This window comes from Pezoporus occidentalis, unplaced genomic scaffold, assembly GCF_034315485.1.
Source record: "Pezoporus occidentalis ecotype Australia unplaced genomic scaffold, CSIRO_AGI_Poc_V1 ctg172, whole genome shotgun sequence".
In the NCBI taxonomy this organism is placed as follows: domain Eukaryota; kingdom Metazoa; phylum Chordata; class Aves; order Psittaciformes; family Psittacidae; genus Pezoporus; species Pezoporus occidentalis.
Window position 1 is genome coordinate 521,477 of NW_026913554.1, and position 71,666 is coordinate 593,142.

The 71,666-nt window shown below is 42.0% G+C and overlaps 1 protein-coding gene and 2 long non-coding RNA genes across 4 annotated transcripts in view; 2 read left to right on the forward strand and 1 right to left on the reverse strand.

The window, feature by feature from the left end:
• Nucleotides 1-1,511: 1,511 nt before the first annotated feature.
• Nucleotides 1,512-14,420, reverse strand: LOC134161337 (uncharacterized). Of its 2 annotated transcripts, none has more exons than XR_009963940.1 (4): nt 14,254-14,414; nt 6,239-6,313; nt 3,174-3,317; nt 1,512-2,376 (listed from the first exon to the last, which is right to left on the reverse strand). It is a non-coding gene; the product is annotated as an uncharacterized LOC134161337 (long non-coding RNA). The 2 variants fall into 2 exon arrangements; XR_009963941.1 differs by lacking the exon at nt 1,512-2,376 and adding an exon at nt 2,383-2,939 and having other exon boundaries at nt 14,254-14,420.
• A 14,216-nt stretch (nt 14,421-28,636) lies between these two features.
• On the forward strand, nt 28,637-30,750 carry LOC134161290 (uncharacterized). Its single transcript, XR_009963928.1, has 2 exons — nt 28,637-29,357; nt 30,162-30,750. It is a non-coding gene; the product is annotated as an uncharacterized LOC134161290 (long non-coding RNA).
• Nucleotides 30,751-44,853: 14,103 nt separating this feature from the next.
• LOC134161338 (ovostatin-like) overlaps nt 44,854-71,666 on the forward strand; it is a 28,469-nt gene continuing 1,656 nt past the window's right edge. Inside the window, 35 exon segments of the mRNA XM_062614036.1 lie at nt 44,854-44,919; nt 44,921-45,003; nt 46,648-46,831; nt 47,506-47,662; nt 48,257-48,309; nt 48,791-48,811; nt 49,543-49,711; nt 50,762-50,846; nt 51,556-51,673; nt 52,337-52,457; nt 52,676-52,785; nt 53,830-53,988; nt 54,752-54,979; nt 55,187-55,244; nt 56,261-56,406; nt 56,802-56,951; nt 57,577-57,747; nt 58,311-58,431; nt 59,185-59,278; nt 59,993-60,221; nt 60,804-60,930; nt 62,168-62,289; nt 62,946-62,997; nt 63,314-63,397; nt 64,174-64,350; nt 64,663-64,744; nt 65,533-65,689; nt 66,174-66,248; nt 66,803-66,968; nt 67,569-67,789; nt 67,962-68,177; nt 68,317-68,441; nt 68,631-68,721; nt 70,200-70,271; nt 71,545-71,647. Of these exon segments, the coding sequence (XP_062470020.1) occupies nt 44,890-44,919; nt 44,921-45,003; nt 46,648-46,831; nt 47,506-47,662; nt 48,257-48,309; nt 48,791-48,811; nt 49,543-49,711; nt 50,762-50,846; nt 51,556-51,673; nt 52,337-52,457; nt 52,676-52,785; nt 53,830-53,988; nt 54,752-54,979; nt 55,187-55,244; nt 56,261-56,406; nt 56,802-56,951; nt 57,577-57,747; nt 58,311-58,431; nt 59,185-59,278; nt 59,993-60,221; nt 60,804-60,930; nt 62,168-62,289; nt 62,946-62,997; nt 63,314-63,397; nt 64,174-64,350; nt 64,663-64,744; nt 65,533-65,689; nt 66,174-66,248; nt 66,803-66,968; nt 67,569-67,789; nt 67,962-68,177; nt 68,317-68,441; nt 68,631-68,721; nt 70,200-70,271; nt 71,545-71,647 (4,357 nt within the window). The 5' untranslated portion in view covers nt 44,854-44,889.

Here is a 71,666-nt window from a genome sequence, read left to right on the forward strand (position 1 = left end):
GTCCTTTTTTTGTGTCTTGTTTGCATTCTTTTCATTATCTCCTTCAGTCTTTATGCATGCATTACTGTGTCCACAAACAAAAGGGATGGTGCTTATCAGCCAGGTCTGAAAGAATGGCTGAATGGCCAGGAAAAAAGAGGCCAAGCCAGGATAGCAGGAATGAGTGTTACTCATAGCTCCGGGATGTGTCTGAAGCCAGAGGGATAAAAAAATGCAATATAAGGAATTGTGGAAGCTCCAGGGAAAAGGAGAGAGGAAACAAAGAAGAGAGACAACTCCCTAGTGTCAGATTTACCATATAGTCACATATATCACATACAGATTTATCATATAGTCACATATGATTTTTTAGATACCATGTGTTATATGTGTGATGTCATATATATTACCAATGGCCACACAACCTGGTTTAAACAACTCAGTAACAGATAGGGCATTTTCCTCTCAGGCAGTGTTTAAGAAGGAGTTTGACTTTATGTTTAGGAGTAGGAGGGTGTGAACATGAAACAGTTCTGAGGAGAGAGTCATTTGGTTTGCCCATATCCCTAATATTGCTAGGATGAGAAACCACCACACGCTGCCCCTGAGAGCAACCAGGCTGATGAAGCAGAGAGCTGATCAGCTGGTGTGGCTGCACTGGCCAAAAAGTAACTGAAGCCCAAAGGGATCTACAAGAACCCACTGCAAACCTGCCCATGTGTAGCTTTCTATCTGCCAAGAGCCATCAGCTGGGAAATACTTCCTGTTACAGCATTGCTAGTTAGGTTATAAACATCGACAAACCCACCCAGATTCAGAGAACACAATTGTATTCTGTGCCTATGGATCATGAAGCTCAGATTTAAGTTTGTTAAACTAGCCTTAAATGCTATAGTGGATTGCCAAAACCACAATAGGTTTTGGCTGGTGTCCCAGATTCTCAGTAACCAGCAAAAATACCCAGTCACTTCAGGTTTAGTTAAAACTCATTTTAATAAGAGTACTTTCCCCCTTCAGAGTCACTGGGCAGTATATGCATGCTTCTTACCCAGTTGTCTGCACAACTCAAGTGGTTGCCTTTGAGATGCTAGGATGTGCCACTGAAATTCCTGTAGATCTGCCTGTGTAGGGGTTATCTGGGAGACTGATGTGAGATATCTATCTTAACATTCTTCCAGCCAAACCAGGTCAATTTAAGTGAATGACAAAAACACACAGGTCCATTTCAGATAAAAATGTTACCAACTACCTCTTCTTTTCTTGTCTTTGTTTTTTAAACACTACTTTTTCCATGGTATTTGAAGACCTGGATTTATCCCGGAGCATCTGGCAAACAAAAGGATGATCTGAAGAAAAACAACCATGTACTTCTACTACTCATATGGTGCTCTGCTCCATGGGGCAGGGATTCTGTCTTTAGTACTTACCAGGACAGCATCCTGCATTATGACAACAGCTCAAAGGTGTTACAGCCATACAAATACTGAATGTTGTATTTCTTCTAGTCTAACATAAGAACAACCACCAACATATTAAGTGCTTTACTAAATCTCTTTATTGATTTCTGGTGCATATAAAAAATAATAAAAAATAGTAATTACAGACAAATGCATCTCAACCCTAAGGTGGCTCAGTTCCAGTGCAGGACTGATCTAACTGAAGATACAGGATTTGGAAAAAAAAAAAACAAAACAAAACAAATACAGAATTAATTACTGCCCGAAGACAGAAACAACATATTGTATTTCTGTGAGAAGCTCTTCTGAACAAGTAGAACAAAATAATTTTGTTCAAGCCGGTGGGGGGATGAGAATGAGACTTCTCTACTAAACGAATACAGTTTCTTGCTCTTTCAACACCCCTTTCATGCAAATCCCACTAAAAGCTGTTGGGAGAAGAAAAATCACATCCAAACCTAGGCTTTGTAAAAAAGTTCAGTGCAATCTTTCACATTCCCTGTTTTATCTATGAATTTTTGCACTTGCACATACCTAATCTAAAAGCTTATTTATATTGCAGATTGCTGCAAAATCAAGTCAGGTGTGAAATAAAAGTGATGTCTCAAACTGGTCCGCAGGGTCAGTTGTGTTGTCTAGACAAGATCCAAATTCAGCTTTCAAAGCAGCAGCTTGAGCTCATTCCTTGGTGCATGCACCATTATAATTGGATGGTTGCTCATGTTACAGGATTAAGCAAATTCCAAATAATAATATATGTTTTGTCCATATATGGAGAGATTAGAGGTTTAATGGAGACCCTGAAAGACGGAACTGAAGAGTGATCTGACTGATGTCATGTCTTCTTTCATAAAGGTCTCTTCAGAGAAAATAATGTAAAAATAAACAAGCATTATGTCTTGTTTTGTTGAGGAAACAGAGCCTTCCTCTGCCGAGTTATCTGTAAGTAAGAGAAACAAAAGCCAACAGACGTAGAGTATCTCACTGAAGTTCAATCTGCTGTGAGTGTCCTGCCAGTGAAGAGAGGGCACTCATTTGCCATGAGGACCATGGTAAGACATGCCATGCCTTGGGATGGAGGCATGATCATGCAGACATACGACTTGTGAGATGCTCAGTGACAGGGGCACTGGTCCTGGCATTGGATGGGGCATGGTGTCTTCAGCACGGTCAGTGATGGCTTCCAGAGAGAGTGGCCTGGAGGATTAATTAAACATGCTTTGTATCTCTACAGGAAGCACTAGGTGTGGATGGGAAGGTTTTCTCTGAAGGGCTGTTCACTAACATACCTAATCCAAATCAGACAACTGTTCTCTTGGTTTCCTTCAAATCCCAGACTGAACAACACAGGTGGCTTGTCTCCCCTCCCTTCACCAGGTTACTGTCAATCCTGGTTGTCAACCCTAGTGGTTATGGAAATCACCTCCAGCTGCACCCAGCCCTGTGCTTGTTTCTTGTCATGGCAGACCTGAGGCATTATTTCACTCCACAGTTGCAAGACACCTATGATTAAGTGATTAAATTAAAATCAGCAGAAACAATACCTAGAGTTCTGCTGAAGCTGCTCCATTAATTGCAGCATACATCAGCAGCTAGATGTTATCTAGTGTCACTGTGAATGGCTGGCTGGTTGAATTTGTGATGGTGACCTTAGCATTTGGCTTGGGACGCTTCCTTGCATCTTCTCTCATAGATGCAACTGTATTGTATGAAAACATAAATATAAAAATGGCTTACTCTGTGCATCAGGAGGATGGCAACATCTGTCTCAGAGGTTGTGACATTTCACTGCCAAGAGGATGACAGTGATGAGCAGAATCACTGCAGTGAAGTATAGGGCGACAGCAATGTAACACCAGTGTGAGTTCTCCAAACAGGTCACTGCCAAAGGAATAAGGGAGAGGGGTCTCACCACAGGCAGAAGCAAGTCAGCTGTTGTTCCGAGCTATGGCAGTATGCAAAATCATTGTAGCAGGAATGTGTTGCACTGCATGCTATAGATCTATCACCTGTTTGAAGAGCAAGTTCATGAGGATATTCTCAGTGTGCTGCAAATGCAGCTGAAAACTTTTTGAAGTTTTTTCAGCTAAATGTACCTGTAGAAGCTAAATCTTGCTTTGGAAATTCTTTTCTTAACCAAAAACCAGATGCCTGAAAACTGGAAAGCAGTGGGTCCCAGCATTTTAGATATTAAGTAAAAAAAAAAAAAAAAAAAAATCCCGTCACTTTATATATTTATATATGTATATAGGTTTACATGTATATAAACGTGTATATATGTATGTTTATATATAAAATCACATTTTCAGGGTCTGAAGAACCCTCTTCCGGGCCAGTCCTGATTTTTTCATACTTGTTGAGAAGATGCTTAGAAATGTGAGCTCTCACCTTCTGTTGCAGTGGACAGCTTTGCCAACACTGCTGTATGAACACTTTGCCATTCAGTTTGCCTGCAAGCCCTGCACAGCCAGTGCTTCTCGCTCTGGAATATACCCTGCCTTTCCCTTGGAGAGTAGCTTGCAAGGGTCATGCTACTATGGGCTATTTTTCTGAGGTTACACAACTGAAGACCCCCAAGGAAATCCTGAAGTTCACACGCAGGCTTTAACAAAAGGTTTTATGGGTAATTTGAAATTCTAGAGACTCTTTCCCCAGATGATTACCCTTTTTAAGCATAACAAAGCAGTACATGTTTATTTAGTCAAATTCCTGCCTCCATCATTTTCTGCTCCAACTGTAATCCTGCCCAGGACCATTGTGTTCTTTTGATCCCCATTCCTTAACACTTTCTAGGCTGATCCATATGGTAAAAATCCCCAACAATCTAGAATTAGATCGAACACCTGACTTCTATGATTTTAAAGGTATTTCAGTGAAGAATGGGAAGGGACAAGGCTCACCGATCGCATTTATCCATATACATATCATATGGCTTGTAAAATTCCTTGAACAAAATTCTGATCACCTGGACATATAGGCAGTGTAGGCAGAATTAAAGAAAGGAAGGAAGGAAGGGAGAACTGGGATATAAAAAGGCAGCCAACAAACAGGTGGGCTGATAGTGATATATCAAAAACAGCATTACAGACAACACTTTTCATGCTGCAGTCCAGTCCTGGTTTCACTGGCATAAAACCAGAGGGCATTTAAATGAAAGCAAGAAACTGGTTTTGCCTTTGTAACAGCAGGACTGAGATCTCCACTTGGCCCACTCTCTCATCTGCCTGACTGCTACTTTTAATCAGAAAGACGATCGGAAGCTTTCAGTTTCTTTTTCCTTGTGGTAAGGCCAAATTAAGCCACAAATGGAAACATTTGTTCTCACTAGTGTTTTCTGCTAACATTTAATCTATAAATATCTTAATTGTTCCTATGAATTGCACAGATTTTCTTTCCTTTTCTTCTTTTTTTTCATGAGTTAAAACTCATACCCAATATATTCTTTCACTTTGAAGAATCAGATTTACTTTCAGGATTGGTTACACAGTTTGAGAAAACAGTTTAAGGCATCTTAAGACTTTTACTTAAGAAAAGGTAGGTGCAATTTATCTTGTCAAATAACTTTTCAAAACCTAATTTTTGCTTTCTAGCTATCACTTTCCGAAAGTAACTAATTTTCTGTGCTTTAAATACTCTTTCTGACCCTTTCATTCACCCTAATGTATTTGGAAATGAAAAACAATAGACAGAAATTGTTGCTAAAAAGAGCAGAAGAGTTTGCAAGTGCCTTTACTGCAAAATGCATTTTAACCACATGTTCTGAGCATCCCTCAAGAATGGGAAGCAGGGAAAAATGGATCAAAATGACCTGCAGCAAAGACAGCAGGTGATACTGTCCCATACCTGGAAAAGTGTGCTGCTGGCCGGGTGGAGAGTTGCTATGTTTTATGTGGGTCTAACTCACTAGAGGTATGTAATGGCAGTTTTTCCTGCTACCAGGTCCTGGACCTCCAGTGGACTACACTGCCTGCATGATGCATGTTCCTTTTCTTCTGGGATCCTTCTAGGATGAGCTATCTGGTCCCTTCTTAGAAGAAAGCAAGTCATATTGCCGAGAACCGTTCCTTTCCCACAGTTTTTACTCCTAGATTTTACTCCCTCTTTTACACCCAGAACTGATGTCCAGCAACAGCCCCAGTGGACGTTCCCATGATCTACATGAGACCCCTTATTATGCTCCCAGCAACATATTGCAATGTTGTCTGTGCTGTGCTTTTAAAAAACCCACACACTTTGGTGAGGTACAACACAGCCTTTTAAATACAGGCATTTCTGAAACAGAATGCATGGACAGACAGGTCTCACGGAGCCCAAAGGAGGTAAAGTGGCCAGGGGCTGTTTTGGTCCAGCATGGCTTGCATTGAGGCCTGTGGAGGGAAATCTGTCTGCACGAACAGGCCCTGGGGCCACTCTTTGCTCCCAGATGCTGTCTGTATGAGTAGCACAGAAATAAGCCCAAGGTTCACTTGACTTGAGTCCCAGAGGAAAGGGACACCAACCCTGTGGATCCTCATGGCCTTAGCTGGGGCTGAGGCACAGAAAGTTCAGCCTAATGAAAACCTGGGGGGCTGCGACTCCACTTGCTGACACTGAACACACTGTCACCAGTAGCCTTCAGGCACTTATTGGGAAAACCAGCAGCTGGAAAAGGTTTTGAAGGTCTTTTAATTTGCTTAGATCACACCAGCATCTCTTTGGGCACCTAGCCCTGAGAAACTCCTCCACTAGATGTAATTATAATGGCATACAAAAAGCATAAAGCATACTGAGAAAATGTGAAGTGTCCTGCAGTACTGCAGTACCTGCATGTGTAGTCTTGGGTGTGCTGTCAGGTCTGTGCCATTTCACATTCACCTCCGCGTATGTGGTTGGATCACCTGTAAAGACAAAAAGTGCCACAATAGATAACCTGCCCAAAGTCAGCCTTTGCCATTCTCATTGCATCCAGTACCCTACGGCATCAGTCCTTCTCTGAGACAGTGGGAAGACCAAGCATACACAAGAGAGGTTGTGGTTTTTTGGTTTGTTTTTTTCTTTTCTAGGTAATATTTGTGTGTCATTGAATGAATGTGACAAAAAGAAGTTAATGCAAATAAGTGGAAAACATGGAAAAGTTTATGCAAATAAGTGTCCTGCTGTGCAGTTTTCCAAATAAATAACAAAAGTTATTGTTAAATTTTAGAAAATTAAAAACCCCTTTAAGTGACTGTAGGTTATCACACACTAAGCTATTATTAGTTCAGTTTCTTTCTTAGTATTCCATATCTTAGACATGCATGTATACGTTCAGTCAATCTGTAAACAGAAGTCAATCAATGGCAACTTTTTTGGCTAAATTAGTTTTTTCTGTTTACTTCTCAATAAACTTTTTCTTCCAAGTGAATTCAGATCTTGCATATGGGCATGAAGCACACCAGTTTTTTACTGTGTCTTGTTTTATAAAAAGGAGCACAATTCCCATTGGAGCAAAATTATACATGTGGGTAGAGCAGAGACAAGCTGCTTTTCAATCACTTATGAATTAAATAGAATTTTTAACAATTCACAGTAAACCACCAAATGTAAAACATTATGCAAAATATAAACATACTGTTTCCATTTCATCCACAGATTTTTTGTTCCTCAAGTTCATTCTTCCATGTATTTAAATGAGGTTTTAATTAATCATTGGTAAGCACTACTGCAGACAGAGCACAGATTTTCAGTACACACCATGAATTCAGCTTTCTCCTCAAAAAGAGGGGGGCTTGTTTGTAGTCGATTTTCCGCCAGAACTTCCTCCCCCCCCCACAGTCGTCGTGTTCCCCCCCCCCCCCCCCCCCCCCCCCCCGGCTCCCATTGCTACTCACAGAGTCACAGAACACAGAAACTTGTCCAGAGAAGACTTAACAATAGACTTATCTGAATCTTTATTGCTTTGCTTAATTCATGACCATTCTCATTTGTCAGCAGAGGAGGTCCTCTCCTCTGTCAGTGCCCATTGTCGTGGTTTAAACCCAGTCAGGTAACTCATTCACTCACTCCCCGCCCCTACTCCCGGAGGGATGGAGAGGAGAATCGAAAAGAATGCAACTCCCACAGGCTGAGATAAGAACAGTTTAGTAACTAAGGTATAACAGAGATCACTACTGCTGCTACCAACAACAACAATGATAAAGGAAATAACAAGGGAAGAGAATACATCACCTCACCACCAGCCAACCGATAACTCGCCCCCCCCAGCCCGACCAAGCACCGACCGATACCTCCTCCAACCCTGCAGTCCCCCAGCCCTTCCGGCTAACTCCCAGTTACATCCTGGGCATGACGTGCTGTGGTATAGAATACCTCTTTGGTCAGTTTGGGTCAGGTGTTCTGTCTGCTTCCTCCCGGCTTCCCCTCCTCCCTGGCAGAGCATGAGGCTCACAAAGTCCTTGGCCAAACCAAAACATCCTTGTTATCAGCTCTGTTCCGGAGCTGAAAGTCAAAACACTGCACTGCACAAGCTACCAAGAAGGAGAAACATGCCTGCTACTGCTGAACCCAGAACATTATCCACCCCTTATTCCATACCATTCACATCATGCTCAGATCCCACATTTTCAATATACCATCACTCTTATTTTAGTGCATGGACCAGTCCCTATAAAGTTGCTAAATCCATCTGGTCCATGATGTCAGGCTCCATCTCTTGTAACAGTCTTTCAGAGCAGGAGAGACTGTCTGCAGTGTTCACACTCGTGAACAACCTGGGCAATAGCGTCCATTGCTAAGTCCACCCCTTGATCATGAGTCCATCTCTGTGTTGCATCTCTGCTCTGATGGCCCGAAGTGCCATGGGCCCACCAGGCTCAAAATAATTCACTGTCCCCTTTCTGCAGCTTGTTGCTGGGGACTCCATACATCTGCCCTCCATCTCCGACGCTTCCAAAGCACTGGAGGGGCCCAGTGGACTAGATACTTGCCCATACTGTCCCACACACCCTGCCACTCATGACTTTCCAGCCTTAGGGAAAATCTCCTGGTCCCCCTATATTGTCGTGAACCCCAGACAAGACCCAAACCTGACTCTGCTTAACTTTTGAGATCAGACAAAATGGTTGTGGGTAGAACACAGTCTGTGTGTGTGCCAACATGCTGATCCCCACCACAATCAGCAGGCAGGTCCCAAGGGTACCCAAAGGCCATTCACAACCTTCAGAACTCTCAGTTGATGCTGCTGTGCTTGTCACTGGGGCCGGTGCAGCTGCTGTGCTTGCCGGCTCTCCCACCGCCAGCTTCTCTTTTCCTGAGTCCAGCTCTTCCTCCTCTGCCTTGCTGGGAAATGCTGCCTGGTCTCCTGCATCCTCCTGGGGCTCGGCGGGCGGCTTCCGGGGGATGCTCTCGGCCGTCGCGGGGCTGGGCTCGGCCGTCGCGGGGCTGGGCTCGGCAGTCGCGGGGCTGGGTTCAGCCGCGGGGCTCGGCTCCTCCGCGGGGCTCGGCTCCTCCGCCGCCTCCTCCCTGTGCTCGGCAGCCGCCTCCTTCCGCTCCTCGACCGCCCCAGCCTCCTCCACCGGCAGCCGTCCCCTCGCGGCCTCCGGCCCCGCTCCCGCCGCCGCTTGGTCCCCGGGGCCGCTCTCCTGAGCCGCTTCAGCAGCCGCCGACTCCCGGGGCCGCTCCCCCTCGGCTCCCCGCAGCCTCACGAAGATGGAGAGTAGGGTGAGGGCCAGGACGGTGAAGAGCAGCCGGACGGCCAGGTACAAGTCCACGGCCACGTCCGTCCCGCCCTGCTGCTGGAGCCCGCCCGTATTACAAGCCATTGCCATGAAGCACAGCGAGACAAGAACCTTAGCCCAAGCCCCACACTTGATAAACACCAACACAGCAAATACCGGCTCTAAGTAAGTTACAACGGTCTGAAGCTGTGAGATCAACAAGAACAACTCTGAGAGCCAATAAATCAGCATTGTGACGAGTGACTATTAATCCGGTCAGATCTGTCGTTATCTCAACCCCTCGAGCCCCATGTTGGGCGCCAAAAAGAACTGTCATGGTTTAAACCCAGTCAGTCAGCTCGTTCACTCACTCCCCCCCTTCTTTCCCTCCCCCTACTCCTGGATGGATGGAGAGGAGAATCGAAAAGAATGCAACTCCCACAGGCTGAGATAAGAACAGTTTAGTAACTAAGGTATAACACAAATCACTACTGCTACCACCAATAATAACAATGGTAAAGGAAATAACAAAGGAAGAGAATACATCACCTCATCACCAGCCAACCAATAACTCGCCCCCCCCCAGCCCAACCAAGCACCGACCCATACCTCCTCCAACCCTGCAGTCTCCCAGCCCTTCCGGCTAACTCCCAGTTACATCCTGGGCATGACGTGCTGTGGTATGGAATACCTCTTTGGATAGCTTGGGTCAGGTAGCAGAGGCCATACCTCTGCTACTGCTGAACCCAGGACACCTGGACACATGCTTTCCATAACTAAGAGCCACGTGCAAAGGAAACTTTCCATCTTTGATGCAGAGTTGGCACCACCACTCAAATTGCAGCAGCCTTCATTCTCCACTGAGTTGAGACACCCATTCCCTTGGGCTTGGAAACCCACGTTTCACATAGCAGGATAAGACATGTCTGCCTTTAGACGGAGCACATTCAGGCAAAATAAGCCTTAGCTTTTCTATTACTGGGAGACATACCTTCCAAGTGCAAAAGGATTGCCTCTTGCTATGCATGGAGCATGTGGCAGGCACTCTAGCACCTTCTATAGCACTATCTCATATTAGGCTTTCAAATTTGACAGGGCAAAGGTCAATGCACATACCAGGGGCTGCTGGAGATCTCCCCATTACGTATCTGGAGGTCAGTCAGTACAAACCCCCCATATGCCCTGGTAACCATCAGCACGGTTGCAACCATTAAAAGAATGTTTTCAGTCATGTGTTACAAGAGTTTTACAACCAAGGGAGAGCATTGAAAACGTTGTCGGGGCAGTTTCCCACAGGAGTGGGATTGCCTGGAAACCCATACGTTTCCTGCCCACCCAAGCTTCAACAGGGGAGAGTTTTCATCTGAGAGGCTCTCAGGAGTGCTTAGTCACTTGGGAAGTTTTGCCAACACTAATGCAAGCTGGGCTGGAAAAGGAAGTGGCAATGGGATTTTCAGCAGCAGCCATTTTCCTGACAAAGTAGGTGGATTTCTGAGGTTGCTTTGCTTTAACATGAGAGCTAAGCATTGCTCTCCTTATCTTAGGAGGTTTTGTCTATACTTACCTGTTATTATGTATGAATGCTTACACTGGCCATCTACATAACAGAAGAGATCTGTTTCACTATAACTGTAAAAGGAGTGGCCTCTTTTGACTGTTTAGCTCCGTGGCCAGTGTTAGATGTAAAGCTCAATGAAGGCAAAGATGATGTTTAAGTACCTGACCTCTATTAAGAGCTGCATCACATAGGCAGTGCTTTCAAATTTATAAACTTAAAGGTACTCCCAGAAGACATCTCACTGCCCAGAGGGTGTCTGCAGGACTGTTGGCCCAAATCATCACTATCGTACAATTAGAAAAGCTCTTGGGAAAAGGAAGATGATTAGAGACTTAATGAGGTGGTGAACTGCCTAATGTCACAGTTTATCTTTCATCTTGTGATATTAAATCCGCAGATGAACTGTCAGAGTAAGGGGGAGAGGGGAAGCAGTGTGCTATGGGACATGCCTGACTGACCAGCACTTTTGGCTAGGTGTGGCAGAGGAAGGAAGGATGAAAAAGCTATATTTTTATATCAACACTGCCTTGTAGGTTTCCTGCTTTGCATGTTTTAGCTGTTTTCCCAAGAGCTACTTACATCAAATTTGCTTGCTGATAGTGTCTGAAATAAGATGTGTTTTTTTCTTAACAGAAAAATCAGATTATCCTCTAAAGTGCCATGGGGAACAGGAGCAAATGCAGACTTCAGCAGTGCAAAATGTAGGTCAAGCCCAGAAATGTGGAGATTAAACTCTATCCACCACATCCATAACAATCAAAAAAGTAGAAGAGGATCAAAGGAAGAGGAGAAGAGGGGTGCAGACTAGCTAGGGGACAGGCATAGTAGGCATGGGGAAGCAGACCAAACTGAGAGCTATGTAATCAGATAAGACAGCACAAACACTGAAGTCTCTCCCAAACATGCTCTGAGGCAGGGCAGTATGAAACCCCTTTTCTTTGCTGGCCAAGGCTATTCCTGTCTCAGAGGAGCAACTTTAGCCTTTCCAAGTCTTGATGTATCAATGATCTAATGTAAAATACGCATGGAGTAAGACAGCAACTGCTTCCTTTGAGCTTTTTCAGGCAGGTGGATGACAGCCAACTTAACTCTGAACTCACTGTAGCACAGAAAATACCAAGCGTTTGCCTGAAGAAAAGCACCCTCCTAAGGACTGTCAAAGCTGCTGAGGTCTACCTTAGGCTTATGAAAAATACTGAATCAAACCTTTTTTAGTGCCAAGCATTACCAAATCCCTACCATGCTGAATGCAGCATCTTGCTTGCGCAGCAGGCAAGGAGTCAGAGCAGTTAACAGCGTTTGGCAGACAATGAGGACGACAGTTTCCCTAAACTCATGCTCTTAACTATGAAAGCAATTGAGCACATGTGGAAATCGAAGATACTGTAAAAATATATAATGGAAATTTACATATATAAGAACACAAAAACATTTTATGTTATATATATTTATACTTCATATAATAAATTATATATGCATATTACACATTTAATATTATATATTCTAGATTACAGATAACATACTATATGTTATGTATTGTATATTATATGGTACATATTATATACTATGTATTTTATATTATATATATATTTTATGTTATATTCTATGTATGTTTATATATTTCTATAATAATATAGATAGGGTTTTTTTTACTTTATAATGAGGACACACCGATAGTTTTAGAAATTCAATATCGAAGTATTTCTTCATGAAAGATATTACAATCAGCTTGTAGAAGAAATTACTTTAGGATGCTACTAAAGAAAAGCATTTCTTAGGACACCACAAGGGATGCAAGATTCACAGAAGTAACAAGCATATGGTCATTGCAATTGAAAAGGTTTTCCCAAAAGCTTATGGAAGAGTAAACACCATGTTGTCACACTCTAAAGCACAAGAAACACATTTTGCCTGGAATTCGGTTACTGAATTAGCCTCACAATTGGCCATCATTCTTTTTTTTTTTTTAAGCACTCTCTTTCCAAGCTTCTCATCCTGGTTACTTTCACAAGTACGTTACTGGGTTACAGGGCTCTCAGGATCACTTACAACAGCAATTTCTAAGCATAATTCATTGAAGTTCATTATGAAGCTGCATGAAAGCACTTGGGACTATAAAATACAACTGTACATTTAAAGAATAGTTTCAGGTGAGAAAAATAAAAAATATGGAACAGACTTTTATGCTCTCAAATTTTGAAACATTTTGTACAAATGTCTGGTTCTACTAGGCATGTGTGTGCTTTTCTGTAAGTACTTATAGCGTAGTTCTACACTGGGATAATGGAGATTGTCCTGGCAGTACTGGTTTTTTACCGTGAACTGATCACACAATCTAAGGGGCAAACTGAGTTAACACATGAAAGACAAGGAGGTCGTAACTGTACTTTTAGTACCATGTCCCAAGGAGGAATCTACAAAACTTATAGAATAAATTTTGCTTTGCTAACATATTCAGGACACATTTTTCTTTCATACTGTGACCTCTGAACATTATAATTTTAAATAAATTTCCCATACTTAATTGTCTTATAACTAGCAAAGATCTATTTATTTATCAGAATTTTAAAAATAAAACTTGGTACTTTGTTTTAAAAACATGAAGTATTCCTAATCATATCCATTAATTGTTATATTCTGTGCTTTATTTCTTGAAAATAAATTTTTGAAGTCATGCAGTTTTATAGTTGAAGACATCAGTACGTCACACACAAATTGTAGAAGCAACAATTTTCAAAATTATATAAACCTCTATTGATTCTGATGTGTAGGTTTCTCAACACAGAACTTCTAGAAGAGGCAGAGAGAGGCAGAGAGAGAAGAAAAAAGAAAGAAAGGAAGAAAGGAAGAAAAAGGAAGAAAAGAAGAAAAAGAAGAAAGAGAGAGAAAGAGAAAGAGAGAAAGAGAAAGAAAGAAAGACAGAAAGAAAGAGAGAAAGAGAGAGAGAATGAAAGGAGAAAGGGAGAAAAGGAGAAAGAAGAGAAAAGAAGAAAAGAAAAGAAGAAAAGAAAAGAAAAGAAAAGAAAAGAAAAGAGAAAGAAAAGAAAAGAAAAGAAAAGAAAAGAAAAGAAAAGAAAAGAAAAGAAAAGAAAAGAAAAGAGAAAAGAGAAAAGAAAGAGAAAAGAGAAGAGAAAGAACTATCATTCTACAATTTAAAATATTTCTGGTGTTTACAAAATGAATCAAATTAAATATAAAATGCAAATGTATTGCAGGAGAGAGGAGCCCATTCAGTGCTATCAGTGTATTGTAGCTGCCAGTGTTTCCAATACTCTGTATTAATATCTCCAACGTCTGATCATCAGTGTGTTTCAGAAACAGCACATTTCAGCCATACTACTGAAATCCAGAATGGGATTTTAAAGGTCATTCCTTACTTTTGCTAGAATTCAATATTACTTCTACTAAAAATCATGAATTTTCCAAGTGAATAGATTTATAATAAACAGAGATGGAGATTAATAGTTATGAAAATGCTTTCAGCATGACTTAACTTCATGCTTTGATTTAAGAACAAATTAAAGTTTACAGAATGCGTCACCAAGCAACCAAAAAAGTAAGTAATATTAAGATGCCCGTTTTTTACCTGTATCTGAAGTTTGTGAAGTAAAACGCACTCTTTCATTGGGCAATACCTCTGCATAAACCACCTCACTTGCCATTTTGAAAAGATGCTTTCAGATCTGCAATCAAAATGGACTCATTGGAGAAGTAGTACCCCATATCACACCCCTTCTGGCCTCACCCCACCCTTCATACCACATTAGGTCAAAAGAAATGTTTAGATGTCTGTAAACCGGAAGGAAATGAGACACTTTTTTTTTTTTTTTAATGTAAATTCTCTCCTTGTAGCTTCCGATAAACATTTCTGAATTCTCAGCCACTTCTGTTGGTGCACTTCTACTAAAAACCACATACCTGCAATTTCTATCAACTTTTTCATAAACTGTGACCTTCACCCCACACATTTTCATTTGGAACCTGAGCTGGCAACACTCTGAGTATGTATATATTCTTCTCAAACCAACCTGACACTAAAATGTATTTCAACAGAAAACTCAGATCATGATTATTAGATCAGCTTCAGTTTGGGATTATCAGATCACTTTCCTCCTAAACTTCATTACTTCAGGGTTGAAACCAGAAATCAATGTTCAGGGGAGGAACAGGGGGAATAACTGACATTGCTGAAATAGTTCATTTCAAGACATTTGAGATAATTTTGTTCTGCAATTTTAATTATTTTTGCATTTATCTCATACTGAATAGAACTAATTTTAAAAGTTGAATTTGAAACTAAACATTACTACTAGGCCAACCTTCTATTTTATTCAGATTCTTTCAGAGAAAAAATTTCCACAGAGAAATATCTAATTTTGGGGGGTTTATGGTAACTTTAAATGCCAAAACTTTGAGTTCATCTCCTAGAAGAATTTCTGCTCTTCAACCAGCTCCAGACTACATGCTTCATATCCCCTTCATATCCCAGTGGCATTATTGAGCTTAGAACTAAACCAGGGATGAGTCTGATCTGCATGTTGGTCATCAAATCTTTTCATTAAAGGCAAACAACATGTTGTTTTTTTTCCCTTATAGTATGGACGTTAGTTCAAGATGAAGTCAATGGAGTTATCATGGTCGTAAGTCAAGAAGTGTAGTATTTTGCCCTCTTGGGACCAGCCATGGAGAAACGATGCACAACATTTTGGCTTTTTCATCTTAAATCATTGAACTCTTTCAAGAATAGGCTTACATGTTGGTAAATAAAAAGCTGTCTATAATGCTTTCACCTTCTAGAGTTTGATGTGAGATAATTTGCTGTTCTCTCTCTTACCTGCTAAGGCCAAGCTCTTTATGCAGCCTTCCTAACCATATACTTTGAACAGACAAAGAGGAAAGATTAAGACAAAGCATATTGACTTTTTTTTTTTTTTTTTTTATTCTACTGCAATGGTTTGTAGTAGATACAAGCTACTCAGCCATACTGGAAGACTTGCTGAAGACTGTCAAGTTCCAATCATAGAAACAGTGATAACCATAGAGGTGATCTCCCACAAAGAAAAAAAAAAAGGCAGGAAATCAGCCATTTCAGAGACAAAAAGAAGAAACTGAACCTCCCTAGACATGACCTATGTATGCTATGGGGCCAGAAAAACAACAGCACTGGGACATAATACAACACTTTTTGTTTGAAGGATCTTTAGGAAACTGTTGCACATGTGCCTCGGTCGATATACATGCATTTAATCCATGTGTATGTCATGGTAACACAGAGTAAGTTCTCAATGTTTTTATTAACAGTGCCAGAGAACAAGCTTTCACCCCAGGCCAGGCCTCCAGCTGCCTGCTGTGACTGTATGCATGCCTACACCATTCAAGGACAACCGCTCTGGAGGTACCTCTCACATTCACGCCGCATATTAATCGGGGTAACTGTATCCTTCAGGCCTCTCCAGCATGTACCATGCTAACAACTCACCCGTGCCATGCACAAATACTGCTGTGCTACCATGTTCCTTATCTAGGTGCAATTCTCAGCACTCACAGCAAATACATTACCTCTGCTCTTAGTCATCCTCTGTAATAGCGCACCATTGTCTAGGATTGTTGCAACATGTGGCTCATGCAGTAGGAGTTTGGTAAGTCTGGATTTGACATTGTGCCATCCTTGAGGAACCTGAAGGGAATGGAAGAATTTGATTGCTAAGGGCATTTTTAGTAGCTCTGGTCCATCATGAGCTAATGATTCATGTTAATGATTCAAGACAGTCTTCCTTTTATAGAAAGGAGGTTTCTGGCAACAGAGACAAGCAGCATCAGCTTGACCTGGGAAAACAAGCATGGAGTGGTCACACTCAAAGTGCCTATCTCGGAGCCATGTGTTCCCCTTCAGCAGCAGTTTAGGACACTGCAGGGACACTGCACCCCCTGGTGCCTCCTTCACCTAGTCTGTCCTGTTGGGAGACATTCCTCTGACCTTTCAGAAGATGCTAGGACCATGGAGGTACCTATTTCTTTCTACTAATTGGAAAGTAAAAGTAAACAGCTTAGATTTAGACACCTACCTATAGGCATCTAAATGAGCAGACTTCAGGATTAAAATATTTCTGTCCAAAGGAACGCAGAAACATGGAACCATAGAATGGCTTGGGTTGCAAGCAGCCTTAAAGATCACCTAGTTCCAAGCCCCTTCCAGTTCCAACATCCTTCCCCTTCTAATTGCAACATCTTCCCCTTTCCTTAGCAGGCAGGAGATGGATGATGCAGATGAAAAAGACATTTGCTTCATGACTTTACAGCCAAGATGTTCTGAGACAGATTCTTTATTGTAACAAAATAACACGAGGAAGGGATTTGTATTGGCACTTAGGCACTAAACTGTGCCCTCAGTGTCAGTGATGGAAACCTAGACTAAAGTTATTTGCTGTAGCATCCAAGGTTTTTGAAGACACCAGGGAAAAGAGAAAAGAGGCTCTGCAGGCACAGAAGCCAGTAATGTTTGATCACTGTTTTCCATCCTGTGTATTACCAGTTGCACAGAACTGACAAAATTATTTTCTCAGTGGGTTTGGTGGAGAGCATGTAAAGACTTTTTCTCATGGGTTTGGTGGAGTGGATAGGCGTAGTTCCGATCACTAGAAGGGTATTTCAAGGGATTTGCCATCTTACATTAATCCTTTGCATTTTAATAACACAAAATAGTCACTAGATGTCTCTGCTGCACCATAAAACAAATCAGACATCCTATTCCGTTTAAACTGGATAATATTTTGTATGTTTATATAGCCTTTGTTAAAAAAAGAGTGTGAGTAGCATAAAATAACTTGTCAGAGATAGCCAGAATGTGAAGGAGAAAGAAGGCCTGGAAGGTAAAAATGACTGGATGAGATGGGTATTGGTTACAAATTCACGAAGCACAGAAGACTTAGCTGTAATCTTTTCCTAACTGAGATCAACACAGTAAAGTATTGGAGAGATACTGGGATATAACTGTGTCCCTCTAATAGAACTGTAAGCTTAAGCAGTATAAACCAATCTTGATGAGGAGGATGGGAGTGTGGGGGAAATAAGGAGTCAGTATTGTAGAGAGATGTGCAATATCCATATCCCTTGATTAGTGATGATGGTAGCAGAGATGGAGGAGGGTGTCAAAGTCCACAGAATATACCTCAATGTCTTTGGCTAAATTGACCATGAAGGTGATGTCAGGTGATAGGACTTCAGTGGGGCACAGCAAGCAGCATGCTCGGAGGGAAGAGGTGTCTTGCTCCAGGCAGCTCTCTCTCAAGGGCAGCAGCTACCCGCCCACCTAGGACTGACCTGTTTGATTTCTTGAGTTTGCTTATCAGCCTGCTCTGCCCCAGGACCTAGAGCTCTGCTGTAACTCATCTTTAAAAGAAATCTGCTGGCTTAGGCTAAAAGAAACATCTTTTTCCCCTCCCTGAAATAGATATGCCTGGGCAAGAAATCCTGTATTTTTGAAAGGGTAGAGGCCCTGCTATATGCTAATTAGCCACCATTTTCCATAAGAATTATATGCTTTCCTAGAAGGGGAATAGGGAAATACTTTTATTATTGCTTCTGACCAATGCATCTCTCAAGGATGCATTCAAACATACTGGAAGGTTTTTAGACTGCCCACAGCCTGATTTTTGTTGTGCACAGATACTTAGAAAAAAGACTAAGACCAAGTGTGATGCTGAACTGCAACACATTCAGGTAAAAGTAATTAATTTCATACTAATCAGAGGCAAGAAAAGTGTTAATGCATGGGCCCTTCTCTGTTTAGTGCCTTACCAGCTCCTGTTGATTTCTAGTAAGAGTAACAACAGCCTAAGCATAGAGAGGATGTTTTCAGTGGCTTCCCAATCTGCTTGGGATACTAGAGACACAACACTGTTTCCTTCTGTAGTAATCAGGAGCAAGCCTCAGGCAAGGTTTCCTGGGAAAAACTGACCTCAAACATTTGAAGATCTTCCTAAGTCCGAGTAGAGCAGCCTGCATGTACCGTACAGATGTATCTGTATGCATTGCACGGTATATATGATAAATGGCACTAATAACAAGGATGTGACACTGGGTTGAAATTAATAATCAATCAGCTGCTTTCTGCCAAAAGTACAGCAGCATTCTATGCACAATTTTTTTTTAAAAAAGCCCTGTTTTAAAGGTTTTATGATGCATTAAAAAATCTCAGAACTGTCGAGCTTCCCACTAGAAGCAGTGATGATATTTCAGAAAATTTCCTAGAAAAAATGAAATTTTGAATAGACAAACTGAAATCTCTACTACTGCCGAGATATCTTTTGCAGGAAACATCATAGCAGTTTGTTTTTAATCTCTTCTTATTCCATGCTGTCTCAGTTTAGACATGGGCTAAAAGGGCAAACTGTTGGATTCTGATCCATCCCTTGCTTACCTAAACTATAATTTGAAAGCTTGGATATCTTATTTTTTGATATATAACTTTGAACTAGTATTATTTGCATACTAAGCAATTAAAAGAGAGAAAAGAGTGAAATTCTGCAATGATAAAGCCCCCTGTTTTTTCAGGGGTAGCTATCCTTCTATTTCAATTAATTAAAGTCTGAATGGCTCCAGTAGCTTAGAAGAAAGCACTTGGATAAGGATGGTAGGTATTCCATAAATGCCAGGAAACACCAAAAGTGAACCTGCTGAGAAAGACAGGTGCTCCTGCCTTTCCCTGTAATTTTCTTCCTTTGCTAATGCTAGTCTAGACAGGTATTTTCCTCTGGTATATGGAAAAACATGCACAAAAGAGTTAAAGACAACCAACCAAGCAACCACTTTCCTCCCTCTGTTTTCTGCTCTGAGGCCTGCCCTGGATGTGACATCCTTGGTCTGAACAAGTCCTTTGGGGAACTCAACTCATGCAGGGGTGGAAACTACATCTGGCTGAATTACACATTTGGTCTGCTTCACTTGTTTGAGATAGACACAGCAAATTCGACTTTCTGCATTACTACATCATCTCGTCCCCTGGGGATGGAGGCAAGGACACAGCAAGGGATGCAGCACGTGCTGTGTGAGCCAGAGGTAGTTATCAGTGCCCAGATTTCATTCAGGCAAATGCACACCATGCAAACTTGTTCAGCTGTGCAGGGGCCCTGAAATGTACAAAGGCATTGTCAGAATCCATGTATTTTACGTCATGGCCAGGGCAGTGCAGTATGGTTACACAAGAGAGGGAATACACTCCCTATACCAATCTACCAGAGGGACTAGCAGAGCTCCAAGTTCACCCTATGAATCAACTGCTGAAAACTCACCAGGTTTCAGCTCAAACAAGGTATCCACTACAGACACAGTATCCACCAATCCATAGCATCTCCATCTGTAAGTTGCCCAACATGGGTGTGAGTGGCCATAGGCAGCTGGGGGTACCACTAAGGGTCAATGATTTCCAAATATAATGGTTACTTCCCTTCTCACCACAGTGAGTGGTGAGGATACATGGGATGCTATCTTGGCAGCTATGTAGCTCCAACACTTCATCCTAGACTTCGCAAAGGTTACCTTGCACATCAGTGTGCCTCAAGTACAAATCCTTCTCAATCAACCTCAACTGGAAGCAGCAAGTCTTTCACTGAGCATTTCACAATACCCTTTCTTTAATCCCTGCCTATTGGACTGTGACAATCTGTTCAGTTTCTCTGGACTTCTTATCAAAACTGGTGCTTAAGCAGCACCTCCCTGTAGCTTGGCAGTCTAGAAAAGGAAGCAGAAATTGCTGGAAGCAGTTGCTAAAGTGGTCAATGCGGAAACGCCTGTGCAGAAGCAGGGACCAGCCTATCTGCGGATGATGGAGAGAAGAAATGGACTCCAATCAGCCTGTCTCAGGGAATGGCCATGAGGAGTAAGTATCCCCCCTGCCTAGAAGAAGCTGCATCACTGATATCTCCTGCCCTGTGGAGATACTGTAGAGCATCCAAGGGTTCAAGAGCCTTGAATGCTCTACAGTATCCAGGACAAGGCCTGTCCTGGACCAACAGGCATCCAGCCCAACAGCAATACATCTGTGACAGCCATGGCTGAAGCCAGGAGAGTTTTTACAGGGTAAAGCTCCATACTGCACATCAGTATTGTGCATCCTGTTCTCTCCCTGCTTCCTTGTCCCTGGTAAGGGCTAAGAGAAAGCAGCAGCGAGAGGGAGATGCATTTCTCTGGGTGGTGTTTTGGCAGACTTCAGACACAATGCGGTTGTGCATATCCATGCTGTGGCACCTCTCTGCTGGTTCCATTTCTCACAGCAAGCATGAAGCCAGTGTAAACACTTGGGTGTACGGTTTGCAGCTTGAGGGGTGTAAAAGTGGGTATTCATGCCTTGCCTGAGACAAAGTTATACCAGGCATAGTGAAACACAACAGTATCTCTGCCAGTGCAGACCTCACCTTAATATGATGTGAAATTATGGTATAATAGTTTTTGCAGGAGGAAAAGATAAATCTTGCAGAGGCAAGATGACAGATCTTCAAATTTACAGAACTTGCAACCTGTTCCAGCTGAAACGGGGACTGACTATTTGAGATTTGCTCTTGGAAGAAGCAGCAGATTGCAAGGCAGGATATTAAGTTCCCACAAACTTCTGCTCTTACCTTGGAGTTCAGCATTGTGCAAAAATTTCAGTTGCTGAGTATTTCTCACCAGCTGAGTTTATTTGCCTGCACCAGTCAATTCTTTTGAATGAGTTACAGAATTAGAGATAACATAATTCCATTGGGAATTGACAATGTTCACAAAATGTCTGGGTATGGTAAGGAAGCGCACGACAATCACCAGGGAATTTCATACTTTGGGAGATGGATAATGTTATTTGATGAATTGGGAAGCTACTTTTGAAAACACACATAATTTAATTATTATAACAAATCTAATTACTATTGCATTAATTCATCACAGACAAGTATGGTGGATTCTGTGCAGATCACACAGTCCAAACTGATTTTCCTGCCAAAGAGCTCATTACACAAGAACTTTATAACCTAGAAGAGCAAGATGCAAAGTACCCATCCAGCCCATTTCAACTTTAACTGATGTGGTTAAATAATCCAGGAAATGTACACAGCAATTATGCATATCTATTTTTTATGTGCCTATTATGATCAACTTCTGGTTTTGTGGGTTGCTACTGTGACAGCTTTAAACGAAATTGCGTTCAGCAATTCACCTGTTGGAACTGCATTACAAAATAGCTCCTTGCATGATTCTGTTGCCATGTTCCTGACTGAACTTTGCTTGGGAATCTCACAGTAGTGGTAAATACTGTGCAAGTTTTCCTTAACAAAAAATGCTTAAAATGAGAAGTTCACATGGGGCTTTGTTTTTTTAAAACGACATCAATTGGCTATCAGCAATTTGCTGTAATACAGCTGCCACTTGAGACTTTTAATGCGAGCAGGGAAGATGTAGGCAGTAGTCTGGCTCAGCCAAGCCTCCACATCATCAGGGCAGGTCCGAAGTGAAGCCAGGAAATCAGTGGATCGGTTGAGCTGAAATGGGGTCCTGAGCCCCCGTGCTGCCACATGGGAGGAGGGATCACCCGCGGGGTGACCCTTCAGGGTCAATCAGGCTCATGATGAATTCACAGACTCCACTATGGTCCTACACAGAGTTTGTGAATTTCACAGTCAAAAACTGTGCCCACCTACAGGCAGTAACTAGACACATGTGCATGTCACCACAATTCCTTCGATGCCAGTTCTGTTGTCTCTCTATCCAATTTAAATCACACATTTAAAATCCCCAACTTTCCAATTTTTACACTTCTAATCTTGACACCAATTGTATCATAGGTGTGTGAGTACGTTCTGTTTTCTTGCTCCTTAGATTTGTGACCATAAGATCAGTTGGGACTACCTAAACCCAAATTCCAGGACATTCGAGGGCACACACACAGTTTACCAAAGTCTTTCTTGATTCTTTCCTTATAATCCTGTAATTGTCTCTGAACACACATTTGATATTGTGCTATTTTGTTTTGTTTTTTTCTCAGCCATGCAGAACACCCTGAATTGGTAGGACACTACAGGAGACATAAAGAACACATAGTAAAAGGAAAAATGCTTTGAAAACAACAAAAGGCAAAGGTAGAGCCTACTCCACAAGCCAGGTATTTTCAATACCGTGGGTCCCACCATCATATAACCACAGACAGTCTTTGCCTTTTGTGGAAACAGAGAAATTGACTATTTTGCAGAGAACTAGCAATACATTTTTTCTCCTTATATGGCAACTAAAGCATTTGTTATGCTAAAGAAAGCACCCTTTAAAAGATCTATAACAAGAAGATAAAACACATAGATGTGTACCATGGTCTGTAAACTCAGAATTAGTTTATGGTTATATGTGTATGAATTGCTGTTGACTGTACTTTGGGGTATCCTGGAAAGGGAATGAATGTCAAGAGGATGTGAGCTGATATGACAAGGCTAAATTGCCTACCTTAAAATGTGCACATGAATTGCCAGTTTAAAAAACCCAACCACACCTTCTTTATTAGGGACTAGGACTCACAACTCCATTTTTATATCCTTTCAGGCTTTAGCTTAATTTATACATAGCTTCCCTTTTAAATTTCTGAAATACCCTCTAAGGGAATCACAGAATTCCTACAGTAGGCTTTTGTGAACAGACCGCATTGATTGATCAAGTCTGTAGGCTGTGCTGACTTGCAGCAAGCAAGTCTTCTACACAGGACACTCCAGCTGTACCAGGAATAAGTGATGGAGTACAGAAACGGTTATGGCAGCAGACATAACACTGAATTCAAGGCACTGGACACCTTACCAGTTCTTGGTTGCTGTCAGTCACTGCAAGGGAAGCCCACGTAGCTATAGCCGGGCTCCTGACTGGCATTCCAATCTCCATGGCTTCTGAGTGACAGTGACACCTCTTCCTGTAGTACAGCCAGTCCTCAGAGCATGACTCCTCACTGGAGACACCACAAGAGGGAACAAATTCCAGTTTTAGCTAGCACAGAGTTCATTTTCCTCCCAGTAGCTGGTGCAGTGCTGTGGTTTGACTTTAGTCTTGAGAACAATGCTGAAAACAGGATGTTTTCACTTGTTACTAAGTAGCACTTACTCTAAATCAAGGACTTTTCAGTCTCTCATGCTCTGCCAGTGGGAAGAGCGCAGCCAGGATATCTGACCCACACTAGCCAAAGGGATATTCCAGCCCACAACATGTTACTCCAGTATATAAACTAGGGGGAGTCAACTGGGAGGCACTGGTCACTGCTTGGATCAGGCTAGGTATGGGTCAGTGGGTGCTGAGCAACATATGGTGCATCACTTGTGTTTTCTGAATTTTTATATCTCCTTTTTTTACTGTTCCCTATGATTATTATCAGTATTGTTATTGTTGATATTATTTCTGTTATCATAATATTTTACTCAATTTCAGTTATTAAGCTGCTCTTATCTTAACCCACAGGTTTTACATGCTTCCAATTCTACCGGCTAGGGAAAGGGGGCAGTGAGCAAGCAACTGTGTGGTACTTAGCTGCCAGCTGAGCTTAAACCATGGCAGAACATCAGGGCAGAGACTGTCTTTGACAGAGTGCATAGATGCTAGTTATCTACTGTGAAGAAGCTGCAATTAGACCCTAAACAGGTGGTGTTGGTTCAATATACCCAGCTGTAAAAATACCCTAGAGGCCAGAGCCAGGAAGTCAGTATTGCCTCCTTACTCTGCTTATGGCTTTGTCATTCCTGAGTATTTTGCCATACTGCAGCCCAATGACATCCTGCAGAAAGCTTAAAAACAGTATGTCAGTTTAATGTTACCATAAATAAACAAATAAGGACAAAGCCATAACACAGTTCAGCTTCCCTTCCCTCTACCAGCCTCTAACCTCTCTGTACATTAGTCATGACACTTCCTTGCGACATAAAACACAGGAAATACCTCTTACTTACCAAAATGAAAAGACAGCAAAAGGAAAGTGAGAAATTCTTTTGTTTCCAGAGCTAGGTTGTTTTTGGTTTGTTTTATTAAGAAATGCACTCAGTTAAGGCAATCCACGCTGAAAGTGAAGTCACAGCAATTGGAATGAAAATACCTACAATTCTTTTCCAGAAAGAGAGCTGTGAACACATATCTAAGGAGAAGATAAGGCATGTCAGGGAGTAAAGCACATGTAAGATGCTGCAGACTCAGACGAAAAAGAAAATAAAAACCAAAACCAAACAAAAATGCAGCCAAACCAACCAACCAACCCCCAAAACACGCCGAGATACATTAGCTTCATTAAGGTTTTCCAAACACTTGTGCCTGTGCCTGAAACGACAGCACACTGCAGAGCTTCCTCATTTCTAGAACTTGACAGATCTTCAGAGGAGTGAGAAAATGCCACAGAAACACTCGCAGAATGCTGTCAGTCCCCCACCTGCTCCATACTGACCTGAAAGAGGAACTTTCCCTGCTCCTGTCACCCCCACCCGCTGCCACTCTTTTCCCAGGCGTGGCCAAGGGCCCCATTAAAGACTCCGTTCTGTCCCATCAGTTGAATGTAAGTCATGCTCCAGGTGAGTCACTCCTGCCCCAAGCACCAGCTCTTCCATCAGCATCGGCCCCATCAGCACCACCAGCCACTAGGATGTGGGGGACCCATCCCCGAGCAGCACCTGGATCACAGTGGTTCCCTGGAAAACAGCTGCCAAAGCCATCGGAGCAGCCACAGCTGGTCCCGGCACCAGGATAGAGAGACATGAACCTTTCCCTCTTCTGCTGCCTCCTGCAGAAGCTGCCCGCCCAGTTTGGGTTTCACTCCCATGGAGGTGCTTGAGGCCTAAGAGGAGGATGAGGATACAGGCTGTGGCCCCAGCCCCTTCGTACCCTTGACATCCAGAGACACCCACTTGAAGTGCCTGGAGAATATAAGGGTGCAGGCTTTGCCATGGCTCAGGTTGGAGGCTTCTGTGTACTCTCCACATCTGCCGGGAACATAGACTTCACTGATGTCAAACAAGAAGTGACAACTATTTCACTGATGTGGAGGACACGTAGGTGGTTTCTGCAGTCAAAATGTAATATTTGTTTCTTTGGTGGTAGGTAAGACGCCTTCCTGCAGAAGGTCTAAAGTCTAGCTCCAAATCTAGTTCCAGGACCCCTAGCTTGGGGAAGCCAAAATCTAGGAGTTTACTTCTAAGCAAAGCTGTAGTCACAAAAAGTTAGGATAACTTATGTTTGATCCAAGTGTGAACTGTCTATGTTGGATCCTTTTGTGTGAAAATGGGCATTTTTCCATGTGATAGTTTAGATGTATGAAATACTCATGGATAAGAGGTAGGAAGCGAAGCCAAAACTCATTAGAGAAAACAGTTTGTGCCTTTGCAACAGATGAGCTTGCATATCTGCATTAAAATCTGTGTGTGTAGGACAGCTTGTGACCAAGAGAAAATACATTTGATTCAAGACTGCAGACATACTCTGAGTCTCAACCTTTAATGGTTGAACTGCGTGAGAACATTCTCCTGTTTCCCAAACATGGATGGAGCTTGACTGGAGTTAGTGATGGCCTCTGAGTTCTCAGCTTCCAAAGGTTGTTGCTGAGAGGTCAGCAAACATAGAGGAGATTATAAACTTGGGGCTGGAAGGTTTAAATTTGCTATATGGGGATCTGCACATCTGTGAAAACCTTTGGGATGTGTATGAATAAAAATAAGCAAATGATTTGATAGTCGGCCCTTTAATCAAACTGTCCAGTTACATAAACGTCAATTCAGGGTGTCCTGTTTGACTTCAGCAGTGCTTTGGATTTACGTAGTTGGAGCTTAAATGAAAGGCTATCCTGCTGCTGTCTCAATACTGAAACACATTCTGGGTCTAACTGCTCATATATACAAAACCATTAATGGAGTTTTTTTTTTTTCCAAAGCCTTTAGGCTATGCCTAGCATTTGGGTTTCTGCTGATGGCTATCATCACCATCATTCTACTTGGTAAGATTCTGGCAACTTTTTCCTGGGCTCCAGGATCACAGTAGCCAAGCACACCAGTGTTAGTACTCTGCTGTGCCTGCAGAGTCACAAAACCTGCGACTTCCATCACTAGTTCGGTTGTTTTGATGTTGGTGTAAGCTTGAATAACCTCCATGCAGAGAGAGAATTCTTACGATAAAATCCAGATGATTCAGATGTAAAATTTTGGTTTGTTTTATTGTTTGTTTTAATCCTTTTTGTTGCTTCCTGGCTACTGTTAAGAGTGTAGTTTTTCGCCTGGCCTTGCGTGGGTTACGTGAGCCTGGGTGTGCTAAAAAAAGACAACATGTTGCACAGAAAAGGTCACTGTCACCACTGAGTAACAATGAGGGCAGATTATTTTGGTTGGAAAATAGAAAGCAAAGTAAATGCAAGTTAATTATCTTCATTGCAAGAATTGAGCTCAACACTGAAACAAAATGTGTCAGTGAGTCCGGTCACCCATTAAGATGTGACAGGGGTGACCTCCTGTCACCACCAAGATGAATGGGCATCAAAATGTGCTGGGGAACAAATCCAATGAGCCATTCTTCAAACCATTGCTTTCAAATAGCATCATATCAACACCTAATTTACTTACCTTCCCATAGATTTATCAAGCACTTAAAGTGTGATTACAAAATCAAAGCAACTTGTCTTCATGGAATATCTCACCAGTTGTAGATACTCAAGCAACTTTATTACTTAAAATGAGCTCGATCAATAAATTAGTATGAGTGTTATTACCTTGTTACTGGATTTAGAATGTGTCACGGATAAATCATCAGTTTTCAGAGTCCCTAACTCTCTAAAATTCAAGGGTGTTTTTCTAAAACCTACTTTTTTTTTCTATTGACTGCAATAATTAGGCTGTGGCCCCCAACCCTCACATTTCTCAGCTGAAGATGGTGTTTGAAAGGCAGGGAAGGTTAGAACCTTTGCCCTCCCTTTGGCCTCTCTTCTAGCATCTCATGTGGCATTGGCTCTCAAATAATCTACATTCTAGGCTGAGTTACAGTGACGAATGCTAAGATTTTACCAGGTAGAAATTTTGTTCTCTCTTTTCCTTTGTAGCTGCAAAACCTGAGACGTCACCATGGAAAATGTCCTCCTGAACAGTGCCCCAGAGGGTGGATGGGTTTCAAAAATAAATGTTATTTCATCTCAGAGAAGGAAAAACTGGATATCTAGTCAGACCTTCTGCACAGAGAATGAATCCATGCTAGCCACTTTTGAAACCCAGGAAGAAATGGTAATGGGAAAAAACACCCCAACAACAAACCAGAATGCAACTTCTGCATCTCTCTCCTTCAGGTAATTTATTTATTTATTTATTTGTTTATTTTGCATGCTATGGTTATCCTTTAAATCCTTGTAAAATAAATAAAAAGTGTGAATTCAGGCAGTGGGAAGTACTTTGTCACAGCCAGTTGGCTGCAGTAGCTGCAGGAACAGTAGCAGCTGTTCCACACTGCTTTGATGCCTGGATTTGACTTTATGAAAAACTCTTCAGAGTGGGTCAGTTTGCCTAGTTTTACTCTTCTGTCCTGGACTGACCTTCATCTTCAAAGCAGGTATGAATCTGTCCAACATCTAGTACAGACAAATAAGTGGATACTTTGGTTTTTATAAGAAACCAAACATTTAAAACCATTCTTCAGCATACCAGAAATTGTCCATCTTTGTCTGCTTGCACCTTTAGATATGCCTTTTACAGAGGCATGCTTATACCAGTCATGGGAGCATGCTCCCGCTGCAACTGGCTTGGACATTTTCTCGCGCTAGCAAGTTTGTTAAAATACTTTGATTTTCTCTGTTATGGTCCAGTTGCATATAGTCAGTGAATGCCAGTGACATCTTACTACTGCGTGGTACTAAAAGTGTACAGTACTTTTACAGATCTGCAGTCTTTTGGGTCAACGGTAAACTAGTTTAATCAAAAAAGTTAGCTGTGTTTGAACTGAAGTTTCTGTGGAAGACTGGAGGAGTATGAGGCTGCACTCTTTCCATGTCTATTAAAGGCCATGATGACAGCTAATAGTTGTCTCATGAGATAACATTAACCCATTGCAAGTGCTGTTTCTATTACCTTCCATTATTCTTTGCCGTGTTCACTACAGGTTGTTGAAAACTTCTGGAGCACTGAACTGTCTTTTACTTTATTTGTACACCCACAGATAAAAATCTTTAAATGTAAATTATGTAAGTAATAATTGGGAAGGGGAGGAGTCCTGATATGCCCATCTGAAATGCAGGAAACACCTGTATGTACCAACCTATTTAGACTGAGCTGCTGCATATGTAAGAGCTTGATAAACATATAGACAGACAGAAACCAATACATGGTGTTTGGGTACTTTTGTGTTTAGAGAACAGTAATAATTTTCAATGGTATAGAATTGAACAACTTCACTGAAGTTTATGATACTGTAAGGGTCAATTCAAAGACAGAATTAAGCTTTAAAATATCAGTGAAATGCTTATGAGTGTTCTAGGTGACAGAGTGATGAACTAGTTCTGCTCAAAAGTCACTGGAGGAATTTGCTTCTCATGGTGAGAGCTCATGTTTACAAACATCCAAAATACCCTTTTTTGTTTTCTTAGCATTCATTAGCCAAGTGTTTGAAAATAGACAACTGCTGGATTGGGTTGCACAAGAAAGGTGAAACCTTCTACTGGGAGAATGGCGCTGCCTTGAAGAAGGCCTTGTAAGTTCCTTGTGATTATCTAACATGTACTTAAGAAAATGTAGAATTAAGGTGTAGAACATAATGTTATTTCTACCAGATTCTTTTTTTCCCACCTGTGAGTTATAGCTATGACTTTGAAAATGAACTATCCACCATTAGCATCAATGTAGAAAAGTCCCTGATTCAAGAAGGGTTTTTTGGTAGCTTAGCACAACGAGACAATGTTCTCGATCATCCCTGTTTACCTTAATTTATACATGTTTTTCAGTACATAGTATAAACATTTCAATCTCTTCAGATTTTGACACTTTTTGGTTTCCAGTGTTATTCTCTGTGCACATCTTCCTGAAATACACATTACCTAGCAAATATACATACATTTTCTAGGGATGAAGGAGAATGAAGTGACAAGTATGAGAGTATGATAATTTACAGATGGATTAAGCAGCCTCATAAGAAAAATCGTATGTGCTTTAGGCTCATCAAATAGCAGTTCCCCTTATCTTTCTCTCCAGAGCATTTATGACTTCAGTAATTCTACACAGGATATGTCATAAAGTCTTTTGTCTTTCCTTCTGTTATTGTATGATACTTGGTATGGATTGTTCATAGAATCATGCAACACCATGTGAGTTAAACAGGCTTTTATAACATCATTCATCACTCACATTGCTTTTAGCGGCTGAAACTACATATTATTAGGGAACAAAGTCAACTGGAAACTACTTCAGCAGAAGCCTTGTTTTACAGCAGGTTAAAATATTTGGCTCAATAGTAGAAATTATTTAACAATCACTGTTTTCTTCCTGTACTTTTTTTCAGGTTCCAGATACAGAATCACTCTGAATGTGTCTACTTGGATGGTTTCACTATTTCTGCATCAGCATGCTCTTTGCCAAGGTTCTCAATCTGTCTGAAACTTCATATTAACAGTTAAACACCTATTGTGCAGTGGGCCTGCTGTCTCAGACCATCTGGAAGCCTAAACAGGACAGAGGAGGATTTGTGTCAGCTGCCAAAATGTGCTTCTAGGTCTTTGCTGCTTTGGATTTGAGGATCCGAACCTGACTCCCTTCTGATCACTACATTCATGAAGAGTGAACTTGGATAAAACTGGAGAAGTGCAGTGGTGGTGCAGTCAGATCAGCATGCAGCAATCCAGCACCACATGCCATCTTTCCTGCCCTGAGACTGTTGTAACAGATAGAGCCCAGAGTCATGAACTAAAATGACTAAGGGAATAACCACAGAATCATAGAATCAGCAAGATTGGGAAAGACCTTTAAGATCATCAAGTCCAACTATTACCCCAGGACTGCGAAGTCCACCACTGAACCGTATCACTGAGGGGCCTCATCTACATGCTGTGTAGATATACCTATGTGTATACCTGTTAAAAGACAGGAAAGGCGATGGTGGTTAACTGGAATATATTGGAAAGTGTGGGACCTGGTCATGACATAAATTATGTCAAATAAGTGATGCATGCTGTCCTGGCACCACCCACCTGGTGCAAAAATTCTGCTGCTGGTGGACAGAGGGTAATGTTTACTGGTCACAAAGTGCAGGACTGGGACATGAGAGCTGCCGCTTTGCTGGTGCCCCTCTGCTGAAGCTTCCCATGCACTGTTAGCACAATCCTTGGCTGCTCCATTCCTGGAGTGGGTGTGGAGTCTATATTAGCTTCCCACAGTTGTCCTGCACAGGAGCAATCCCTAGCAGATGGGTGGAGCCGATAGCTGGAGGCAGTAACTTCACTTGCATTAGTGAGGTCTGCTGGAATTTCTGTTGGAGCTGGAATTTCACTTGGCTGGTTACGGAGAAGACATCAGCAGAGGCTGTGCATTTCTTTTCCACTTGCATCTTGCCTGCTACTGATGTAGAGTCACAGAATCATTTAGGTTGGAAGAGTCCCTTAAGATCATCCAGTCCAATGACACATGATGTAGCTTATAGGGGCAACTGATAGTGGCACAGACTGGTCCTTTGGTTCAGCTGCAGGACCTGCTCCCGGGGTTGGAGTGGCTGCAGTGTCTGTTGTTGGAGTTGGGGTAGCTGCTGTGCTTGTTGCTGGGGATGGAGCAGCTGCATTGTCTGTTGCTTTGCCATCAGATCCAGAGGCATCTTTTTCCTGCTCCTTACAGAACAGGGCATAGGCCAAGCTGCAGCACATTGCGGTGATCTGTCCCTCTCTGGTCCTGCCAGGATGACAACACACCTCACTTAAGTGTTCTGATAATTTGTCTGGATTTCACACTTTTCAAACGGGTGAATTTCCAAAGCACTGGAGGGCCCCACTGGCCCAGATACTTGCCATATGATCCCACACACCCTGCCACTCATGTCCAGCCTTGTGGAAGATCTCTTGGTGGTGTTCTTAGATAGCTGTTTAACCTTAGACAAGACCCGAACCTGACACTGCTTAGCTTCTAAGATCCGACGAGTTTGGACATGCTCAGGGTGGTATGGCCTTAGGTAAAACGTGCGCAGTACAGGCAGCAATATGCAGACTCCCAGCAAATGGAGAAGCTGGTTTCAAAAGTATCCAAAGGATATTCAAAATCTTTAAAATTCCCTAGATCTACTGGAAATAGCCTGGTGGGGGAGTGGAAGGTGTGAGGATGTCCCCTCTATAGGTTGGCCCTCCAAGGGGGAAAAAACAAGGTGTAATTGTTAACAATTCTTACTACATGCATCACAAAGTAGAGAGGTGATGGCTATGCTGAGAACACATACCAGATCTGTTTTACAATCAATAATTCTATTGTATTACAAGCCATTATCATAAAGTACAATGAAAAAAGAACTTTAGCCCAGGCCCCAAAGCCGATAAACACTAAAACAGCAAATACTGGCTCCAAGGAAGATATGACATAATGAAACTCCAAACCGAATGCTGGTCTGGAGTGCAACACCAAGTGCAAAGACCAAATGCAGCAACTCTGAGAGCAAATAAATAAACATTGTGATGAGTGACTATTAATCCAAAACAATGAGTGCTTATCACAAATAGGATTAGACACACTCTGGTCAGATCTGTCATTACTGCAACCCTTCATGCCTCACACTGGACGCCAAAAAAGTCTGTCATGGTTTAAGCCCAGACGGTAACTCGGAACCACTCAGCCGCTCACTCACTCCCCACTTTCTCCCCTTGCTCCCTGAGGGATGGGGAGGAGAATCAAAAGAATGCAACTCCCACAGGTTGAGATAAGAACAGTCCAGTAACTAAGGTATAACACAAATCACTACTGCTACCACCAGTAATAATAATGGTAAGGGGAATAACAAGAAGGGGAGAATATAAAACTAAAAAGGGAAGGGGAAAAAAATAAACACCAGCTTTCTTTGCTGCTCTTGTACATACTCACTATATATACACCCAGTTTGTGTTAGTGTGCTTGTTTGCTTTAGTGTGCTTCTTTAATAAACTGTGCATGTTATACAGCTAGTGTGTGGGTGTTTTGTAGATTACCCTGCCTGGCAGCGGAATATTGACCCAGGAGTAATCCTGGAGAGAATCCAGCATTGCTGTATATATGATGGAGGTGGTAAAGACAGTGCGTGCACCATCTCGGGCACGTGCCTGGTACAGGCACAGAACTGCTTGGAGAGGGGTGATTTGTAGAAGTAGTCGGGAGATGGGCTGTGTAAAAGAGGAACTGAAAAGAGAAAGACAATGAACATGTGTCTTGGAACAAAGAATTGAAATTATGCTGGCATGAGTGAAAAAAGAAAACACCCCAGTGTTGTCCAACAGAAGCTGGTTGAGGGCACAGACCTGGAGGACTGGGGCAGTGGTATCTGGGGAGATTCTGATGAGAGCTGCTCCAAAGAGGTGGAGGAACTGGAGGAAAGGAATGTGTGATTTGTAATTAAAACAGAAAGGCAGAAGGGCCCACGAGGCAGCAACCCTCGAACCATGTTCCACACAGCTCCTGGTCAGGACTTCAGCTCAGGGAATTGCAAATGGAGTTTTCTAGCAAGGCAGGTGAAATGGAAACAGAGTATTTGTGGAGTCTCTCTGACAGAGGGTGATCAGGAACTGTTCGGTGATGAAGAGTGGATTTGGGATCCAGGGATGTTTTTGAGCAACAGATTCGCAAGCTATCAGTCGATAACCTCAGGAGGGCTTATTGGGCTGGGGACTTACTGGACCTTAAGGAGAGAGGAGACCCTATCGCTGCGACAACGAAAGGGCTATCGGAGCTGGACCTCAAGGAGAGAGGAGAGCCTGCCACTGTGAAAACAAAAGGGCTGTCAGAGCTATCGCAGAGAGTACAGACGGCTGCTTGTCCCCAGGTGATGTATCTGAGGGCTGCACGGAATACCGATGGCCCTTCCCGAAGGTGCCAGGCATCTCAGGCCCCTCCGTAAAGGATCACCAGACGTTCTGAAAACGCTCTTTCAGTCTCCAAGGGAGAGAATTCTGGCAGCCACTGAGCAGCCCCCGTGCGCGTCTGGACTCGGGCGGAGACATCACACAGTTACTCCGGGGCGCGACATGGGCTGGGCTGGCCCGAGAGCGTCCGACGGGGAACCCCGCTGGGACCTCGGACCGTCCCGGGACAGAGTGGGTCGGCCTCACGTTTGTGACAGAAATGACCTTTGGCGAAAAGCGTTCCTGCCGGGGCACCCAGCGCGGGGCTGCACGGACAGCCCAAGGGTCACATCCCGGCACTGCTGCAAGAAGGGTTAAGAGCCTAGGCACACGCAAATGCGACCGCCCTTCCCCTTCCCTCCCCGCTCCCCCCCCCCCCGGCCGCGACGATGTTACTAACCAGCTGGCAGCTTTGCGGGAGGACTCGAAGTGGTTAACAAACTGGAAGCTGCGATTTGGGGCTCGGGCTGCCCCCTGGGAAACATGAATACCTGCCAATGGTCCTCGGATAAGGAGCCCTATGGACATATCCCCATGGGGCCAAAGTCTGGAGTTTTTAATTGACACGGGGCCCAAATTAATGCTTTAAATAAACAGCAAATAGAGAAGTTAGGAATTAAACCATCAAAGCAAAGCTGTAAATATAGTGGGGGTAGCTGGTGTAGCAAAAAAATTCCTCCTCACTCTCGCTACCTGGGGAGAAGAGGATGACCCCTGTGAAAGTGGCTCTAAATCCTCACAAGGAAAATACATTCGGATTTGACACACTGGCAGGCAACAATCGTATTGACACAATGGTGGGGTGTGGAGTTTTGGATATAGAGAGGCAGAAGCCCCCCATGTGAGGTTTTTGCAGGCTGCCCCTGCACCACCCCGATCTAGAACAACCTGGGTCTCTCAATACCTCTCTCCCAACCACTCCCAAATGGGGCATATCTGACGTAATTAAAGACCTGGAGAAGAGACAGTAGAAGTTGTGCACACTCCCCTTATAACTCTCCAGTTTGGCCAATGGTGTTTAGCAATTAATTACAGAAAATTGAATAGTAATACTTCACCATTGGCTGCTGCTGTCCCTAGCATAATCTTTGTAGTGACAGCAATACAGGCTGCTGCCCACCCCTGCATTGTGCCTCATCTCCCTGGAGCGTGCAATGGGTGAAGAAGTGGTTTGACCCATGAGTGGGTCTTAAAGAGTATCTACAATTGAATTGAAAGGTAGGAGAAACATGGGAAATTGTTTCTGCTGAATTCAGAAAATAAGCTGTAGCAGACTGCACTGCATTACTGCCAAACTGTAGCATTTGTCCTTTGAGAGCCAAAAGCAGCCTCCATGCTGTGCAGGGGTGGCTTAGTTTTGAGCTCAGTGCATTTTCATACTGGATGTGACACGCTGCTTGCCCACTGATGGGGAAAGGTGTACTGTAACTTTGGTAGCAGCACCTCTGAGTTTTCATGTTGGTTTGGCTAGCAGAGGCACGTCTGTGCACTTCATGTCTCTGCTTCCTCATCGCTTGTTCTTGCTCCTTGTGCCACACCCATGACTGCCCCTGCCTATTCCTGGCAGTCCCAGGGTGTCATTTGAAGAGCTGTGTGTGACTGGTCCTTAATTACTGGGTCATCATCCCTGTGTTAATGAAAACGATTACTGCACATCATGTAAAGGTGGTTTGGCACTCTTTGGTAAGAAAGCCAGCAGAAAATTCTACATTGCAGCATCATCTCTGTTCCAGCTCTGCATTGGACAGGGGTCAGAGAGCCTCATTCCCCTCTGTGAAGGAGAGTCCCAAGCTATGTGGCAGGCCTCATTCCTGTTTTCCCCCAGGAACTGCTGGTTTTGTGCAGTGCTGTGTTTCGGCTTTTGTCTGAGAATAATGCTGATAGCACACCCATGTTTTAGCTGTTGCTCAGTAGCGCTTACCCTGATCAAGCACTTTTCAGTCTCCCATGCTCTGCCAGTGAGGAGGGGCACGGGAAGCTGGGAGGGAGCAAGACAGTTGACCCAAAGTAGCCAAAGGGGTATTCCATACCACAGCATGTCATGCCCAGTGTATAAACTGAGGGGCGTTGCTGTGGTCAGGAGGGTATTGGTCAGCGTGTGATGAGCATCACTTGTGTTTTCTGAATTTTCATGTATTCTTTTCTGTTATTTCCTATTAATTATCATAATATTGTTAGTATTATTTATATTTTGCTGCAGCTCCTTGCCCTCAGGTGCAACCAGTAGTGAGGCTGAGCATGTTATTCTTGGTAGGCACACACACACAAATGCACATACGCACCACAGATATAAATACATACATGGCTGCCACAGAGATCTACAGAGACAGGAGAGCACTTCCATGAACACAAATGGCATCAACAGCCTCCCTCCTTTTTTTCTCCCTGGCTGAGTAGAGTAGAGGTCTACTAATGAAAAATATATATGCATATGTATATCTATGATGTGGATCCCATCAGCATATGGGCTGTTGCAAATCAGAGCATTATCAGGTCAGGTAAAACAAATAAATGATGCTTTCCATGGCTTGAATGTGCTACATAAAGATACCTAAATTCCAAAATTAACTTTGGGACTTAAAGCTCACTTTTGATCCAATTCTTGTTCCAGATCTCACCGGCAGAAAGTAGCTTATCACTCTTATAAGGAGAAAATATCCAGCTTCCAACATCAGATGAGTTTCAGCATTGGACTGCTGTTGTTACCTAGTAAAGGGAGTTATTAATCAAGCTCTTGCTGCTGTCGTGAATCAGCTGTGGTGCAGCCCATTGCTCCTCTGACATCAGGTCTCGATTGCAGGCTGAACAAGAAAGAATATTCTAATAATGAAAGCATGGAAAGAGGGATGTGTTTTACACTTTATATTTGACACAATTTGTTCAAGATCCAGACTCTTGACTTGACTGTTTCACTTTCCCATTCTGTAGGCTGATTATTTTTTTTCTTTTAGACAACAAAATTAGGATAGCATATTACACTTCGGAGCTTGTGTGTCTTATTTAAGTATTTGCCATTGAAGTCACTGTTGGTTAGTTGCTGTTGGTCATGACCCCACAAGAAGACCTGCGGAGCTCAAATTACTCAGTATGATCTGCAGGTTTTCAGGTTTGCAACAGGAAAGAGTGACTCCACTAAGGGATGTAACTAGATTCTTCCCACTGCTGCAGAGAAAACTAACCTTCCTGAATATCACATTGTGCTCCCATATTTCCTGCTGTAACCAAAGGGCAGTCAAAAGGAGACAACAGAGTCAGTATAGCTATTGCTAAATGCATCCTCTTTAGGGAGGGATCTCTGATAAGACCATGTGATGCTAACTATCCCATATCCCCCAACTCAAGGCTCTAGAACAGTTTGGAGTGGCTGAATTGCATGTTACAAGACCCAGGTCTTCTTTGTAAACACAGGAGCAGCAATAAGGACTTTACTGCAGTCCACACTGTGAAGTGTCATGTGTCCTGAGATGTGCAATGGAGGTGTGTGGGGGTGACTGCAAGCACAAAGCCTACTGCCAAAGCAAAAAGGGGTCCAACCCATAATGACTATCAGCTGTGCTCCGTGCCATGAATTATCTCCAGAACCATACCTAGGTTTCTTCCTAGAAGGAACTGTGTGGTTCATTCCAAAACAGCTCCCTGTGATGAACTGACAGCCATGCAGAGTGGACAAACTAGGAACCAGGACATGGGAGCCAAGTGATCTGATAGTGCAGATATGCCCAGAAGATGAGGTATTAGCTGAAGAGACAAGGATGACCATGTGAGCTGTGCCAGTGGCGGTGGTTTTGTGTGAAGGTACACAGAGCTGAAAGTGTTGTAAACCCCTATCCGTGTTTTATAGCATCTAAAGTGCTTCTCCTGGAAAATTCAAGTTCTTCAAGGAGATGACCTGCAGGGTGACCTTGCTGGTTAAAAAATGTGAGGTGAAGACACAAAGTGATTTGAGCTGCAGTTTGTGGTCTCTGATTCCTGCAAGAATGACTGGCTGTAAAGGCAGAATAGGGACAGATGCAAGAACCTTGTTTTTGCTACCTGAAGAGACCCTCTTGAAGGCTCCTTCAGCATCCTAGAGCACAGCGGAGGAACAGCTGAGGGAAATGAGGTTGTTTTAGTCTGAAGAAAAGAAGGCTCAGGAGGGACCTTGTCGCTCCCTACAACTACCTGAAAGGAGGATTGACAGAGGAGGTGGCTGGTCTCTTCTTCAAAGAAACAAGTGACAGGACAAGAGGAAACAGCCTCAAGCTGCACCAGGGGAGGTTTAGACTGGATATTAGGCACAATTTCTTCCCCAAAAGGGTGGTCAGGCATTGGAACAGGCTGCCCAGGGCAGTGGTAGAATCAACATCCCTGGAAGTGTTCATAAACCATGTAGACAAGGCCTTCAGTGACAAGGTTTAGTAGGTGGCCTTGGCAGTCCTGGGGTAACAGTTGGGTTTGATGATCTTAAAGGTCTTGTCCAACTTGGTTGATTCTATGATTCTATGTTCCTGTTGCTTACATATTAGCTCATCAAGCGCTGTCTTTCGCAAAATTACAGTGAGTAGCACAGCAGCTGCTTGTAGAAACTTTATGGAAATTGTTTCATATAACCAGTAAGAAGTTTTCAGAAGACCATAAGGCTTTGTTAGACAAAATAACACACCTGAAAAATGTCTTGTACTAAATGGAAGCCTTGGGGTTACAGAGCATGTGGTGGAGCCATCACTCATTGCTCAAAAGACTGGGAAAATCAGGTCTTAAAATATAATGAGGGAAAACATCACTTTATACAATATATATCTCATGTTTTAAACTACTGATTCTCCTGAATCACTGGCAGCTCATATTAACTATTTCTCAGCTTATCCATGAGATCATTGGTCTTCATAGTGTTTTCAGTTAGAAGTTTAATGATCAAGATGCCTGGTTACCTGCACTTGGTAGTACACTTGTGCTTATGATTGTTTGGTAGAGGTTCATTGGGCCATGCAGCTGGGGAACTATTGCTCTTAGGCTCTTGTTCCAACTGATGCTATAGAATGAAGAGTGGGAGTCTGTCCTGGCTCATGATCAACTGCAACGTCAACCTGAGTGTACCTTGTGAAATGTCTGTTGGCAAGGATCCTCACAGTCATCCCAGAGAAGGAAAAGCAGGAATGTTTTCAGGTGCCAAGCTTGGCTTTCCTGTGATTGCAAAACATCACAGAGTTTAGATATTTCCAAAAGAGTAAAACAAGGGGATTCCATAAATTGGGAGATTGTTGACTGGGCTAGTCTGGGGGCTGGTGTATTGCTCTCTTTAACAGTAAAAAAAAAAACCAAGCCCCAAACCCCAAACCACACAAAACAAAAAAATTACGTTTGAAACCCAAATGACCTCCTTTAACCATAAGGAGTGGGAGGTTGTTTAGAATCTGAATATGGAGGTAACTGATTCTCATTCATTTTCTTTGTAATAGAATCTAAAAGCTGAGATGATGATATTATATTTCAAGAAGGAAGTTTAAAAAGACATTTTTCACTATGAGGGTGGCAAGACACTGGCACAGGGTACCCAGAGAAGCTGTGGCTGCCCCATCCCTGGCAGTGTTCACGACCAGGGTGGACAGGTCTTGAAGCAACCTGGTCTAGTGGAAGGTGTCCCTGCCTGTAGCAAGGGGGCTGGAAATGGATGAGCTTTTAAGGTCCTGCAGCCCAAACCATTCTAGGATTCTGTGATTCTGTATGTTTCCTTCTTTTAACTCAATAACTGTTGGCCTTTTTTAAAGCCTGGTGCATCTGGCTGCCTATCTCTACCTAACACAGCAAAACAATATAAATAAGGGAACAAGGAAAATAGTGAATACAGGAAAATTTTCTACTGAAGGAAAAAAATATTTTTATCCTTTAAAAGAGTCCCTGACACACTTTTCTGCCCTTTGTGATTAACTGAAGTACATGATCATGGTCCCTTATGGCAAAGGTTTGTAATAACCAAATCTTAAATTAAATCAATATGCCATTGGTTCAAGATTTTGAGCTAATTCAGAATGGCAGCAGTATAATTACTGTATCAGAATTACATTGTTCATAGACTGTTGGGCTTTTTTAATTTTTGAGAAATTAAATTTTGATATCAAATTGTTCCTTTAAATATAGTAATATTTAATACTTATTAGATTAACTAGAACAATAGGGAATAATATTTATTGCTTACACTGCTCATGCACTCTTCTTGACCTCATTTTCTACCCTTCTCATTACATGTCCCTGTAGATTCTCTGGCAGGCTTCCTGTTCCTGTTGCATATGAAGAAAGATTGGGGCTTAGTTTTGATTTTCTTTACCAGTCTTTTTTAAATCCTTTTTTTTTTTTGTCTTCTTTGATATGTTTATGTCCTCCTATTTTCATGATTTAGACAAAGCAGGGTTTTTCAAGGATGTCTGTATACATTACACTTTATAGATGAAGAAAAATGGATGGTATTTCAAGTGTTTCATGCCATATGAGGCTGACGTACTTTATTTCTTGTACGCAGGACTAAAATATGTTCCAGAAGGATGATGTTGGCAGCATACCAGTTAAGTTATTACCAACCTATCTGTAAATAGATCTTGCAGGGACTGAACAGTGTGCTGTTTGCTCTTCTTGGTATGTGTTATAATGTTCAGTATTAGAATCGTAGAATCATAGAATAGTTAGTGTTAGAAAGGACCTTAAGATCATCTAGTTTCAACCCCCCTGCCATGGGCAGGGACACCTCCCACTAAACCACTAAACCATGTCACCCAATGCTCTGTCCAACCTGGACTTGAACACCACCAGGGATGGAGCATTCACAACCTCCCTGGGCAACCCATTCCAGTGCCTCACCACCCTAACAGTAAAAAACTTCTTCCTTGTATCCAATCTAAACTTCCCCTGCTTAAGTTTTAACCTGTTACCCCTTGTCCTATCACTACAGTCCCTAATGAAGAGTCCCTCCCCACCATCCTTATAAGCCCATCTTTGTTATTACAGAAAATGAGCAATATCAGAAAAATGTTCCATCCATTCAACATGAAATGATCCAGCATCCTCTACCAACTGCACTATGAGCTGCTTGTTTCTAGCAAATATTCTGAGAAATACCACTACTTACAAACCTAAAAGTTGCATAGGGGGATATGACTTGGAAGAGAGGAAAGCGGTGTAGGCAAATTCACCAAAAGTATCCAAAATCTGAGACATACACGATACTATTCAAAGAAACATTAGCTTTTTAAAAGAAAATATTTTTTCAGAGTAGGTTTGAATGTGTTGTGGGGAAGAATTTCTCAGATTACAATAGAATTTCCTGAGAAGATCACAAGCTAGCAAATAGCCGGGGTCTGTTGAGGCTATTTGCTTAAGTGAAATGGATGCCAGGGCACTGGCCCCACATCTGCCTGTTTTAGATAAAAAAAAACACCAAACAATAAAACAGGTATTGCAGTGTGGGGTGGATTGTTTGTACTTCATCTGAGGTGAGGTCATGACTGAGAAAGTACTTGCAGTCCTCAAGTGTTATGCAAATGTCAAGTGGAACTGTAGAAGAGAAACAAGTAATTACGTATTACTCATTCTTCTGGAAAATCCAAGGCTTCACTACTGAAAGGTGTTGTTTCCACTGAACTTCCTGCTGTTTCTCTGACAGAAAGGAAAACAGGCATCTAAATCAGATCATGAACCTAAACAATTCTATGATTCTGCATGGCAAATGGATATTCTTTGTCGTGTTTCTTTTCTAATCTGTGACTGCATCTAGTGTCTAGATTCTGCACATACAGCTATACTGGGCATTTAGGGACAGCCTCGGGAAATCTGAGGTGCCCTATGCAAGCTAGCTGGAGTATCGGAGGTAGGCTAGTCACATCATAGAATTCTCTGTTGTGAGTCTAGTGTACACGCAAAACACAGAATTCAACTGCTCCCAGAAAGTGAGTGGGATTAAGTGTTAGTCTGAAACATTGCCGTGCTGTGTATGTGTGCCCAGTGTAAAAGAGAAGAGGAGGACAGGTGCATTTGATGGGATAAAATGGATTGGCAACTTCATCTTTATTTGATGAAAGAAAACTAACTTATGAAAAACACGTTTCCAATGCAATGCATGCCTCTGACTCATCTAGAGAAAGAATGGAGGGAAAAATTATATGCATATATAAGATTTCTTCATAAGAGTGTGCAAATGCAGTAACATTCTGAAGTCTGGACTGAATTAGTTGAAGACATCTTGATTCTGTGCTGTTCATGCGTGCAACATGACTCTATTTTGAAAACCAAGTATGTATGTGATACTTAAGTCTGTATTTGCATGGCTTTGGTCTTGACATGCATTTGGCACTGTTCCTCATTTCATCAATTTTCTAGCCAAACTGTGATCTCCAATTACGTCTTTCATCCTGTCAGTACGAAGCAGAGCTAGTCTAAAGTCAACAGATTAGTTTACATGACATCTGGTATTAATGTACCTTCTGCGTCTTCTAACAGCAGCTTAGTGTGACGTTCATTATCTTCCTTATTCTGATCTTTGTGTTTGCAGATGATTAATCACCTCCTGCTCCTAGCTTCTTTATGAGACAACCCCAAATTTCTCCTTTCTTCCAAAAGCAACTAGAACAATTTTTTCATTGCACTGTGGTCTTCTTAAGAAGTAACCCTGATGTGGTAGTGATGTGCATAAAGGTGTGAGCTTACTTTTTTATCACGACACTGCTACAATGCAAAGAAGTCCTTTGGGATCAATAATTTCACTGAAGTAATGAATCCAATAGCTTGTTTCCAGAAAAATGTGTGCACTTTAATTAATATGAGCATAATGTCTTCTAACATTTCAGTCTTAAAATATTTTATCTTTTTTCTTTTCCATGTCTATGTATCAACAAGAAAGCCCTCTTATGCTCATGCTAAAGGCATGCTGCCCTTAAATAAGGATGAGCTTCTGGATAAGTTTCATAGAAACATAGACCCATAAAATGGTTTGGGTTAGAAAAGGACCTTAAGATCATTTAGTTCCAACCCAGATGCTTCACACAATGTCGCCCAAGGCTCTGTTCAACCTGGCCTTGAACACTGCCAGGGATGGGGCATTTACCACTTGTTTGGTCAGCCTGTTCCAGTGCCTCACCACCCTCACAGTAAAGAACTTCTTCTTTACATCTAACCTGAACTTTCCCTGTTGAAGTTTGAACCCATTACCCCTTGTCCTATTGCTACTGTCCCTCATGAAGAGTCCCTCTCCAGCACCCTTGTAGGCCCCCTTCAGACACTGTGAGACTGCTGTGAGGTCGCCATGCAGCTTCTCTTCTCAAGGCTGAACAGCCCCAGCATTCTTTTTACGACTGCAGCAGAGCCTTGGAATTAAATGCTATTTCTTTCTCACTCCTTAATTATTGTTTGCCTGTTATTTAATACCTGTTAAAGTAAAACATGGGGCATTTCAAAGCTGCAAATACAAACATGTCTGCGACGCATTCTTAGCTGTCTTCTGCCCTCATTACAATTAATGGAGCAGCTTTCTTCACAGTGGGACTGCCCTGTTTGCACACCACTTGCTTGCTGTGCAGAGTTGTCACTTCAGTGTCAGGACATTCTGAAAAGCTTTCTGCAATAGTACAAAGTAACGCACTAAGTAAGAATAGGTAGACTCAGTGGGAATAGTGGGAAAACTGTCCTAGGTGTTCCAGCCGCACCCAGGGCAATGTTTTTTATGTCCTAACTTGGTCAGCAGAAAGCTTCCGGGAAAGATGGGCAGGTAAGGTGGTTAGGCATAGGTAGTTTAGGTCATCACCTGTGCTGACGGAAAGAATAATCACTGTACGGCTGACTCATCAGCAAGAGCATATTACATCATGAGAAGTAAAATTGATTTTGGCTTTCAACAGTCCCACATCCATTTGTACCACATCACTATAATAGTCCTTATTTCCTTCTCATGCCCCTTACCACAAAAATAACTTCAGGTCCACTCTGCATTGTCTAACACCTTTTTCAGTGCTCCTAGCTCTCTTTCATGTCCCTAAATATTCCTACAGTACACTCAGCTTCCTCTTTCCACTCATTACCTGTTTGTCTGAGGAAGAGGAAGGGAAATTGCCTGTTACTTCCCCTAGGTTGCCTATTTAGGGATTGGCTTCCTTATTTTGAAGGGCTTTGGTGGTTTTGTTGTTGTGGTTTTTTTTTTTGTCTTCTTTTCTTATATATGCATGAATGCAGCCCCCACTACTATAGGTTATTTAATCTTCTGTGTTCAGGCTGTATTACCAAGAGTGTAACCAACATGTCAAGGAATCCATTTCTGATTTGTTCAGCAGTTGTAAGACTACAGATGAAATTCTGTGTCCAGATTTCATTCTCCATCCTTCAAGATACTCAAAACATGACTGGACAAGCTTTGAAGCTAGCCCTGCTTGAAAGGAGAGATAGGACCAAATAATGCCAGGAGGTCCCTTTCTATCTGAGTTATTTTATGATTCTATATCTTCATGATTCTGAAACTTCTCCTCAGATTTACTAAATACTCACAGACAGGGTTGCAAGTTGCTTGATGGGGAAAGCAAGGATGCAGGGGAAAAGCAAGACTGACAGATAAGTGAACAAATGAAGCAATGCTGTTAGATTCCTTCCCCTAGAGATATGTTCATCCTGACCACTGGCAAAAATGTTATCAACTAGCCAACAGCATTCCTTGCTGAATGTTACTATGTGCAGTAAGAAATTCAGATTATGATCAGGAATTTCCTTCTGTGCAATACTGAATGAAGCTATAGTCTGATGCTGTATGATAACTGCCCAGGCCTCTATGCAGGCATACATTAGCGGTGTGTTATGATTCCTTCTGTTTTGTGAGATGTATCTACAGGAGATCTTCACAGAACAAGGAAATACTGAAACAGCGGCAAATACTAACAACAGGTTGAAACATTAAGGAACAGCCAATGACAATGATAATCAGAGAGGTAGGCTTCAATAAAGCATTCAGATGAGCAGGAACCGGTTTGTCTTGCAATGCCTCACAGAACTATGTGAAATATGAGACCTTTCCTAAGCTGTTGTTACAGAGTTCAAGGGGTGTGAGAACAGGCCGCAGAGAGGAAGATGAATCTATGCAAATTTTATGTAGATATCTTTTGTTAGAATATGACTGAACCATGGAGGAGGAGCACCATCTCAGACCAGTTTAAAAGCCAGAAGATGGGCTGTCCACTTGAGATCTCTCTCTCTTCTTTCTTCACGGACAGAGATGTGGTCAAGGCTGCTTCTGAGCATTCTGTCCTTGAACTGGATTGCCACGGTGTCTTCTGAACTGTAAGAGATCATACATTCTTTTTTTTTATGACAGTATATTTTAATATATTTCCCACTAGTTTATTTCTTCTAGGACACTGCTATATAATGAACTGGATGTTTGAGACCTTGGTTCTGAAATGTGTCTGAAGTGGTAGTAGACGGCATTGAAGGATGATTTGGAATGATGCTCTCCATCATAAAACTCTTAAATCTGATTTGAATGACAGAAACCTAGAACTGGACTAGTTGCAGTCTTAAGTGAATGGGTAAAGTGGGGAGGAGGTTCAAGACTAGACTGTAAGTGACACTAATGATCAGGATTGATATGCATCAGAAGTACAGAGAGAGCAAGTTGTATGAGGAGGTGCTACAGGCCAGATAATGGCTGGTATTAGGGACTATGCTGACTGGCAATCCTAATATTAGTATTAATGTAAGAATGAGTATGAAGTATTAGTATTACACCTGCTGTGCTTATGCAGCACTGTCAATGTCCATGGCTCTATACAAACAGTTTTCAGCCACAATATTCAAAAATAGGCCAACATTAGAGCTTAAATCCATTTCTCAAAAGTTTTAAAGGAAAACACTGAAAGTCAGAGGGGTTTAGGTTTCTCAGATACACTGTTCATTTCAGTCATTTTACTTTCGGTATTTGAATATAGTGCAGTCTGAACTGGGCAAGTCAAAGTAACAATAAAGGCAATATACGCAAGCAAAGCTGTGGGAGGAAAAAAAGAAAAGAAAGGATTAGATTGCTAAGAAAAGATTGTGTGATTCATGTTGTGTTGCTGCACAGCCAACCCATCAATTCTGTCATACATTATTTGAAATGACTAGTTTGGGCAGCAGAGAACCAGCAGCCAACAACAGAACCTTTATCAAATCTGACAAATCTAAAGGAATGTTTTTCAGAGGAAGAATCTGAGGAAGGAAGGCTGCCCTAATTACAGAGAGCAGTATAAGTAAAAAAGCCCAGTAGAAGAAAGAAGCAAAGGAAGCAATGCAGGGAGAGTCATGGCGACAGAATGCAGCATATAGGTTAGATTGAGCATTCTCTGAAATGTTCTGCAGAATGGAAAAGCAAGATGATTTCTTGGTGCGTTATGCTCATCGACTTATCAGATGTCAGTTGTTATCTAGAGGGAAAGATGTCTAGAGAAAAAGAAAAATTTGTTGCAACCATTAGCTAGTATTTTTGTTATTGATTTCAAGAAGAAGCTAAATATTACTCCTCTTTATGGGAGGTTCCAGAGGTTTAAGTATACATATAGGTCATGGGAGGATAAATGCAGGTGTTGTCAGATGCTTGTCAGGTGTTTAGACACTTTAAGTGATTGGAGTTGTGTGAATACCTGGAATGGAAAGCTGCAGTATCATGCTGGGTAAGAGACCGCATATAATGATGCCAGTCCTTCAGCTCATAAAGAACTATGAGGGACAAAATATTATCACCTGTACTTTCTTAGCATATTATTCAAAACTTGTTGAAAGCAACGGAATTCCTTCCAATTACTTGGAATTGGAGTTACTTCCAATCCAAGCAAGATTTGGATTGCATCTTTGTTCACACATGTGGCATTTCTGTGGCATTTGCCCCTCCTGTTTGCTCTGACTTTCCTCCATGACTGAACTTTCTGATCTGGTTTTGCTTTCTTACAGTCAGTATGTACTACTGGTCCCAACAGTAGTGCGGAGCGACTCTCCGCAGACCGCTTGTGTGCAGTTCCACAACCTCAGTGAGCCTCTGTCTCTGAGCATTGTCCTGGAATATGGCAGTATGCGGAATACTCTTTTTGAGAAATCAGTGACAGAGAATGATTTCTTCCAGTGCTGCGAGTTCAAGGTATTTTCTCTTTTGAAACTACTGAAAAGAGTGTAGAAGCTGGAAACACTTCTGAGTGCAACTCTCCTTGTCAGTGTGGGCAGAAGGTGAAGAGTGTGGGCAGGGAATAGGATGAAAAAATATAAGTGCCTGGAAAGGCTGACAATATAGCCAAGAAAGACATATGGGTTCTACGGGGAAGCTGGAGAAAGACTTTCCATCTCCATTCACAGGGAGACTAGGAAAAAGCTTGTGGTTGCTATCACAGGTCCATTCACCCTATGAGACTGTCAGAATTGCCAAGCTGGAGATCCCAGCTAGGACATGTTCATTCTGTTTCCTGTGACTCTGCAAGATCTGTACAGATATGAAAAGCAAGTTCCAAGATTGGGTCTTCCAGAATGTAGCAGGAGAAAACATTTCAGAACTGAGATATATGGTTGGGGCAACCTGCATATGGGCATGAGAGGAAATGCATAGTACAGGTCACAGCTTAATTGGTGACAGATCATGGGACTTCCACAACAGAAATTTCCAGAGACTACCTCACTTTCAAAGATGGATCTTCTTATGACTTTGCATAAGCTATTTATGATTCACTTGACAGTCAGTACCTTACTCAAGAACCCTGAGCAACAGGGGACCTCAATATATGTAATTTACCAGTTTTCCTCATGGGTTTTCTTTCCCTCCAGGTTCCTCCTGCTGCTTCTGACCCCCTAGCATTCATTTCCTTCACTGCCAAAGGCACCACAGTCAATTTAGCTGAGAGAAGATCGGTGGCGATTCAGAATGTGGATAATACTGTCTTCATCCAGACGGACAAACCTGTCTACAAACCAGGGCAAAAAGGTAGTTGAGGAGTTTGAGTCAGCTAGTGAACTGCGAAACTGGTTGCAAGGGTGGGTCTAGAATGACAAAGACTTCCTTTTGTAGAATAAAAGCCCATGGACTGCAACAGCGATGATCCATCCCTCAGATAGTGTATAGTTGTCATCTGAGTTTGGACTCATCAAAAGTCAGTGAAAACTAGAACCAATTCACAAAATCACAACAAATGAGTAGACTTCATGTGCTTTTACTAAGTTCATTACATTTACAGGATCTTGAGTTCTGCCAGGTTTACTGAGGTCAGTCACATAAAAAGTGTCCTTCAAAATACAGAAAATAATATGTTAAGCTTAAAATTAGTAAGTGTGATATAAAAATAAAGGAAGCATGTAATTTCCTGTCAATAGATCTTTCCACTTAATTGCTAATCTAATTCAGAGTGCTGATTCCATCATGATATTTAAATGACAGGACTAGCTAAGATAATCAAATCTCTTCTGGTTCTCTAGGGACTCTTTAGTTTGCCTAAGAGCCTGAGCAAACTTTGTTTCAGTTGTATGTTGAAAGTAACTTAACGCTGCTAAAGAATCCTTTTTTGTCCTGTATCTTTTTCAGTGATGTTTCGTGTGGTCAGTTTGGACACTCAGTTCAGACCTGTTCAGGAGACAGTAAGTATGAGTGATGGTCAAGATTTTTCAAGCACCCTCTTGAGATAGCTGTTCATTAAGACTCTCAATTAGAAGTTGAATAAAAAGGGTCTGGGAAAGGCTTCCTTATGTTTCTGGAGAAATACTATAATTCCTTCACTTCACACTCCATCCTTTCCCTGCCTTTATAGAGGGCAAAGGGTCTGAAAGCACTCCTGGAAATCTCTCACAGCACTCAGATTTTGTAGTCACTTTGCCTGTCCCACATATGTAGAAAAAGACTGGATGTTTTTGTAGGAAAGAGAAATTCACAAACAGGTTATCCTCTTTAAGTTATCTCTGTAAATAAAGACATGACTTGAAATTATTTCCTTGGCCCAGTGTTCTGTAGCCAGAGAAAACAGTTCACAGCCTTCTTTATGTTCTAGTATTTCTCAAGCTCCACAGCTAATTTCTTGGTGTTCTGATTTTTATTTTTTTTCTCCCTTTTTTCCTCCTCCAGTATCCCCGGATCACTGTTGAGGTAAGAGATGCAGTGTGTTGCTTTGGAAGGACTGTGCTTCATTATTCCCCATAGTGTCAGTAGCTGAAGGAGACTCATCCGGAGCACACCATCAAAAGCCAATGAACTTGAGATTGAACAGTGACAGTATTTGTTATCAAACAGTAGAGGAGAAGAAATCAGTACAAATGGAGATGTTAGTTGGAGATGGCATGCTGATGTTGCTGGATTTTTCATTAGAATTCAAATAAGTTTAGTGTAGTATTCCTTTGGCAGGACTAAAGGTGTAGTACTCCCATGGCAGGGAGGTTGGAACTAGATGATCTTAAGGTCCTTTCCAACCCTAACTGTTCTATGATTCTATGACTACAGGAAATGGTCTGGTGAAATAGTGTCATTCTCATACAAGTTACAATAGTAACTCCCTGAAATGTCATGTTCTGCTGGGGAACAGGCTAGCAGTGAACCAGTCTTCTACCACATTTCACATTGCACTTTCTAAAGGAGGCCCTCGTAATATTCCTGTTTTACAGGAGTTGAGGCAGGAAGACTTACGCTAGGGATGCTTCAGATAAGCAACCTGACTCCCAACCAAGTACTATTCCTAGATGATCTGAGATCATCTTGCAGTGTACCTAGTTTCCAGCTAGGGAAATTCAGAGCACATCATGCACTTAGGCAATATGCTAGGATACAAAACTGGAAAGAAGGCAAGAAAACAAGAAAAAGGGTACATCTCTTCCACTCTCCAGGATCCAGAACGGAACAAGATCATCCAGTGGTTGGAGGTCTCATCTAAGCATGGAATTGTCCAGCTCTCCTTTCCACTAATTCCAGAGCCTATTCTGGGATCCTATCACATCACTGTGGAGAAAAAGTCAGGTGAAAAAGAGGACCAGTTCTTCACGGTGGAAGAATATGGTAAGCAAAGGCTGTAAACTGCCCTGCACCAGTGGTGAGGCTTGCTCTGCATAACTCAGGTAGGAGCTGCTTGTGAAAAGTTTAGGTGCTTTGAATTCTCGGCTTGACACAAAATCACTGTGTGACTTTGGGATCCACATCCTATGACTCAGGACTTACACTCCCCATCTGAAAGGAGTAGTCAGGCCTGCCTGTTTTTTGTTGGGGTCATCACCATATGAAAAGCAGTAGGCTAAGATATGCAGAGAAATCTGAAGATGTTATCTGTCAAGCAGATATGTCATGACAGGTACTGGGTTGTTACTTGTGGGGCTGGATAGTCAGTGAAAATGCAAGATGGAAAATAGTGGGTACTTGAGGTGCCAAAGCTCACGTAATGATCTGCTTACTCTCTGGAATAGCCCGTATGAAAAAAGTTGCTAGATTTGTTTTGATCTTACAAGTTTTCTCATCTTATACTGGCAGGTTTTCCTTAGTAGTCCCCAGAGTAGGCTTGGACAACTCCCAGTTGTTTGGGTTTTTCTGTAGGAGCAGTAAAGCACCTTTCCTGTTTACCCTTTAGAGCTCTTTCATGTCTTCCAGTCCCCTGTGTACAGGTTTGTGATAATAAGGCCTTTTCCAGCTATGTAGTCATTATTGCTGGTGACCCAGGACAGAAGATAAGCTGGAAAAAGAGAGTGACAGTGACCTATTTGATTTTATTATTTCACTTAATCTGTTTCCTTTTTCATTCAATGGGGTTTGATTGCATAACTTCTGTTCTTCAGGGCTTAACTGGATTAAGACATCAGCATTACTTCCACCTTTCTTTTGAATAAAATGTAAAGCCAGTTAGTGACTTCTCACAATTCTTACTGTGCCTGCAATTATTATTACTATGATTATTATCCTACAGCCAGCTCCTAGGTAGACTTTTCTTTGAACTTTTTCCTCTCCCTTCTTGATGAAAATGCCTTTGCCAACTGATTCAGGTTTTTTACTGTCTTCCACACATTACACCTGCCTCTGGCATATAACTACTGATCAGTCATATTCACATTGCATTTCCAGTGCTGCCAAAATTTGAAGTGACAACCAGTGTGCCAAAGAGGATTTCTTTCTTTGATGAAGAAATTAGGTTCAATGTTTGTGCTTCGTAAGTATCAGAGCTGAGAACAACACATCTGTGCACAGGAAACGTGGCATAGAGGATGGTGTGCATGCTGGGAAGTAGGGCCTCTGCTGCTGCTGATTCCATGTATGGGTTATGGCAGTTCCTTTAGCTGTGACTTTCATGACATGAAATATAAGTCTCTTCCCACTACACAGCAAAATTAGAACTCAGGGCGTTTATGTGTGTCTGGTAGTTTAAAGATAGCAAGCAGTACATACTTGCTAGCTGTTGTTTTTTATTATTACAGAAAAAGAGAGAAATAGTACCAGGGTGTGTATGTCATTAAGATTGATGGCTGTGATACAGCCAAAGGGCAGGGTGGCATGAGCTAAATGGGAGAATAAGGATCTTTCTGCAATATGTCCTGCTTTGCATAAGGCACTAACAAGAAAAAGCAAGCAGCAGGGAATGAATATCTCAACCTGAATACAGCACCACTTTCCAGCTTCAGACCTTGAAGAATGACTACAGCAAAACAACGGTAAAACAGGCTTTTTTTAACAAGATGCCAGAAACAGCCTAAAAGTACTCAAAGGGAATTCTGCTAGTGCTAACTGGTCCTAATTCCTGCCTGCTCTTCTGTCTTGCTATGGGCACTCCTGAGGGGTTTAGAGTCTGCATTACTCTGCAATCTTTGCAGATTTCATGCTAAGTCCACATGATTGGATTCTTGTGTCTTTTCCTCTCCTAGGTACACTTACAGCCAACCAGTGCAAGGGAATGCCCGAATCAATGTGTGTCAGCAGCACTTTTATAGTCCACGATGTGAGCAAAACCAGAAAGAAACCTGTGAAGCAGTCACTGGACTGGTATGATTCAGGGCAAGGCTTTTCTTCCCAGTCAGCTTTACTACCCAACATGTAGCAGAGTATTTGGTGGCTTCATTCATTTACTGGGGAACACCAGAGAGACAATCTCAGAGGCATGCTTTTTCTCACTGTCTCACAGGCAGTGCTGAAAGACCATGAAAGTAGTTTTTACTGATGACATTATTAGGAGACTTTGATTCTTCCCTCAGGAAGAGTCACTAGAGGAGATGGAAGCTTATGGAAATCTAAATCTGTGGTAATTTCTAAAACACTGGAGCTGTGTTCTTACCAAATCTAACCAGCAGACCTATACTGGGAGTCTCTGAGGACACTTAATGCTAAACTAATGATTAATTTCTGCACTAGATCAAAATGCTCTGATCAGAATCCAGGCATCATGCAAGATGGGTTTAAGAAGGAGCATGAGCATAAGAAAGGAGTAGGGGGAATGAGGAGAGAGGCTTGCAGGTGCAAAGGTAAATGGTATTGAAACGATGTAGGAAGGGAGCCAGTGTAATGTAGGAAGGAAGCAAGTAGAAAGGAAGACCTGAAGAAGATTTGAGCAGAGACAATGATGCTCTTCAGAGACCCACTAATACACAGTCAGAAGTAATTTTCCAAACCTTGATAAAAATGGGGTTTCCCTTTGTGTTCTGTTTCCAGCTGGGGAAGGATGGCTGCCTCAACACTGTAATCTCCATCAAAACGTTCCAGCTCTACCGCAGCTATGCCAGGATGTATACCAGCCTCAATGTAGAAAGCATTGTCACTGAAAATGGGACAGGTAATACCAAGTGAAGGTTGTGAGTAGCTGATTAAAGCTAACAGGTGGTACTTTCTGAGATGAATCTCCCGGATCCTGATCTGTGCAGCAAACAATCACCATTTTCTGCATAGCTCTCCCTCCAGAGCATCACTGCTCCATATAGCTTTTCAAAGAAAACAGTTTTCGGGCCAGTCTGATTTCTGTTTCCTCCCCTTTATACTGTCTGTGTCTCACAGGTATCCAGATGAAAAGCAATGATTATGTTGCAGTCAGCCAAGAAAACGACAGAGTGATGTTTAAGAATATGGATTTCTATTACAAGAGGGGAATTCCTTACTATGGTGAGGTGAGTGCCTGGAAGAACACATTTAAACCAAAACTCCCTGAGGTCCAGCATGATGGTCCCTGTGTTGCCCTATTTATGGATATCTCTTGACTCTATGCTGACAACTTGGCATGATAATGCTGCAGAACAGTGACTGCTGCATAATTCTCCTGCTACATTAGATGCTCCTAGAGAAAATAAGAACATGGTATCATACCTAGACTGTTAGGGTCTCTCTTCTGCCATACTTAGAGAGTGCCTAAAAGGTGGGTAAGTGAAAGGTCAGATGAGCCTTTAACTTTGTCTGCAAGAAACTACTTCAGCAACAGCTATGCCTAAACTGAAGGTAGAATTTTCCCTGTGTTGTATCACACAGTCCCAGGGATGCTTACTTAAAGCAGCAAAGTAAAAGTTGTTGAAGCGTATTCCAACTTCTTAGCAGCGTGCACATGCAGGAAAATCCCAGGCACAGAAAGGAGGAGGAGCTGTACAGCATCATCCTGATATGAGGTTGAGACAAAGGATATTAACGAGTATCTAGGAGGTGCTCCTGAGCTCCACAGGTTACCTGTGGCCGTGAAGTCATCTAATTGCTTTAGGTTTGTTAATCAGTGCTCTCCAGAGAGTATGAATTCTGGAGTCCCTCTGTTTCTCTTTGCTCAGAAAGAGTGAGGATGATAAGAGCTCCATCCACCATCTTTCACTCAATGGTCTTTATCTTATGTGAAGGCCCACAGAACTAATGGTCAGAGAAGAGGAGTATTTATCATTAAAAGAATTTGTTATATGAGATCACATATGTATATAGTTCCTTCTCCCACTGTTACATATAGTTTGTCCTTGCACTGACGGCAATTGCCTGCCTTTGCCTGTCACAGAACTCCTGTTTCTTCAAAGTATTGAAGGAGCATTTGCCTCTTACATACATATGATTCTTGATTTCTTCTCCCTGCAGTTGTCCTCAGTGCTTAAGTGAGTGTCCTTTGGTAAGCGGAGCTTTTCTCATTGTTTTTTTGGTTTGGGTTTGTTTTTTTTCTGAATCCCTTGGGTATTCTTTATGTTCAGATCACTGTGACAGATGTGGATGGCAAACCTATTGCTGGTAGGACTGTGCTGCTGGAGCTCAATGAAGAATATCTAGCCAACTATACCACCAACAAGAACGGCACTGCTGCTTTTTCCATCGACACATCCAACTTCTTTGATCCCAGTTTAAAGCTGAGTGTAAGTACATACAGGTTTCAGTCTAATTCCTGCAAAAAAAAACTTCATTGGAGAGAGGATTTAAAAGCAACCTGGAAAGTGCTGGCAGGATTCTTTCAGATGAAGAAAATAGTCAGTCAGTCTACCAACACCTGAAACTAATATGAGAAAATACCAATGCCTGAGAACTGGCAGATTGCACCCTAGCGATGTTTGGGCTGCAGTGATTTTCAGCAGCCCATTGTTTTTCCTTTGCTCAGAAACAATTTGTGCAGCCCTCTTCCTTCTCTGTGCACTAGAGGACCTTCATCACAGACTGTCATGTCTTTCCCACCCAGCCTGGATGCAGACTCTTTCTCTGCTGCTGCCTGCTTCCCTGCATTTCTGCTGGCAGAGAGGCTCATGCTTGTTGCTACCACATGGTCCTCTCATGTTATCATGCCTTTTTTCTGGTGTGATGGGAACAGCCAAGAAAAAGAGCAGTGCTATTCTAACTCACAATAAGTCCGAGCAGTTTATATGACCTGTCCCAAGCCTGCAAGAATCTGAAAAAAACTCCCTGCTGCAATGTGCATAAAGATGCATAAAGATGTCCAGAAGGTCCCCTGTCCTGGGCTGGTGAGGCACAAATTTTTCACACCAGCTCTTGCTTTTGGCTTAAATGGCCCCAGAAATCAGCTTCCCAACAGAATATTTTAGCAGGAAGATACTTTAGCCTCTAACCTACCTCCTGTTTTTTTATTTCTCATTTTGTTGATTGTTCATATATGATTCCTCTGCATAGGTCAGGCAGGCACTAGATGACTGTGCAGGCTTCTTCAACTGGAGGAATGATAACGAGCCCCAAGCCTTATTCTTTGTCCGGCGTTTCTACTCGCGGACAAACAGCTTTGTGAAAATTGAGCCAGTGAAGGAGAAGCTCAGCTGTGGCCAACAGCAAATGATCAATGTTCAGTATGTCCTGAACAAAGAGAGCTACAGGAATGCTGGGCACACAAACTTCTACTATGTGGTAAGTGCTACCATGACTCCCATCTCTCTTCTTGCTCTGCTGAACACCATAAAAGGCAGAAATCTCCTGACCAAACAATGGTTACAGATCACAGCTTGATTTGATGGCCTTTGAAGCCTCTCAGAACGCTACTCAAAATAAGTGATTTCATGGGGAAAGGGTGAAGGTGCTTTTGATCCTGTCTCATGAGTTTTTTCCTATGCCCAGGTGATGACAAAAGGAAAAATTGTTCTCAGTGGCCAGAAGCAAGTGAACATCACTGGTGGTAAGTTCTAGAGTGCGTTACTTCAGAGCACCTTCCTGAGCCCTAGAGCATTAGTAAGTTTTGTAAGAAGGGATGAAAGCAAAGAACTGCATCTAAATCAGGTATTAGCTCTTAAACTTCATCACCTCTCACCACTGACTGTATTGTTTGCTTTTGCTGCAGCATCTAGCCAGTCTCCTGTATCATGATCAAATTTATCTTGCTAGTTGAAAGATAAAAGCCTTTGTTATGACCAAACAGAAAGAATATAACCTATTTTTTTTTTAATTTCTTGACAAGGAATATTTGCAGGTTCACAATTATTCTGTGACATCCTAATCTTCACCGATTAGAAGTTTAAAACTTTTTAAAGTCAGAAAATAAGATGTATCCCATTTGACACGGATATTTAGCAGTTAAGTGCTTGGAATTCATTGTACTTTCAGAAGTCTTCAAATACCTACAAATGACAATGATCCTACCGATCACAGCAAACTGACCTTCTTTCTTTCATTTTCAGAACCTGGTCTATACCCAGCCCTCAGTAGGTGGCTTAAGTAAACCTCACTCCATATACGGGACTTGTTGTTTAGTACTTGTCATCTCTGGTCTCAAGCTTAATTTCCTGTCCCTATTCTAGTATTTGTCATCCATGTAGATAAAAACTTTGTATTTCTTAGTGTTAAGAGAGCTCTCCCTTAGCTCAGGGGATTGGCCTGTCTTCTCTTGTGTAGGACATTCTAGGTTTGAGATCCTAAGGCAATCATGCACAGATTTTCTTGTCAGATTTCTGCTCAGCTCAGACCCCTCTCTGCAAAGCACTCTACTTCCATTACTTTCCAGTTTGTTTTTATTGTCTTGCTAAGGGCACCTGTTTCTCAGCCACTGCAAGATGAATCTTCCAATATCCAACTTTCCTATTATTTAAAGGTGCTGGTAGGTCTTGAATAAATATATGGCCCTTCCATTAGAAAAAGCTGAGTTTTTCTAATCCCCTTTGTTGGCTTCTCATCCCCTGTTCCGTGTTCCTTCCACAGCTCCCAGAGGTACATTCTCCATCACACTGACTGTCACCGAGAAGCTTGCTCCCAGTGCCAGACTGTTGCTCTACACAGTGCATCCTCATGGGGAGATAGTGGCTGACAGCACTTGGATACAGAGTGATGTATGCTTCAAAAACAAGGTAAAAGTCTTTGCTTTCTTATGAAGGGCTCTATCAAGTGACTCTTTAATATGAGAAGAGTAAGGGAATGACTTCATCAACAGCCCTGCACTCGGGATGGCCTTTAGGAATGGAAAAGGTACAGATGTGCCTGGGAACATGAAGAGCTGTCCCTGGAACTGGCATGTATTCTCAGACTCGGGAAAAAAGTCCTGAGTGGAGTGAGGAGAGGGAGGTGACTGGGATTACAGAGGTTGTGAATTTTCACAGAACAGGGGTTCAGAAGGGCCATCTAGCGGCAGGAGCTTTGCCCCACAGAGAACAGTGTGAGCGGGGTGAAAGGTGAGATTTAGGGCTATATGCCAAGCTGATTCTCCTAATTTCTATGTGATCGCATTGGATTTATTAATTTCCAGCTCCAGCTCGAGTTCTCTGAGAAGCAGGGTCTCCCCGGCTCTAAAGTCGGTCTCCACCTTAAAGCTGCTGCCAACTCCTACTGTGCCCTGCGAGCTGTAGACCAGAGTGTCCTTCTTCTTCAACCTGCACAAGAGTTATCTGCCGAGAGAGTAAGCCACATCCCAAGTCCTGTGTTCTTTTGACCTAGGGACATCCACATTCCCAACCGTTGTGTCTTTGCTGCTGTCCGTATTTTCACTTTTCCCTTGCAAATAGGCATCTCAGTGATTAAAAAAAACTGTCTATGGCAGTTGTATACCTCAAAGACAGAAATTCACAGTGGAACATTTACTTTTGGAAAGCATGGCCATGTAAGACATATCTCAAGAGTATGTCTAATGTAAGTCCTTGAAAGCATAGTTGCATAGTTTCTCCCTGGGGAGTGATTATGTCAAAATTCCATTTTATGACTCAAATAGGCCTTGGGCCCAGAACAAAAGCTGTAGATGTCAGCTAGTTGGACTCCTGCTTCCTGTCTGCATAACTCAGGGACATAACTCTGTGCGTTTTGCTCGTGTTTACCCCACAAAGCAGTTGCCCCTCAGAAGGAGGGTGGTACAGTCCTTCCTATGTATCACCAGCCAAATTGTTTATTCATTTCCAGTTAGGCAACACTAGGCAGAGCCACCATATTGTGCAGGATTGTGCAGGAGCCATCATAAGCTTTGCATATATGTGCTTTTGCACCTGCCTGGGACCTTCCTTGTGTTTACACTATTTGTTCTAACCTGCCAGGTGTACTACCAGCTTCATGTGAGTGATTTATATGGCTATTACTACAATGGGCTCAACCTGGAAGATGACAAGCCAGAGGCGTGTACCCCAATCAAACTCACCTTTTTTGATGGCTTGTACTATGAACCTGTGAATGTCAGTCGCGATGGTGATGCCTACAGGATTTTCAGGGTATGTGCTTTGCGTGGCTTTTTAAGTGGGAGGTATTCCAGAAGAATTCATGCATATTAGCATTCAACTTTCTCAGGTGGTGTTATAACTACTAAGAGAAAGCATCTGATGCCTGGAACTGCCTAAAGTTTCCAAACTCCCAGTTTCTGCCTTCATATCCCTCCCTCTTCAGGAAGCCTGAAAATCAGTACTAGATAGATTCACTGGGATCCTGCCTATGCTTCAGTATGTATTTCCTAAGCACGACCATGGCCTTGGGTCATGATCTCAGGCATTCCTAGTAAATATCTGAGTTTGTGATGTAGGCCACTTGGTTCCTGTTACGCTTGCCTCCACTTTCCACTGGCCCTATAGGCTAAGATCTGACATAAGCCTCATCATTACTGATCTTCACAGAGAGCCAGGTGTCACTGCTCAATAAGAAAGACACAGAGAGTGTAGAGAGAGTTGTGACGTTCAGGTTTGCAAGGGTGGGATGTGAGGAGGGAGGAGAGAGATGAGGTATGATAACCCAGATAGGATGCACTGCTGGCTAGTGACATGACCAATTCCTTCACATGCAGGATATGGGTCTGAAGGTTTTCACCAACTCTGTGCTACGGAAGCCAGTTCTGTGCAATGAAGACAAATCAGATATGGAAGATTATCCTGTCTATTTTGACCATGCCGGTGGTTATGGTTCAGGTAAAAGTAGGTTCATACTACATGTCCAGTCCCAGTCTTCCTGCTCTTCAAAACTGTTGCCTTTATAAGATAGCAACCAGCATGTTGAGGGGGTTTGTTTTGGTTTTTTTTTTTTTTTTGAATTAGTCTGTGTCCCAGTTTGTTTCTAGAAATCTCTTTCTGACAGTTGTTACAGTAGAGTCAATTCTCTGTTACTTAGGAACTCCGAGGTACCTCCGTGCTAAATGACTTCTTGAACATTACAAGCGAGTCCATGGCAAAACTGGAAAGCAAACCTTGGTTCCTAATATCAGACCTGTAGTTTAACTGTATGGGAAAATGTAGTTTTCCAATGGACTGGATATTCAGTTTTAACTACTGAACAGGGTAAAAATGATTGAGTTCTCAGAATAAAGTTTGTAAAGCATTAGAAGTTTTGGTGACAATGCTGGCTACTGTTTTCTACTGAGCTAGTGGTAGAGGGTGGGGAACATGCCTTTCTCACTGGATGATGAGACCCTTCAGTATGAAATGAAGTGAAATGTCTTGTGAAATAGCTAAATTTTCTAGTATTTTCCCATGGGAAAAGGGAGCGGATAAGAAATTGTTTCTTCACATACCCTGTATCTGTTAGAATTCTCCCTTTTTATGGGAAAAAGAATGGGAAAATGCTCAAACAGGATATTTAGTGTTCATTTATGGTGTTAAGCATGCCTGACTGTTAAGCAGTTCAGATTCTTCTGGCGTGACCTTTCTATTATGCTTTAACCATAGACAATATTCTAGATGAGTCAAGGATTCTTTCTGGAGTTAGCACTGTTCGAAAATTCTTCCCTGAGACCTGGATTTGGGATCTGCTTCATACCGAGTAAGTATTTTTATTTTCACTTCTTACAGTGTGGTTTTGAGTTTATACATGTTGCTGAAATGAATGCTGGGCTGAAGCCATGGAACGTATGTCTACTTTGTAGATTCGGGCCTCCTTTTCTAATCTTGATCAATGACTGTTGAGATCCCAACCTTGTACACAGTGTTAAACCTACTTGAAGTGTGAATAACATATGTTCTGTGCGCTTTCCCACATCCTTCTGCTGTGGAGAAAGAATAAGGGCTAAAAGTAAAATAAAACCATTTGTTTTGGAGCAAGCAGGAGCAAAACTTGTTGTGTTTTATCCAATGTTTAATTCAACAGCAAAAACTCAGGTTATTTTGGTTATCTTTCCAGGCTATCACAGCATCTGCAAGAAGAATATCTCCATCTTAACAATACATCCAAGGGCTGTTCTAGAACATTAATCCAAATGTATTGGTTCTAATCTTTATGTTTGGGGATTATTGTATTTAAACAAATTGTATTTCTAAATTTAAAAAACTGAGTGTTCTTCCAAGTGTTTTCAACATGTAGTTCACCAGCACCTTCATCTTTACTTCGAGCTTTATAACTTTTTTAAATATAGAAAGGTATCTTGCAGAAAGCGAGACAAAAACACTTTCAAACTAACTCAAGTAGAGAGCCAATTCTATAATTTGGCTTTAAAATGCCAAAGATCACTTTTTATTCTGTTTTTCTTGTTTCCTTCAGTTCCAGAGGAGAGGCAAATGTCTTTTACACCATTCCTGACACCATCACAGAGTGGAAAGCCAGCGCATTCTGCATGCAGGATGATGCTGGTTTCGGCATCTCTTCACCTGTTTCATTGACAGCGTTCCAACCATTTTTTGTGGGTCTCACCTTGCCATACTCTGTCGTTCGAGGGGAAAAATTTAATTTAATAGCCAATGTCTTCAATTACCTCAACAAATGCATCCAGGTATATCAAGTTCCCTTTTACTTCCTATATGTTTTGTCTATTTCTCAGACAGCCTGGCATTCTCCTGCATAATGCGCCAGAAATGCAGAAACAAGTGTCTAATTTACACTTTAGCCCGATACATTACTCTATCACTCTCTCTCCCTGGACACATGCCTGTGTCATAACCCTAGAAAATGTGGCTGATGATAACTGTGGCTGGTCCACAGAAGATAAGAACTTGATCCTTATCCCTGTATAATTTACTACTTCTTTTTGCTGAAGGGGGAACTGGAATGTGGAGTTTGGGTACTGTGCTATGCAAAACACAATATATGCTAAGTATGTTGCATGTAGCAGTAACTCGTAAAATGACTTGACTAATTGGCACAGACACCTTGGTATACTTCTGGGAAACAGTTACTGATAGTGGGCAGAAAAGAGACAGCTTTGCCGCTTCCTCAGAGAAGTGCCCTGTCCTGTCCTGGTACCACCCCACAGATTCAGATGACAGTTTCTCTAGGAGGTCTCCCTTGCTCTGCAGCCTAGCTTTAGGGGCAGCCTACTTCATTTGCAATCATTCTCCTTCATTCTTTGTCTCAGATCAGTGCCATACTAGCAAAGTCGAGTGACTACAAGGCAGAAATCCTTTCACCAGAGGGCAACACAGCAAAGGTGTGTGCCAATGAAAGAAAAACCTATATTTGGGCAGTTAGCCCCCAAAAACTCGGTAAGTTTGTCTTTTCATCACATTGATAAATCCCTGTTTGATCTTTCTTCTTCTCTTACTCCTACCTTTTAATGAAGTAGCAATAACCCACAAGCAGGCATTTCTGGACAGCTCCATTTATTGCTCCATGAATTTAGTATTGCATCTCTGCTAAAGCTCCCTTAGACACATTGAATGAGCAGTGAATTGTTCTGATGTTTTATCTCTCCTGATTTTTGGTACTTAATTTCCTGTCCATTTTAGGACTAACTCTTCACTTCCCACATTATGTATGAAATACTGGCAGAATTTCATGTGCCCATGATCTTTCAGCTGACATTTTTACACTTAAGCAGCTGTATTCAGTAAGAATAAAATTTGCTTATAATTTTGGATCAGATTCCCAACAGGCAAAGAGGACATTGCTCTTCCCCAATTTTACAGCTGTGTCAATTTAGACTGCCTTCAAGTCAATAGTGTCTTTTTAAAAAGCATTTAGAACAGCATGCATGTGTAAGTAAGTGCCCCAGAAGCTGAAGTACAAAAAGCTTTTAAGTAGCAAAGATTCTTCTCAAAATGAACCACTGAGGGACCTTTTCCTTAAAAGGTAATTTCTAAAATCCTAAAGTCAGTGTGAGTGATTCCCTTCAAACTCACTGGGAAAGATACAAAATTATAGTGGGATGAAAACTGGATATGCAGCGAAATAATATTGCAGAGCTGAAAAAAAAAAGCTGTTGTTTCTCCCTGATAACTCTGATAATGCATTTTTTCCAAGTAAACAGCTTCTTTGGATTTCCAGTTTGCAATGATTGAAAGGGTGAAGTGAGCAACACTTCTACAGCTGCTCACTGCAGGGTTGCTCCTTAGTGCTGCAGCAGCCCTGAGGCTGCTCCTCACTGTTGTCCCTCAGTTAACAAATTCCATCAGAAGGAAAGATGCAGCAGAGCTATAGCTATTGCAACACTGCCCTAGGCCAAAGGAAACTATAACCCTAAGAGAGGTGGAAACTGATAGTACTGTCATTTTTTTTGGCCAGGATCATTCCTATTTGATTCCTCATACTAGGGCCCCAATCTACCACTCCTTGCCAGTAGCAGACAGATGTGGAACCTCCATGAAGTTTGTTTTTACTGAGCTGCCTTCAGAGGGAACACATTTCTCAACAGTTCATCAGCCTAGAAGAGGCAGTGAAAATCAGGGATAGCTGTAGCCATGGAAGATAACTCTTTTCTTGGGTTGGTGGGTGGCTTTCCAGGTGAAGTGAAATTCACGATTACTGCTGAGGCCAAACTGAACACTGGAAGTACGGGAAACAGCACATCCCCAGAAGAGGAGACAATTCGCAGGGACACCCTGATTCAAACTCTGCTTGTTGAGGTACAGTAGGAAATCTGAATGTGCTTTCTGCTCTGTGGGAACTGCAATTCCTATAGCTGTGAATTAGAAGCACTTAGCTAGTGTGAGGAGGCAAGTCAGCTGACGCAGGTGGAGCTGTGTAGGCTGCTTCACATGAAAATAAGAGTGTAAATCACAACAATCAGTGGCATCCACTCTCTTCCTGCCACTGTCTCCTTCCTGGGATCATATGTCAGTATCACCTCACAGATGTCAGCAGAGATGTAGGTAGAAGGGAGGAGATTCGATACCTTACCTAAAAATGCCTTTAGCCTGTGACTCTAGTACTGTAGAGGGGGGTGGAGGGCAGATATAAAAGAACAAAGGTTTATCTTGAGCATCATAAAGCAGAACCCACATAGGATTAGTTGGACAGGGTCCCTCTTATAGGCTGGCAATGTCTATTTTTTAACTGCTTCCTAAGAAGAAAGTTGTTCTGGACAGAATGCTGTGTAAAAGAGAGAGGGAGCCATGGATCAAAAGATATCCTAGCGGAGATGGAGTAGGACTGGGTTCCAGGGGTGCACTGTCTGGATAGCCACATGGGTAGACTGCTTTACACTGCTAAATTGTCATGGCTTCTTAGTGATGTTCTACATTTTTCTTCTCTTCCTGACCAATCACCTGCAATCAAACAGCCTGAAGGCATTAAAAAGGAATTGACTCAGAGCTCCCTCGTCTGTACGAAAGGTAAGGTGAGGTCATTCATTCATTCCAGGCAGTCAGTGGAACTGCTTCACTGTCTTGCAGGCTTTGTCCTACAAAACCAGGCACCCTTCCAGAAGAGGAAAGAGGGTTTCAGGGTCAAGGTGCTGGGCTACAATTCAGGCTTTTCAGACATACCTTACGATGAGTATCTCTGGAAGATACTCATTAGGCAAGTCTCTGCAGCATTTTCTTTACCCAGGCTGCAGATTTTAACAGTCACTGTAGTAATGCTTACAAAGTAGAGAGTTCTAGAAAAAAGATTATTTTAACAAATATTCTTGTTACATTTTCTCATCAGGCACTACAATCTCTGAACCTGTGTTGCTCAGCCTGCCAAGAAACCTAGTGCAGGGATCAGCCAGAGCTTACTTTTCCGTCATTGGTAAGTACTTTAGTACTTAGACTAAAAGCCAAAAGTAAATGGTATTTCCCTAGTGCTGCGCCACCTGTCATCATGTATACACGTGCAAAACTAATGGGAAGTTGAGGAAATACTTGATTTTAGAGGAAATGTTTCCTACTTTGCAATTCGGTCATATCAAAAGAGGACAAAATACTCAAATTACTTCAACTTAATATTGCATTTCAGATTATATTAGCATATCCCGTTCTCTGTAGTAAAACAGTTAATTCAGCTGGAAAAGTAGAAAAGGCAGACTTCTTTGAAAAAATTATTTTGATTTCTTGGAAAGAATACATCAGAACTTTGCTGACTGCCTCGTTTCAAATTTATGCTTTTGCATGGAGAAAAACACATCAGTTGGCAAGTTCCCACAGAACAAGACTTTCAGGTCCCAATCAGCTCTAATAATCACAAGGTCATTATTAAGCCTGACAGTTCTCTTCAGGGACAATTTTATGAGGTTCTGAACTTAGATCGCTTTCCAAATACAGGTTTTTTTCATGCCTTGGTCAGTGTGAGGTGTGCTCATACTGTGCAATACAGCCTCTGTAGCCCATCAGCATCATACCCCACACATTGTTCTCACTTGTACACACAAAATGAGAAGCAGGTTGTAAAAGGCAGGGAAAAATCTAACCCTTCTAAGGGCTCATTGGTGTTTCTCAGAACCCATTCCAGCCAGTATTGGTGTATAATGCTGCGTAAGAAAAAAAATGTTTGAACTGAAATGACTTCTTATATCTTTCATTCTTCAGGAGACATTTTGGGTACAGCCTTGAGGAACATGGAAAACCTTCTCCATATGCCTTATGGTTGTGGAGAACAGAACATGGCTTTGTTCACACCCAACATCTATGCCCTGGATTACCTGAATAAGACTGGGCAGCTGACTGAAGAGATCAGAATCAAGGGTACTGGATATTTATCTACAGGTGAGAAGGTTTCAGGTTCTTCCATTTAATGTTGTGATTGTGTGCATTAAACTCTTCAGGTCTAAATGTTTAACACTCATCTCTGAATTCTAGCACCACATTTACTGCATTGGGGCATGCAGTGACAGCACCCCAAAGAAGCATGTCATACTTCCTGCAGCAAAAGCACCTGGAATTCATAGTAGCTGACATTATTCACCAGACATACATTACTTAGTAGTAAATTAAAAAGTCTCACTGCTTTAGTTGAACGATCAGCAGAACTAGTTCTTTTCTGTGATTAGAAATATGTCTTCTTTATTGTGTTTTTAGGGTACCAAAAACAGCTATCGTACAAACACAGGGATGGATCCTACAGCTCTTTTGGGAAACGAGATAGGGAAGGGAGTGTATGGTAAGTGATGATGCTTTCTATTTCCCAGGATCCTTAGGCTTTGAAAAACGATCAGTATTAAGTTGTTCCTATTTTTAACAGACCAAATGGACAAAGCTCGATTAATTTGGATTCCCTAGTAAAGGAGAGATTAATAAACCAGAGAGAGTGCAACAAGAGGGGAAGATGATTTGGGCTAGAATACATAATGTTGAAGGCGAGGCCGAAGGAACTGGGTTTGTTCACCCTATAGAAGAGGAGAGTAAAGGGAAAATTGGGTAAAACTTTCTGCTACCTAGATGGGGACTGTAGAAAAGAAAGACACACTCTTTTCAGGGGTGCACAGAGTAAGAACAAGAGTTTGTCCTTACTCAAGTTGCAACAGGGAAAACTCCAACTGAGTAGAGGGAAAAAAAAAACCAACATTTTTCCCCAGGAGAAGGGGAAGCACTGAGACAAATGCCCAGAGAGGATGTGGATATCTATCTCTGGAGATTTTCTTAATGTGATCGAAGAAAGAGCTAGGTTAGCTAGCTATTCTATTACTTAAAATTAGAAATTACTATCATGAATCATCAAGCTGTGTCTATACCCTTGTTCTGAAAGAATGGTTTCAAGCACAGTGATAGAGAAACCTCAGGTCAATTTTTAACTATCTTATTTATTTAAACTTACAAAACACTTGTTTCTTTTACCTCAGACACTACAGGGTTCATTTAATGTAATTTTTTTGTGCACATCCAGTTGCTGGTAAACGTTCTTCATCTTGTTCATACCTTACCTGCTTTCTGTTTCTGATTCATCTACAGGCTCACTGCCTTTGTGTACAAGTCATTTGAACAAGCCAAACGCTACATCTACATTGATGACACAGTCCAGTCTCAAGCTTTGATCTGGCTGGCAAGCAAGCAGAAGTCAGATGGCTGCTTTGAAAACACTGGATCACATTTTAACAATGCTCTGAAGGTAACTGAGACTAGTGTAGTCCCACACTTCCAGTCCTGCCATTGGGATTGATCTGGATCATGTCTTCCACGCACAAGCTTATGACCATACCCTTACTCTTTCTAGTACTATTCTCTTGTTTCTATCATATACAAGCAGGGAATGATTCTTCTGTCTGCTATTGACAATGTGATAGAAACAAGTAGAACTGTCTGAGTTAGAAGTCTCAGGTTTTATTTTTACTATTGTGTTATGTGTTCAGCCACAGGCTATAATGCGCTTTATTGCATACGTGCAAAAGCCAGAAAAACACATGAAATAATTTTTGGCTTTATCCTGAGTGAACTTGATCTATCTTGTTCCTGTGCACACAGGGATACAGAAATTACTTCTGATCTCAAATCTAACTGGTATCTGAATTAATTACTATGAATTAATAACTATGAATTAAATAATATTTTATTTCTTTCTGTGCTTATCATTTCTTTGCTTGTTTTTCCTTCAGGGTGGAGAAGAGGGTGAATACTCACTCACAGCCTACGTTGTAGCAGCTTTGCTGGAGGCTGGACACTCTGCTGCGGTAGGTATTTGATGATGTTATGCTCTATTAGTCCAGTCAGCCAGTTGTCAAACAGTGTGCAAGTCATAGTTCTCACATCTGTATTCTTGAGCAATACAAATTGTTCTTGGTAAATACTGATTGTTGGACATTAGGGTCATCTGAGGAAATTTATTTCCAGAACCTGCAGTTGCCATAAGTATTTGACGAGTGTTACAAATCAGTTCCTATGGGTTAATTTGAAAAATCCCTGAGGAATCCAGTTGGTAGTCTATGTAGATGCAAAATCCAGACTGAACTTGCTTACTCCATCGAGAGTCCAGCTCAGGAAAAGAACCAGTGATCTGTTAGTCTGGCCATGCTGCCTCTAAACAAGTAAAGAAAAAAGGCAGTACCGTTAGAAGGGCATTTTCTTATAGGATACACAATGTAAGCCCTTAGATGTAACATGGATCATGTATATTCTTAGCATGAAGGGTCAGTTATGGCAGCTTAAGCAGTGGTGGAAGTATTTAAAGAGAAGCTGAGACACAATTCCAAGTACCTGACAACCCTATTATGTTTTGCATTATCAGCATCCTGTTGTCCAGAATGGCATGAACTGTTTGGAGACTGCATTTAGCAATGGAGTCCACAACCTGTATAACCAGGCCCTCTTTGCCTATGTTTATGGCTTAGCTGATGACGAGAAAAGATACCAATTCTTCCTTGAGAAGCTGGACAAGACAGCTACTAGAGATGGTAAGTACAGGATGGCCATGATACAGGCAATACAGCTTATGGAATGGCCTGTGGTATGATGTAAGCTATCTGAATACAGTTTTCTCACTCATGCTGCTTCCCTCCCATTTCATGCCTGCTCTGCTACTGAATTTATCTCTATGAACTTCTTTGTCTCTCTTTCTTTGCTTCACAAAAGATGGAGTTGTGGCCTGATTTTCTCAGAATTATGAAATATGGGGAAAGACCTCTGGAAGTCTCAGTCCAAGGTGGCAGAAGACTGAATGGTTCCTCCAGTAGCCTCTTCTACACATTGAACAAACCCAGTTCCCTTGGCTGTGTCATGTGCTCCAGTCTGCTACTGCTTTAACATCTGCTGCACTGTCTTCACTTCAACCACTCTTTGACTTATGTAGCCTCCTTTTATTAATTTCTTTTCCATCCCTTTCTGTTTTCAGTCCTGGAACTAAAACTTTTCCAGTTCAGGACACTGATGGCTGAAAAAACTTCAGGGTAAAGACAGGGAGGGAATTGTGTGCCTATCTCCCAAGTGATGCTGTAGTGAATTAACCAGCAAGAGATTTTTTCCATGCTTTATACATCCCACTCTTCTGTTTTCAGGTGCTTCAGTTCACTGGCAGAGAGAAAAGAAGCCACCAGCAGAACATTTACCTGTCTTCTATTCCCGTGCCCCTTCTGCTGAGGTTGAAATGACCAGCTATGTGCTCCTGGCTTTGCTTAATAAAGCAAAACTCACTCCAGAAGATTTATCTTACACTTCTCACATTGTGCACTGGCTTGTCAAACAGCAGAACCCTTATGGTGGTTTCTCTTCCAGCCAGGTAACAACTGGGTGTGGTTGCCCCAGAACTTGTATTGCGTCTCCTTAGCTCTTTACAAAGTCCCCCTCCGTGTATGAGCACAGACAAAGCATCAGGGAAATAGGAGCTGTGCTAATCTCATGTGCCATCTTACAGCTGGGTATCTAATTAGGAATCATGTTGTTCTTTTCAGGACACTGTTGTTGCTCTCCAAGCTTTAGCCCAGTATGGATACCTCACCTTCTCTAAAAACAGTCTTAGCACAGTCAAAGTCAACTTCATGGAATCCCCCAGTAAGACTTTCCAGGTGAATGACAAGAACCGCTTCTTACTGCAGCAGGCTTCCTTACCTGCTATTCCAGGGAATTACAGTGTGGAAGTGAATGGCACTGGCTGTGTCTATCTGCAGGTAAGCAAGCTGGAAACTCAGCACCACCCCTCTGAGAACTAAGCAGGCGGTCCCCTGTACCTCATTCCTCTCCGTACCTCATGCCAAAGCCACAAAGCACCTAAGCCTGTGACCATCTTGCACTTCCCATCTCTTTTAGACCACGCTGAGATACAACATCCATTTGCCAAAAAAAGTTGCAGGATTTTCTCTCTCCATACGGTCAGCCAATGTATCTTGCACAAGCAACTTCCCACCAAAGTTTGACCTTGTCATCTCTGCCAGGTAACTTCTTCTTATTGACCAGCCCCTTTGCATTCATAGTTTGTTAAGGCATCAAAGGAAGGATTTAAGTACAAGCAGTTAACTGCTACTGCTGCAGGAAGTCAAAAAGGATCATTGGGACCTGAAAATCCAGTTCACTGGCCTCCTTTCCATTTGCAGACCAGACTAACAGAACTTTTCTCATTTTAGTTACACAGGAAACCGCAAAGTCTCCAACATGGCTATTATTGATGTGAAGATGCTCTCAGGTTTTGTTCCTGTAAGGTCTTCCCTGGAAAAGGTAAAGAATGAGAGCAAAGTGAATGGCAAACACTGAAAACATAGGAAGCAGATAAAAATAGTCTCTGGTCAGCAAACTGGAGCCCCATGGGAATTCTGCCAAGTCTCTGGGTACAGCCTTCTGTCACAGACGTGTAGCTGTTCATCTACTGAAGACAAATCTGTTAGGAGCTGCCAAATCCAGTAGCTCAATAGATATGATACTGCTGCAGCTTCATATCCCCAGGTACAGCCAACAGCAGTCTGTGTATTCTCAATAGGCAGACATACACATCACACACATATCTAAATACCTACAAGGCTGGCCACCCAGGTCATCAGAGACAGAAAGACAGCATTTACACAACCACAGCACAAATGACCTTATTCTGTTTCCTTTCCTGGGTAACCAGACTGAAAACTCATTTTTGGGAAAGATAAACATGAATGTATACATGTATGTAGCTGACCTTAGACACCCACTCTGCCCAGTAGCTGATCATTGTTCTATCCAGTTTCTGGGACCTGGACATGTGCACCCCCAAGGCTGCAGCAGCACTCTAGTGGCAGGACCCTAGAGTGCCCCCCAGCATTCACATATATGCATGGTGGGTATCTCCAGTAAACGGCTAACATATCCATGATGTATCTTCAGTAAACAGTAGACATGCAGTCTCTGCAGCAGCTGGGCTTGGCCTCCCAGTTGCCTCATGCAGGCACGTGCACACACCCAAACAAACACAAAGGAGTCTCTGCAACTGGTCAAGCCCAATAGCCTGACCAGTTTCTGCTCCCAAGGCCGGGTCTCTCCCATAGCTGAATCAGATCCTCTGGTATCTTCAGTATTTGGCCAAGACTTCAAGTGGTCAACAAGAAGAATGCAGTTCACTGTAGAGTCTGCTCATAGCTTGGTACACTTGTAATCATTCATCCTTCAGGCCTGAATTCCTTTTTTTTTTGGCTAGAACTGTGTAAGATTCATAACTTTACTTTGCAAGATTTTTCCATTAGCATGTTACACTGGCATGCTATTCCTTTTAATAGGTACTTGGGAAAAAAAAAAAAGAGCTGGTTTTAAAGTTTGGAATATTTTGGGGTTGTGTGATTTTATAGGAAAATAATTTTGCTCATACGCTTTTCTAGTTTTTTTTAAACATTTGGGTTATTTTAAAATGTACAATGGACAAGCAAGTGAGTCAGCTTGAGCTGCAGAAATGTCGTGTAAGTGTAAATTCTCATTGAAATGAGAGCATTCAAGTTAATGCTGAAGTCATATGCACCGAAGCTGACTGGTAAAACTGCTTATCATTGTGATTGGTTTGCACTCGGCCTGTTGTGAAAATGCTCTACTTGCGTTTCTCATTTTGGCCAAGAGATGTCAGAATGGCACAGGAGGAGGGTGGCAGCCACTTTAAACGTGTTTTGCTACGGAATAGTTATTTCTAAGTGTCCTTGGCAAGTCTCCTATGTTAACATTGCTATTATTTGCCTTATTTAAAGCTTCAGTACCAGAATTCTGTTGTGGATCGTGTAGACATCAAGAACAACCACATCTTTTTCTACCTTCAGAAGGTAAGTCTGGGAGGTTTCTTTTTTGGTTTCATTAAATTGGAAGTTTAAAACAGGCTCCCAGATTAAAACAAGTATATCTCATTAATAGCAGATTAGCAATACACATTTTAAAGATGTAAAGGGGTTTCATTCAATCCAACATCAAATCTATATATACAAAGTAGTTGTAGTCTACAGTGAAGTGATAAGCATTTATTGCTTTTTGTGAAGAATGCTGTATGATTAAATAGCATTTCTCAAACACAGCTAAATTGCAGTCCATGTTGCAAAAGTTTCCAGTCCACATAATATTGCTCAGCCACTAAGTGAGGCTTCTCATCAGTTAATCTGAGAGCATTTTACAGGGAGTCAGTATCGGCCCCTCCCTTTTAGAGAGATTTATGCATGAAAAGAATAGTTCTTCCACATCAGTGACATTGATAAAGGGAATGAGAGAGGAGAAAGATGAAAATTAAAACAGAGGGGATCTTAAAATACCAAGAAGGGAAGGAGAGAGGAACCAAAATGAAATAGTAACAGTATCTACCTTTCAAATAGTAATTCTTATTAGTAGTTCTTATGGTCTCCAAGAATCTAGTAGGGAAGATTGGAGTCAGTGTTCTGAATTCACAGAGAAGCTGAGATCTTGAGATGTGAAAAATTTACTCAGTGGGACACCAGTGATGCAGAAAGTTCTCCAGAGCCCTTGTCCATGGCTCCATTCCTATAAAGTGGTCAGCAAGATAAAAACAAGGACAAAGGGTGAAGAGAGCAGGGATACACAAGAGGAAGTTTGGGCAGCTGAGGAAGCTGAGGCTAGAGGAAAGTTTGGGATATATAGCTGCAAGATTGTGGACTGAGGAACAGAATCACAGGGGAGGATGGACATCTTGAGCTCAAAGTGATTTAAGAAAGAAAAGGGAGGAGAAGATTCATAAAGGTGCTGAAGGTGATTTTATCTGGAAAGGGCAAGGAAAGAAATTAATGGCAACTTTCAATGACAAGATGAATGCTGATGTGCTGAAAGCTGCAGTAACCAAGGAATGGCTGGGATAATTGGCAATGGAAATACAAAGAGAAAGAAAGAAAAGAGCACGCAATTTTAGCAACAAAACTTATTTAGCAACAGCTTTTAAACAATTAACCTGATTTGATATCAAGTTTACGATCTGGAGAGAACTGAGAATGGCACTTTATCACACAGTCTGACCCAGAAATGCCTTCTTCAACCTTAGCCTCAGGGTAGATATAAGAAGAAAAAGTCTGATGAATTTTCTTGTCTTGCCATTTCCAGGTTTCCCAGAAGGAAATAAACTTCTTCTTCAGTGTGGAGCAAAGCCTGCCTGTCTCAGATATCAAACCAGTGCCAGTACATATATATGATTACTACGAAACAGGTAGGTGACCTTAGTAGGC